Source organism: Oncorhynchus gorbuscha, linkage group LG23 (assembly GCF_021184085.1).
Source record: "Oncorhynchus gorbuscha isolate QuinsamMale2020 ecotype Even-year linkage group LG23, OgorEven_v1.0, whole genome shotgun sequence".
Lineage (NCBI taxonomy): Eukaryota > Metazoa > Chordata > Actinopteri > Salmoniformes > Salmonidae > Oncorhynchus > Oncorhynchus gorbuscha.
The window spans coordinates 29,598,641-29,670,729 of record NC_060195.1 but is presented as its reverse complement, the minus strand read 5'-3'; the positions used below and the strand labels follow the sequence as shown (position 1 = coordinate 29,670,729).

Here is a 72,089-nt window from a genome sequence, read left to right as displayed (position 1 = left end):
TCATCACTGTCAGTATCATTATGATTTAAAAACATCATCACTGTCAGTATCATTATGATTTAAAAACATCATCACTGTCAGTATCATTATGATTTAAAAACATCATCACTGTCAGTATCATTATGATTTAAAAACATCATCACTGTCAGTATCATTATGATTTAAAAACATCATCACTGTCAGTATCATTACAATTTGCATGCGTGTCTGGAGAATAGTCTTATTGCTTTCTCTCCACCTTTTGGTTCAATCTGAGTATGAAACTCCAGTGGTTCCTGGTCCTCCTCCAGACACAGACAGGGGTCCAGGGACACCATCAGGACCAGGGGAGGGAGGGGAGGCAGGGGCTGGGTGGCAGGACTGTGGGATTCCCCTATTTTTTTATTTAACCTTTATTTTACTAGGCAAGTCAGTTAAGAACAAATTCTTATTTTCAATGACGGCCTAGGAACAGTGGGTTAACTGCCTGTTCAGGGGCAGAACGACAGATTTGTACCTTGTCAGCTCGGGGATTCGAACTTGCAACCTTTCGGTTACTAGTCTATAGAAAGTGTTTGACTCTGATGTGTGCCACATAAAGTATTTGACTCTAGTCACAAAATTAAGGAAAGGAAGAGGGGGGTGCGAATTCTGTCAGGGAGGATATTTTCGGCACAACACCTGTATCGCTCCAGAGCTAGGTGCAATGTCGCAGCTTCCCGGTTCACCCCCCGCCCCCAAGCTGGGCACCCGGACGAGAGCGAACCCGTGGAGGGAGATAGGAGATACCTCTGCGACTGTCGCCGGGTTTAGCGGCAGCTCAAGGTTTATTGCGGGATATTAGAAATGCACTTAGACTGTAGTATCTGGGATCTACAACTGTTTATATTAGTTACTGTGCTGTTACTAAGCAGTAATGCATTACGGCAGTGTTACGTTACTACACCTAATAGGAAATGCACATGCGCACTGGGGTGCCGGGAACTGTAGAGCACGAGGGGTTTTGACTAAACGAAAACTAACTGTACTCCGGTCTCCTGCCTGGTCATTTCTCCACAACACAAATATTACAGTGGCAATGAGGTGATTAAACTACATAAACGGACATTGCTTGAAGGGAAGAATGTTGCGTGAGTAATGAAACTCAAAATAATTATGTAATTCATCAGTTATTTTTTATTTTCTTTCGCCAGTATAGAAGGCTAACCACTGCTAGCACTGCTAGTACAGTATTCAGGAGCTGCCAAGTAGCAAGACTATTGGAGTCCAGAATAGCGACACTGCCCTCTGGTGGTTAAATTTGAAAAAAACTGTCTCATTGAACCCATTGAAATTAGGCGATCTCAGTGGAGAAATATTGGCAAGAAGAAAAAAAAAGAAGGAACGTAACACGGTGTGTACATTAAAATGAGTGCAGTGAATGAAGTAATTGCAGAAACTTCTGAAGTGAAGAAGTAGATGAATATTCAGAAAATTAAGGAATATAAGGAAACTGAACAATTAACTGTGAAAATGGCAACCATCGGTCGAGTACCAGAGTTTGGGGCTACAAAAGAGGATTTTGATTCCTATTTGGAGCATTTTTAGCATTGGCTGGCTGCAAATGAAATCAAAGATGGAAAGACAGCAGACGTATTTCTCAGTGTTTTGGGTCCAACTGAGTATGGATTGCTGAAAGGTCTCATTGAACCAATGAAAGCAGTGGAGTTGAACTATGCAGAACTGACTGAAACTCTTTCAAGGTATTTCATGCCTAAGCCAATTCTCATTGCAGAACGTTTCAGATTTTACCAACGTCACCAGAGTCAAGGGGAAACCGTGGCTGACTACATCCTTGCTTTGAAAAGGCTGGCAAGTACATGTGAGTTTGCACAATTTCTTGATGATGCTCTCCGAGACAAGTTTGTATGTGGTCTCACAGGTGAAGCATATCACAGAAGGCTCCTGTCAGAGAAGGACCTGACCTTTAAGAAAGCCTGTGATATAGCAGAACGTCAGAAAGGTGTTCACAAGGTCAGTGATGCACGTGGTGAAAAAAGCTCACAAAAGTCACACTTTTTTCAGTCCCGTCATCAAGGTTACACAAGAACAAAGCAGCCCACATCTAAGCCAAGTTGCTACAGATGTGGGGGAGATAATCATCAGCACAGTGAATGTCGATTCCAAAAGGAAAAGTGCCACAATTGTGGAAAGGTTGGACATTTACAGAGAGTGTGTAAAGCCTCGAAATGCACAGCAAGAGCGCACAAAGTGTCAGATGCAGCACAAGAAGAGGAAGGTACAACTGAAACAGTAGTGGAACTGTTCACAGTGTACACAGCTCAACAACTAAAAGATGGAATCTATCTCAACACGGAGTTAGCGGGAAAACCAGTAAAAATGCAGCTGGACACCGGAGCGTCTGTATCTCTGGTTCCAGAGAGACTCTACAAAGAAAAACTGAAAGAGTGCCCTCTTCAGCCCGCGTCCATCTGCCTTTCTTCATACACTGGTGACACTATTCCTGTGTTAGGGCAGATCCAGGTACCAGTCCGGTATGAGGGGAAGGAGTGGACGCTACCGCTTGTCATTGTTAAAGGAGAAAAATCAGCCTTGCTAGGCAGAAACTGGCTACAAAAGATCAAGTTGAACTGGGGAGAAATCTTCAGTCTGAGAAATGACAAACCAGTGAGTCAGGCTACACTCACTAACATGCTGGAGAAGCACAAAGAACTTTTCAAAGATGGCTAAGGTGAAATACAAGACTTCACAGCAAAAGTCAGAATGCAAGAAGGAACCAAGCCTATCTTTCACAAACCACGTCCAGAAGAATAACATAATCATGAAAGTAGCGAGGAGTGACTGGGCCGCTCCGATTGTTGTAGTCCCAAAGAAAGACAAAACCATCAGAATGTGCGGTGACTACAAGGTCACAGTAAATCGCTGCATACTACCAGAGGAATATCCACTACCAAACGCTGAAGATCTGTTTGCCACTCTAGCTGGTGGGAAGGTTTTCAGTAAGCTGGACCTGGCATTCGCTTATCAACAACTGAAGCTGGATCCGGAGTCAGAACAGTATCTGACCATCAATAAGGGGCTATTCAGATTCAATCGCTTGGCCTATGGAATCTCGACAGCTCCAGCGATATTCCAACAAACAATGGATCAGATCTTGGACGGTATAGACCATGTTGTGTGCTTCATGGACAACATCCTAGTGTCAGCACCAACCGTTGGAGACAACCTTGTAGTGCTGGACAAAGTGATGTCAAGATTGGAGAAATACGGAGTGAGAATAAAACATAGCAAGTGTGAGTTCCTCCAGGACTCAGTGGAGTATCTCGGATACAAGATTGATGCACAAGGCCTGCACCCAACCAACAGCAAGGTGGGAGCAATCGTAAACGCACCAGGACCCACAAATATCTCAGAGCTGAGGTCATTTTTGGGGCTCCTGAACTATTACGGAAAGTTTGTGGCAAACTTGTCCACATTGTTGCATCCGCTTCACCAACTGCTGCAGGCCAATACAAAGTGGAATTGGTCCCCACAATGCGAATAAGCATTCAAGACATGCAAACGGTGTCTGCTAAAGAGCAAGTGGCTTGCCCACTACACCACAGAGATGAAGCTGTGACTCGCGTGTGATGCATCCCCATACGGAGTAGAAGCCATCATCTCACATGTTCTACCGTCAGCTGAAGAACACCCTATTGCATTTGCATCACGGACTCTGTCACCAAGTGAGAAGAATTATGCTCAAATTGAGAAGGAAGCCCTGAGCATAATATTCGGAGTGAAGAAGTTTCACAAATACCCCTAATTGCTAACAGATCACAAGCCTCTGGTGGCCATCCTTGGCCCAAAATCAGCTATACCAACCCTTGCGGCACCTCGAATGCAACGTTGGGCTCTGATATTGTTAGCCTACGACTACAAGATTGAGTACAGACGATCCAGTGATCACGCAAATGCCGATGCACTATCAACTGGCCCTCCAAATACACCTCCGCTGTCTTCAACCAGGATCTCAGCGACCACTGCCTCATTGCCTGTATCCGCTATGGTGCCGCAGTCAAACGACCACCCCTCATCACTGTCAAACGCTCCCTAAAACACTTCTGTGAGCAGGCCTTTCTAATCGACCTGGCCCGGGTATCCTGGAAGGACATTGACCTCATCCCGTCAGTTGAGGATGCCTGGTCATTCTTTAAGAGTAACTTCCTCACCATTTTAGATAAGCATGCTCCGTTCAGAAAATGCAGAACTAAGAACAGATACAGCCCTTGGTTCACTCCAGACCTGACTGCCCTCGGCCGGCACAAAAACATCCTGTGGCGGACTGCAATAGCATCGAACAGTCCCCGCGATATGCAACTGTTCAGGGAAGTCAGGAACCAATACACGCAGTCAGTCAGGAAAGCTAAGGCCAGCTTCTTCAGGCAGAAGTTTGCATCCTGTAGCTCCAACTCTAAAAAGTTCTGGGACACTGTGAAGTCCATGGAGAACAAGAGCACCTCCTCCCAGCTGCCCACTGCACTGAGGCTAGGGAACACGGTCACCACCGACAAATCCATGATTATCGAAAACTTCAACAAGCATTTCTCAACGGCTGGCCATGCCTTCCGCCTGGCTACTCCTACCTCGGCCAACAGCCCCGGCCCCCCCGCAGCTCCTCGCCCATGCCTCTCCGGGTTCTCCTTTGCCCAAATCCAGATAATAGATGTTCTGAAAGAGCTGCAAAACCTGGACCCGTATAAATCAGCTGGGCTTGACAATCTGGACCCTCTATTTCTGAAACTATCCACCGCCATTATCGCAACCCCTATTACCAGCCTGTTCAACCTCTCTTTCATATCGTCTGAGATCCCCAAGGACTGGAAAGCTGCCGCAGTCATCCCCCTCTTCAAAGGGGGTGACACCCTGGACCCAAACTGTTACAGACCTATATCCATCCTGCCCTGCCTATCTAAGGTCTTCGAAAGCCAAGTCAACAAACAGGTGACTGACCATCTTGAATCCCACCGTACCTTCTCCGCTATGCAATCCGGTTTCCGAGCCGGTCACGGGTGCACCTCAGCCACACTCAAGGTACTAAACGACATCATAACCGCCATCGATAAAAGACAGTACTGTGCAGCCGTCTTCATCGACCTTGCCAAGGCTTTCGACTCTGTCAATCACCATATTCTTATCGGCAGACTCAGTAGCCTCGGTTTTTCGGATGACTGCCTTGCCTGGTTCACCAATTACTTTGCAGACAGAGTTCAGTGTGTCAAATCGGAGGGCATGTTGTCCGGTCCTCTGGCAGTCTCTATGGGGGTGCCACAGGGTTCAATTCTCGGGCCGACTCTTTTCTCTGTATATATCAATGATGTTGCTCTTGCTGCGGGCGATTCCCTGATCCACCTCTACACAGACGACACCATTGTATACACTTTCGGCCCGTCATTGGACACTGTGCTATCTAACCTCCAATCGAGCTTCAATGCCATACAACACTCCTTCCGTGGCCTCCAACTGCTCTTAAACGCTAGTAAAACCAAATGCATGCTTTTCAACCGATCGCTGCCTGCACCCGCATGCCCGACTAGCATCACCACACTGGATGGCTCCGACCTTGAATATGTGGACACCTATAAGTACCTAGGTGTCTGGCTAGACTGCAAACTCTCCTTCCAGACCCATATCAAACATCTCCAATCGAAAATCAAATCAAGAATCGGCTTTCTATTCCACAACAAAGCCTCCTTCACTCACGCTGCCAAGCTTACCCTAGTAAAACTGACTATCCTACCGATTCTTGACTTCGGCGACGTCATCTACAAAATTGCTTCCAACACTCTACTCAGCAAACTGGATGCAGTTTATCACAGTGCCATCCGTTTTGTCACTAAAGCACCTTATACTACCCAACACTGCGACTTGTATGCTCTAGTCGGCAGGCCCTCGCTACATATTCGTCGCCAGACCCACTGGCTTCAGGTCATCTACAAGGCCATGCTAGGCAAAGCTCCGCCTTATCTCAGCTCACTGATCACTTTGGCAACACCCATCCGTAGCACGCGCTCCAGCAGGTGTATCTCATTGATCATCCCTAAAGCCAACACCTCATTCGGCCGCATTTCGTTCCAGTACTCTGCTGCCTGTGAAATCGCTGAAGTTGGAGACTTTTATCTCCCTCACCAACTTCAAACATCAGCTAGCTGAGCAGCTAACCGATCGCTGCAGCTGTACATAATCTATTGGTAAATAGCACACCCATTTTCACCTACCTCATCCCCACAGTTTTTATTTATTTACTTTTCTGCTCTTTTGCACACCAATATCTCTACCTGTACATGATCATTTATCACTCCAGTGTTAATCTGCAATATTGTAATTATTCGCCTACCTCCTCATGCCTTTTGCACACATTGTATATAGACTCCCCTTTTTTCTCTGTGTTATTGACTTGTTAATTGTTTACTCCATGTGTAACTCTGTGTTGTCTGTTCACACTGCTATGCTTTATCTTGGCCAGGTCGCAGTTGCAAATGAGAACCTGTTCTCAACTAGCCTACCTGGTTAAATAAAGGTGAAATAAAAATAAAATAAATAAATAAAAAGACTACCGTGCAATAGTGACTACGACAGTGAAGATGATAGAGCAGTCTTCCAGATCTCACTCATTGACGAACTGTCCATATCTGCTTCAGACATAGCAGAGGAAACAAGGAAAGACCCAGTGCTTTCCAAAGTCTTGGACTTAACATTAGGCGGTTGGCCAGCCTTCGTAAATGACGATAACCTTCGTCCATTCATCGACAAGAAAGACCAGTTGTCCACTGATCAAGGGTGTGTTCTGTGGGGATCAAGGGTGGTGGTACCTCACAAATTCCAGAGGAGACTGCTATCTGACCTGCATGAGGGACATCCAGGGATCACTCGAATGAAAGCACTCGCTCGCAGTTATCTGTGGTGGCCTGGACTGGATCAGGACATTCAACAGCATGTAGGCCACTGCTCATCTTGTGAAGCTGTTCGCAACAAGCCTGCTGCTGCGCCTCTTCATCCATGGTCCTGGGCTGCTCACCTTGTGAAGCTGTTCGCAACAAGCCTGCTGCTGCACCTCTTCATCCATGGTCCTGGGCTGCTCACCTTGTGAAGCTGTTCGCAACAAGCCTGCTGCTGCACCTCTTCATCCATGGTCCTGGGCTGCTACACCTCTTCATCCATGGTCCTGGGCTGCTACACCTCTTCATCCATGGTCCTGGGCTGCTACACCTCTTCATCCATGGTCCTGGGCTGCTGCACCTCTTCATCCATGGTCCTGGGCTGCTGCACCTCTTCATCCATGGTCCTGGGCTGCTGCACCTCTTCATCCATGGTCCTGTGCTGCTACACCTCTTCATCCATGGTCCTGGGCTGCTGCACCTCTTCATCCATGGTCCTGGGCTGCTACACCTCTTCATTCATGGTCCTGGGCTGCTACACCTCTTCATTCATGGTCCTGGGCTGCTACACCTCTTCATTCATGGTCCTGGGCTGCTACACCTCTTCATTCATGGTCCTGGGCTGCTACACCTCTTCATTCATGGTCCTGGGCTGCTACACCTCTTCATCCATGGTCCTGGGCTGCTACACCTCTTCATCCATGGTCCTGGGCTGCTACACCTCTTCATCCATGGTCCTGGGCTGCTACACCTCTTCATTCATGGTCCTGGGCTGCTGCACCTCTTCATTCATGGTCCTGGGCTGCTACACCTTGGGAACGCATCCATGTGGATTACGCCGAAATTGACAAGCAACATTTCCTTGTTGTCGTCGATGTCCATTCCAAGTGGATGGAAGTGTTCCCTACTCAACTGACCACAGCTGCGAAGACCATCAATCTTCTCAGACACCTGTTTGCATCATTTGGACTAGTCAAGGCACTCGTATCGGACAATGGCCCTCCGTTCACGTCAAACGATTTTGAAATGTTTCTCAAGAACAACGGAGTAAGGCACATCCTGTCACCACCTTACCATCCGGCATCAAACGGAGCAGCGGAGAGAGCCGTGCAAACCTTGAAGAAGGCCTGGACTAGACTCGAGGTTCAGTCTGTGCCCACCCACCAAAGGCTTCCGCGGTTCCTGTTTACTTACCGTAACACACCACACACAGTAACGGAATGTACACCAGCTGAACTGTTTCTGAAACGCCAACCACGTACCCACCTGACATTGTTGAAACCAGACTTGTCAAGCACTGTGGCAAAGCACCAGCTACAGCAGAAGAAAGCTCATGACAGACACTCTAAGACTGTCAGAGAATTCAAAGAGGAAGAGAGGGTGATGGTACGTGATTTCAGACACCCTAAGCGCCTGTGGAACTCAGGTGTGATCTTGCAACACAGAGGACCTTTAGAGCGTTGGACTAGTAACCGGAAGGTTGCGAGTTCAAACCCCCGAGCTGACAAGGTACAAATCTGTCGTTCTGCCCCTGAACAGGCAGTTAACCCACTGTTCCCAGGCCGTCATTGAAAATAAGAATGTGTTCTTAACTGACTTGCCTGGTTAAATAAATGTAAAATAAAATAAATAAATAAACCTTTGACTTACCAAGTCCAAATTGGTCATCGCCAGGTTCATGTGGATCATCTGCTACGGTCCAACGCCCCAGCAGAGACATGCCGAGAGAACAAGAACAATAACGACCCCCAGGACTATTCTCCTGACTGTGGACGTATGGGAGAGACAGAGCCTGACCTTCCACCCGAACCTGGCCCACCACAGGAAGCCCAGGAGGAGCGGAGATATCCTATTCGACAGCGAAGGGCACCTCAAAAGCTTGACCTGTGAGTTGAGCTGGTTAAGGAGGTAACGGACAGTAAAACAAACACTTTAATATGTCCTAGATAAAAGGAAAGAAAAAGGACATTACCTGGGTTAGTTATTCGGACACAAACTCCATCTTCGGGGCAGAATAATCCCCTGGATTTGTGCTGGGCTCTGAAAAGTCTGCTTCAACCCAGTAGTTGAAAAATGTTTAAGAATGCATTGTTCAGATATTGCATTAGTAGTTACCTAACATATTTACCTTGTTCTCTGGGAGTTAAACACTATGGGGGAGGAGTGTAGTATCTGGGATCTACAACTGTTTATATTAGTTACTGTGCTGTTACTAAGCAGTAATGCATTACGGCAGTGTTACGTTACTACACCTAATAGGAAATGCACATGCGCACTGGGGTGCCGGGAACTGTAGAGCACGATGGGTTTTGACTAAACGAAAACTAACTGTACTCCCGTCTCCTGCCTGGTAATTTCTCCACAACACAAATATTACATAGACCTGCGACCAAGGAGACAGCCACAACAAATTATGTAACCAGGAAGAGCAATTTTGAGTGGAACGTTTACATGAAAAGAGTGAGACTCTGGACATTCATTTACAATGTAAATTCTTATGACATGGTGTGACTGAATCATTCCCAATTTTAAGCGTAACAGAACGTATGAGGTTTGGTGCTTATCGATGCATGTAGGCTATGGCATATCAAACCACGAAAATATGTACAAATGTCATCAGCCAATTACTGTATTCTCTGAACCACAGGCATTTCGATTATCTACTGATGATGGCTGAAAGAGAAAGCTCGGGAAATGGTTTCACTTCTTGTATCTGTTAGCCAATGAAATTAAGAGACACCGAATGAGTCAATGACAACGTCCAATCATAGGTGGAGCAGAAAGTGGGCGTTTATTATGTCTGTAGAGCTGAAGGAGTTCCCCCTCATCCATATAAGTAGTTTGATCACAGATGCGCTTGTGGAGTGAGATGACGAGGCCCTGAACAACTTAAACTGGACATTTCTAACAGAGTCTTATCAACTAGACGAAACACCGATTGAGTCTCTGACTGCAAAGGTGAGAGAATAACGCTGACATTTTTGTTTTGGACATGCTGTACTCAGTGGTGTAAATAAAACATGTAAGTACTACTTAATTCGTTTCTGGGGGTATCTGTACTTTACATTAATATTACAATGTTTGAAAATATTTACGTTTACTCCCCCTACATTCCTAAATAAAATAATGTAATTTTTTACATAAATTTTCCCTGACACCCAAATGTACTCGTTACATTTGGAATGCTTAGCAGTACAGGAAAATCGTCCAATTCACTCACTTATCAAGAGAACATCCCTGGTCATCTACTGCCTCTGATCTGACTGACTCACTAACACAAATGCTTTGTTTGTAAATCTAGTCCGAGTGTTGGTATGCCACTGGCTATCTGTGGAATGTGAAATAATTTATACTTTTACTTTTGACACTTAAGTATATTTAAAACCAAATACTTTTAGACTTTTACTTAAGTGACTTTCACTTTTACTTGAGTCATTTTCTATTAAGGTATTTTTTATTTTACTCATTGGGTTATTTTTCCACCACTGGTTGTACCATAGTCAGAACTGCCAGCTCGTGGTCATATTTATGGTTCCTTTGTCGTTGACAGAAGAATAGATTTTAAAACGAGTGTCTGCATAAGGCGCTATAGATATACACATTTGTATAATATATTATTGTGTTTTCCACTAGATTTTAAACTGGTCACCAACTTTGAATAATGCATTCTAAGACATTGCTTCACCTGTGTCATTTGCTTATTAGCTATGTTATTGAATGACTTTCCGACTGGTGGACTCATTGGCTTGGGGGAGATCCCCAGCACTGCAGCAAAGCACGTCATGGTCACTCAAGCTCTTGCATGCCAACCAGCTTGTCACCTCCTGTTATTGTGCTAGCATCTTCATGCTGTCTGAAGTAGGAATGGTGTTTAGGCAATTTATTGGTTAGAGTTTGGCTGGGATAGCTGAACTTGGACCATATGGCAATTTGCGGGACAAGTAAGGCAGTGAAACTGACACAGAGCTATGTTTTGGGGTTGAGAGACATATCTTAGCACTCTGCCCTGAAGGGAAGCTATGGGCTCCCTTAGACAGTGAGCAGAAGAGCGGAGTGTGTCATGCAGCTGTTGTATCACTGCACCAGGTGTCCACCTCACATTGACAATGAGGCCACTCTCTCTCTCTCCTCCCCTGGCCGCTCTGCTGCAGCTGTGTCAACAGACCCGCACTTCCAGATGGCACGCCCCTCGTGCATCGTTGTCCCTTCCTTGATTGATTACTGACAAGATTTTTGAATGATTCTGAAAAGCTCCATCTATAAAAGCTAAACGTTATTTACACCAGGCCGAGTTTAAACTATTTTATATCCTCTTCTGTCTTACAGACATGGAACCATCACCCCCCAGCACCCCAACCACCCTGAAACCTGGCCCCACCTCCCCTCCCCCAGCTACCCCTAAATCTACCCAAGGCACTAGACCCACCTTGACCCTGCCTATATCCACCTCATCCGCCCCGACCTCTCCGGTCTCATCTTCCTCCTCTTCTCATCCTGGTCCCCCTCTCTCTCCTTCCTCGCCCTCCCTCTCCACCCCTCCTGCCTCCCCCCTGCGGCAGCCCATCAGGCCTGTCTCCCAGGCAGGACGATCCCAGCTCAATGCTGCCAGCCGGTCAGCTGAGGAGAGGAGGGGGGCTGGTGCTGCTGGAGATACCCCGGTCAGCCCCCCTACTACCCCTCTACGACAGGCTTCAGTAGCTCAGCCAGGTGAGTACAGCCAAAGAGACACACACACACAACACAACACAACACAACTTATTACAACACATTACAACACGACACATTACAACACAACACAACACATTACAACACGTTACAACACAACTTATTACAACACATTACAACAACTTATTACAACACATTACAACACAACTTATTACAACACAAATTACAACACAACACATTACAACACAACACAACACATTTCAACACAACGTATTACAACACATTACAACACAACTTATTACAACACATTACAACACAACACATTACAACACAACACATTACAACACAACTTATTACAACACATTACAACACAACTTATTACAATACATTACAACACAACTTATTACAACACATTACAACACAACACATTACAACACAACACAACACATTTCAACACAACACATTACAACACAACTTATTACAACACATTACAACACAACTTATTACAACACAACACAACACATTACAACACAACACAACACATTACAACACAACTTATTACAACACATTACAACACAACTTATTACAACACAAATTACAACACAACACATTACAACACAACACAACACATTACAACACAACACATTACAACACAAAATAAAAAATTACAACACAACTTATTACAACACATTACAACACAACTTATTACAACACAACAAATTACAACACAAATTACAACACAACACAACACATTACACTGCAACTGTAAGGACCGGGCAAAACAACGACATTCGACAATCAATGCAGCAGTAGGGAACAGAGATGGGGAACTGACAAGTATAGGGGAGGTAATAAACAGGTGATTGAGTCCAGGTGAGTTCAATAATACGCTGCTGTGTATGACGGGAAAAGGCAGGTGTGCGTAATGATGGTGGCAGGAGTGCGTAATGCAGGGGAGGCTGGTGCCCTCGAGTGCCAGGCGGGAAGAGCTGGAGCAGGTGTGACAACAGCACAACACATCACTTTACAACACATTACAACACAACACATTACAACACAATACATTACAACACAGTACATTATAACACAATGCATTACAACACAAGACATTACAACACAACACAACACAACGCATTACAACACAACACAAATTACAAAACAACACATTACAACACAAATTACAACACAACACAAATTACAACACAACACATTACAACACAGCACATTACAACAAACCAAAGCTCAGACAACAATAATAACCATACCACGTATATCTGATAAACGTGTTGGTGTTGTGTCAGTGCCAGGGGGTGAGGAGTAGCTGTTATTATTAAACTGTTATTTTAGGGTTGAGGCGTAGGGCTGGGCTAGGTCCACAATGCTGCCAGGAATCGATGGCATGGAAGGGAAGGATGGATGTAGAAGCACATCACATGCGGACGGTTCCCTCTGCTCCTTAGTGACACAACACAGATTTACCACCTCTAGAAGCTTTATACAGTACAGCAAGACCTCACTTAGCCTACATAGTATAACAAGGGCTCTAAAACACATTTGACCAACCTTTGCCTACTCATAGTTCTTTAAAATCACGATCATGCACATCAGATGATATCATCAGTGATTACAGATGATGTCATCTGAAACATTTATCTTCTGCTGTCTCTTTGAGTCCAAAACAGATGATGATGTTGCTGGAGATGATGAATTTGATGTTGAAAAGGATGGATGTTTCCTTCACAAATACACAAACGGTATTGGAGATCGGAAGAAGGACAGGTGTCAGTAACGGTTAGAGAGACTGTCTGTTGGGGGGGCTGGGGGGGGCGCTACTCAAGTGGGCTCTGTTCAGTGACAGTTGTTGTGAGCAGTTAGCATCTGTCTATGAAGAATGAATAACACTACTGCTCAAGACTGCTACTGTTCGTGTAAGTCATACTGTATGCATCTGTTGGTTCCTAAAATGCTATGCAACATCTGTTACTGTATGTATCAATGCTGCCGGTCACCATGAGCCAATAACCATCATGATGACTAGATGGGTGTTGTGTCTCTGTGTAGAGGAGCCAGAGGAGGAGCTGAGTGTGGAGGAGCTGGAGGAGAGGGCCAAGTCTGGAGATGCCAAAGCCCAGAGTAGGGTGAGTATTACCCATAGCCCACCTCAGAGAGACCACCAGAGAAAACATGAATAGTCCTAACATATGAACTACAACGGGTCTTCATAAGGACCCATTGTCATTGTGGGCAGAACTGCAGATTCATTTAGTGTGATTAGAATTGTTTGCATCATCCCACATCTGACAAGTTTAACTGAATGTGCACATATTGTAGGTGATATATATTGTGTCTGTGTGTAGATGGGCCGGTACTACTTGGCCCTAGCTGAGGAGAGAGATGAGGAGGTGAACAACTGTACAGCAGTGAGCTGGCTGGTGCAGGCCACCAAACAGGGCCGCAAGGACGCAGTCAAGATGCTACAGCGCTGCCTAGCAACCAGGAAAGGTGAGGGGGCGCGGGCTAAACCACTAACAGGAAGCATGGTTAGGTGTAGGGTGTAGTTACCCCTAGACTCTGATCTTAGACCAGTTCAGCATTTCCCCCTACTAATGGTTAAGGTTACAATTTGGGGGAGGGGAAGCTGATCCTAGATCTGTACCTAGGGGAAACTTCACCCTGGAACAGTATGGCGAACTAGAGCAATTCAAGATAATATTTTTGAATTGCATCTGAAAAATTACAGTGTGCAATTAAATGGAGTATGCACTTAAACGATAAGAACCTATCAAGAGTCAACTGTCATTGGGAATGTTGAACTGATTGTTTCAGTGCATAGCGTTTATTTTGAGGCATTAAGGTTGAGTTTGTGGTTACCATTAGGCATCACGTCAGAGAACTTTGAGGAGGTGAAGAAGCTGTGTACGGAGACCAGATTTGAGAGAGGAGTGAGGAAGGCTGCTCTGGTCATGTACTGGAAGCTCAACCCAGAGAAGAAGAGAAGGGTGGCAGTGTCTGAGATGCTCGAGAACGTGGAACATGTCAACACTGAGCCAGGTACTGTACTGAGCACTGACATGACATAAAGTACCAGTAAAAAGTTTGGACACACCCACTCATTCAAAGGTTTTTCTTTATTTTTACTATTTAGATAAATAGTGAAGACATCAAGACTATGAAATAATCCACATGGAATCATGTAACCAAAAAACTGTTTTATGTTTTAGATTCTTCAAAGTAGCCACTCTTTGCCTTGATGACAGCTTTGCACAATCTTGGCATTTTCTCAACCAGCTTCACCTGGAATGCTTTTCCAACAATCTTCAAGGAGTTTACACATATGCTGAGTACTTGTTGGCTGCTTTTCCTTCACTCTGCGGTCCAACTCATCCCAAACCATCTTAATTGGGTTGAGGTTGGGTGATTGTGGAGGCCAGGTCATCTGATGCAGCACCATCACTCTCCTTCTTGGTCAAATAGCCCTTACACAGCCTGGAGGTGTGTTTTGGGTCATTGTCCTGTTGAAAAACAAATGATAGTCCCACTAAGCCCAAACCAGATGGGATGGTGTATCGCTGGAGAATTCTGTGATAGCTATGCTGGTTAAGTGTGCCTTGAATTCTAAATAAATCACAGACAGTGTCACCAGCAAAGCACCCCCCCACCTCCTCCTCCATGCTTCACGGTAGGAACCACACATGCGGAGATCATCCGTTCTCACAAAGACACGGCGGGTTGGAACAAAAAATCTCAAATTTGGATTAACCAGACCAAAGGACAGATTTACACCATTGCTCGTTTCTTGGCCCAAGCAATTCTCTTCTTCTCATTGGTGTCCTTTAGTAGTGGTTTCTTTACAGTAATTCGACCTTGAAGGCCTGATTCACACAGTCTCCTCTGAACAGTTGATGTTGAGATGTCTGTTACTTGAACTCTGTGAAGCATTTATTTGGGCTGCAATTTCTGAGGCTGGTAACTCTAATGAACTTATCCTCTGCAGCAGAGGTAACTCTGGAGCTGTGTTTGAAAACTCATACTAACAGCACTAACTGTAGTATTTGTGATGTGAATTAGGAATATAGTATAGGAATATAGTATGCTTATTGGTCATAGTATGCATATAGTTAGTATGCGAAAAGCATCTGGATGTCGTACTAAACTCACTAAAATATGAAGTATACAGAGAATTTTTCAGGAAAAGGGCATGGCTTCACATCATTTTCAGATTTGAAGAAAATGGCGGAAAATATGCAGCCAAAGTACGAGGGAGCAAACTAATTAATTGCTTTAACTAATTATGACAAATGTTAAGAAAATGTTGAGGAATGAAATAAACGAAAGTGTAAGTTACCTTACACATTATGTTGGCTGACAATTTGAAAGCTACACTGTCCTTATGAACCACATAGCATATCATTACAGCAGTATGTACCGGTATTGTTATGCAGGTGAATGAGGACCCAAAAGCGACTTGGCGAAAACAGAGTATTTAATCCAGTAAAGTTACTTTACAAACAAAAGGCATAATACTACTCGTAATGACGAGAACAGACTGGAGACATGATCAAGAACTGCAGGTTGCCTCGGGAAGGCACTTGAACGTAGCAGACTCAGACACCTGCTCACCACGCAGCATCTGAGGGAAACACGACACGACAGGGCAATACATAGACACAGCACGGTGAACAATAGACAAGGATCCGACAGGACAGGAACGGAAAACAAGGGAAGAAATAGGGACTCTAATCAGGGGAAAAGATAAGGAACAGGTGTGGGAAGACTAAATGATGATTAGGGGAATAGGAACAGCTGGGAGCAGGAACGGAACGATAGAGAGAGGAGAGAGAGGGAGGGGAGAGAGAGGGATAGAAAAAGGGAACGAACCTAATAAGACCAGCAGGGGGAAACGAACAGAAGGGAAAGCATAATGACAAGACAATCTAAGACAAAACATGACAGTACCCCCCACTCACCGAGCGCCTCCTGGCGCACTCGAGGAGGAATCCTGGCGGCAACGGAGGAAATCATCAATAAGTGAACGGTCCAGCACGTCCCGAGACGGAACCCAACTCCTCTCCTCAGGACCGTAACCCTCCCAATCCACTAAGTATTGGTGACCCCGTCCCCGAGAATGCATGTCCATGATCTTACGTACCTTGTAAATAGGTGCGCTCTCGACAAGGACGGGAGGGGGGGAGGGAAGACGAACGGGGGTGCGAAGAAAGGGCTTGACACAGGAGACATGGAAGACAGGATGGACGCGACGAAGATGTCGCGGAAGAAGCAGTCGCACAGCGACAGGATTGACGACCTGGGAGACACGGAACGGACCAATGAACCGCGGAGTCAACTTACGAGAAGCTGTCGTAAGAGGAAGGTTGCGAGTGGAAAGCCACATTCTCTGGCCGCAACAATACCTTGGACTCTTAATCCTGCGTTTATTGGCGGCTCTCACAGTCTGTGCCCTGTAACGGCAAAGTGCAGACCTCACCCTCCTCCAGGTGCACTCACAACGTTGGACAAACGCTTGAGCGGAGGGAACGCTGGACTCGGCAAGCTGGGATGAGAACAGAGGAGGCTGGTAACCCAGACTACTCTGAAACGGAGATAACCCGGTAGCAGACGAAGGAAGCGAGTTGTGAGCGTATTCTGCCCAGGGGAGCTGTTCTGCCCAAGACGCAGGGTTTCTGAAAGAAAGGCTGCGTAGTATGCGACCAATCGTCTGATTGGCCCTCTCTGCTTGACCGTTAGACTGGGGATGAAACCCGGAAGAGAGACTGACGGACGCACCAATCAAACGACAGAACTCCCTCCAAAACTGTGACGTGAATTGCGGGCCTCTGTCTGAAACGGCGTCTAACGGGAGGCCATGAATTCTGAACACATTCTCGATAATGATTTGTGCCGTCTCCTTAGCGGAAGGAAGTTTAGCGAGGGGAATGAAATGTGCCGCCTTAGAGAACCTATCGACAACCGTAAGAATCACAGTCTTCCCCGCAGACAAAGGCAGACCGGTAATGAAGTCTAGGGCGATGTGAGACCATGGTCGAGAAGGAATGGGGAGCGGTCTGAGACGACCGGCAGGAGGAGAGTTACCCGACTTAGTCTGCGCGCAGTCCGAACAAGCAGCCACGAAACGGCGCGTGTCACGCTCCTGAGTCGGCCACCAAAAGCGCTGGCGAATAGACGCAAGAGTGCCTCGAACACCGGGATGACCAGCTAACTTGGCAGAGTGAGCCCACTGAAGAACAGCCAGACGAGTGGAAACAGGAACGAAAAGGAGGTTACTAGGACAAGCGCGCGGCGACGCAGTGTGCGTGAGTGCTTGCTTAACCTGTCTTTCAATTCCCCAGACTGTCAACCCGACAACACGCCCATAAGGAAGAATCCCCTCGGGATCAGTAGAAGCCACAGAAGAACTAAACAGACGGGATAAGGCATCAGGCTTGGTGTTTTTGCTACCCGGACGGTAAGAAATCACAAACTCGAAACGAGCGAAAAACAACGCCCAACGAGCTTGACGGGCATTAAGTCGTTTGGCAGAACGGATGTACTCAAGGTTCTTATGGTCTGTCCAAACGACAAAAGGAACGGTCGCCCCCTCCAACCACTGTCGCCATTCGCCTAGGGCTAAGCGGATGGCGAGCAGTTCACGGTTACCCACATCACAGTTGCGCTCAGATGACGCCAGGCGATGAGAAAAATAAGCGCAAGGATGAACCTTATCGTCAGACTGGAAGCGCTGGGATAGAATGGCTCCCACGCCTACCTCTGAAGCGTCAACCTCGACAATGAATTGTCTAGTGACGTCAGGAGTAACGAGGATAGGAGCGGATGTAAAACGTTCTTTTAGAAGATCAAAAGCTCCCTGGGCGGAACCGGACCACTTAAAACACGTCTTGACAGAAGTAAGAGCTGTGAGAGGGGCAGCAACTTGACCGAAATTACGAATGAAACGCCGATAGAAATTAGCGAAACCTAAAAAGCGCTGCAACTCGACACGTGACCTTGGAACGGGCCAATCACTGACAGCTTGGACCTTAGCGGAATCCATCTGAATGCCTTCAGCGGAAATAACGGAACCGAGAAAAGTAACGGAGGAGACATGAAAAGAGCACTTCTCAGCCTTTACGTAGAGACAATTCTCTAAAAGGCGCTGTAGAACACGTCGAACGTGCTGAACATGAATCTCGAGTGACGGTGAAAAAATCAGGATATCGTCAAGATAGACAAAAACAAAGATGTTCAGCATGTCTCTCAGAACATCATTAACTAATGCCTGAAAAACAGCTGGCGCATTGGCGAGACCAAACGGCAGAACCCGGTACTCAAAATGCCCTAACGGAGTGTTAAACGCCGTTTTCCACTCGTCCCCCTCTCTGATGCGCACGAGATGGTAAGCGTTACGAAGGTCCAACTTAGTAAAGCACCTGGCTCCCTGCAGAATCTCGAAGGCTGATGACATAAGGGGAAGCGGATAACGATTCTTAACCGTTATGTCATTCAGCCCTCGATAATCCACGCAGGGGCGCAGAGTACCGTCCTTCTTCTTAACAAAAAGAACCCCGCCCCGGCCGGAGAGGAAGAAGGCACTATGGTACCGGCGTCAAGAGACACAGATAAATAATCCTCGAGAGCCTTACGTTCGGGAGCCGACAGAGAGTATAGTCTACCCCGAGGAGGAGTGGTCCCCGGAAGGAGATCAATACTACAATCATACGACCGGTGAGGAGGAAGGGAGTTGGCTCGGGACCGACTGAAGACCGTGCGCAGATCATGATATTCCTCCGGCACTCCTGTCAAATCGCCAGGTTCCTCCTGAGAAGTGGGGACAGAAGAAATGGGAGGGATGGCAGACATTAAACACTTCACATGACAAGAAACGTTCCAGGATAGGATAGAATTACTAGACCAATTAATAGAAGGATTATGACATACTAGCCAGGGATGACCCAAAACAACAGGTGTAAAAGGTGAACGAAAAATCAAAAAAGAAATAGTCTCACTGTGGTTACCAGATACTGTGAGAGTTAAAGGTAGTGTCTCAAATCTGATACTGGGAAGATGACTACCATCTAAGGCAAACATGGGCGTAGGCTTGTCTAACTGTCTGAAAGGAATGTCATGTTTCCGAGCCCATGCTTCGTCCATGAAACAACCCTCAGCCCCAGAGTCAATCAAGGCACTGCATGTAGCACCCGAACCGGTCCAGCGTAGATGGACCGACATAGTAGTACAGGATCTAGATGAAGAGACCTGAGTAGTAGCGCTCACCAGTAGCCCTCCGCTTACTGATGAGCTCTGGCCTTTTACTGGACATGAATTGACAAAATGTCCATCAAATCCGCAAAGAGGCACAGGCGGTTGGTGATCCTCCGTTCCCTCTCCTTGGTCGAGATGCGAATACCTCCCAGCTGCATGGGCTCAGTCTCTGAGCCAGAGGAGGGAGATGGTTGCGATGCGGAGCAGGGAAACACCGTTGACGCGAGCTCTCTTCCACGAGCTTGGTGACGAAGATCTACCCGTCGTTCTATGCGGATGGCGAGAGCAATCAAAGAGTCCACACTGGAAGGAACCTCCCGAGAGAGAATCTCATCTTTGACCACTGCGTGGAGTCCCTCCAGAAAACGAGCGAGCAGCGCCGGCTCGTTCCAGTCACTAGAGGCAGCAAGAGTGCGAAACTCTATAGAGTAATCCGTTATGGATCGATCACCTTGGCATAGGGAAGCCAGGGCCCTAGAAGCCTCCCTACCAAAAACTGAACGGTCAAAAACCCGAATCATCTCCTCTTTAAAGTTCTGGTAATTGTTAGAACAATCAGCCCTTGCCTCCCAGATAGCTGTGCCCCACTCTCGAGCCCGGCCAGTAAGGAGTGAAATGACGTAAGCAACCCGAGCTCTCTCGCTAGAGTATGTGTTGGGTTGGAGAGAGAACACAATATCACACTGGGTGAGAAAGGAGCGGCACTCCGTGGGCTGCCCGGAGTAGCAAGGTGGGTTATTAACCCTAGGTTCCGGAGGCTCGGCAGGCCAGGAAGTAACAGGTGGCACGAGACGAAGACTCTGGAACTGTCCAGAGAGGTCGGAAACCTGAGCGGCCAGGTTCTCCACGGCATGGCGAGCAGCAGACAATTCCTGCTCGTGTCTGCCGAGCATGGCTCCTTGGATCTCGACGGCAGTGTTACGAGCATCTGTAGTCGCTGGGTCCATTCCTTGGTCGGATCCTTCTGTTATGCAGGTGAATGAGGACCCAAAAGCGACTTGGCGAAAACAGAGTATTTAATCCAGTAAAGTTACTTTACAAACAAAAGGCATAATACTACTCGTAATGACGAGAACAGACTGGAGACATGATCAAGAACTGCAGGTTGCCTCGGGAAGGCACTTGAACGTAGCAGACTCAGACACCTGCTCACCACGCAGCATCTGAGGGAAACACGACACGACAGGGCAATACATAGACACAGCACGGTGAACAATAGACAAGGATCCGACAGGACAGGAACGGAAAACAAGGGAAGAAATAGGGACTCTAATCAGGGGAAAAGATAAGGAACAGGTGTGGGAAGACTAAATGATGATTAGGGGAATAGGAACAGCTGGGAGCAGGAACGGAACGATAGAGAGAGGAGAGAGAGGGAGGGGGAGAGAGAGGGATAGAAAAAGGGAACGAACCTAATAAGACCAGCAGGGGGAAACGAACAGAAGGGAAAGCATAATGACAAGACAATCTAAGACAAAACATGACAGGTATGTTAGCTAGCTACCTAACGTTAGTTGACTACTTATACATCAAACTTGCCAGTATATTAACTATAGGCTAACTAACTACCCAACGTTTGTTGACTTGATTATTCAAGTCATTCTTAGCTTAGCTGAATGGAAAAGTCATTGTGCGTTCTCAATGGACATTCGGGTGTTTCCGTAAATTCGCTCCGGCAATCTACTCAGATTTCCGAGCACTCGTCTGAGTGTACCAGAGCTCAGAAAAGTGCATTTACAAGCGTTCAACACCCATTGAATGTGGCCGATGTCAGTAAACGTCTGGGAAAAAAGTGTAATTCAATTGTTGCCAGCAGCACAGTTAGTCACCAACACTCTAGATAACATGACAACTGCCTAACCATCTCTGCTAGGGCGAGTAAAATGGTCAGAGTGGTCTCATTTATGTCTGTAAGTAGCTAGCAAGCTAGCCAACGTTAGCTTGGGTGCTTGACTGCCGTTGTTAGGTCAGAATGCTCAAATCATCCCAACTCCTCGGCCCAAGCGCCCAGTGTGTGCTCTGAATTTACAAACGGACAATCTGACAGCGCTCTGAATTTATGAGCGCACTCTGGCACTCCAAATTGAATTTAAGAACACATCCGAAGTTGTAAAATGTAATTTGTTATGCAAACTAGCTAGCAAGAGGTTGCATAGCAACAGCATCAACTTCCAGTAGACAGGTGACGAGCTAGTACGCTCAACTGAAAGGATACCGTTCGTTTACAGTATACTAAAATGAACTAATAGTATGTAGTATATACTCATTAAGTATGTAGTATACAATATGTTAGTATCGGTATTCCAAACACAGCTTTGGTCCTCCTTTCCCGTGGCAGTCCTCATAAGAGCCAGTTTCATCATAGGGCTTGATGGTTTTTGCGACTGCACTTGAAGAAACTTTCAAAGTTCTTGAAATTTTCCAGTTTGACTGACCTTCATGTAATGATGGACTGTTTCTCTTTGCTTATTGGAGCTGTTATTACCATAATATGGACTTGGTCTTTTACCAAATACGGCTATCTTCTGTATACCACCCCTACCTCGTCACAACACAACTGATTGGCTCAAATGCATTAAGAAGGAAAGACATTCCACAAATGAACTTTTAACAAGACACACCTGTTAATTGAAATGCATTCCAGGTGACTACTAACGAAAAACCCTGGAATGAGTAGGTGTGTCCAGACTTTTGACCGGTACTGTATATGGACACAAATATACACTCAATCACTTCAACTTCATAATTGTTCTGTTTTGATTGAGCGTGGCATTAGACTGCTGCATCTAATAAGAACTATATTTCGCTTTGATAACCAACTATAATCTCAGCATCGGTTCAAACAATAAACCAAACAACATTGTATCGTTATTAGAATCCCCCCTCCCCCAAAAAAGTACTTTGTTTGGAAGTAACAAGTACGTGATTCTAGGCAATTTTTGTTACTGTAAAACAGCTGTAGCCATGTGCTTTTTGTTTACATTCTATTTTTAGCTGATATGACAGCGAATACATTCAAGCAGCATATCAAACTGGGATAATGTTGTAGGTTACACTGGCAAGTACAATAATATTATATTTACCAGAGCATATTATTTCATTATAAATCAGATTATTTCACATGGAGATGTGGGAATCTAAAAGGCTAGCTAGCTTATTGGCTATGTTAGCCAGCTAACTAGCAAGGGGAGACAACCAAAACGGGATTTTTCTTTACTTTCAACTCAAATGAGAAGACAACAAGAGAATCTCTGCTATTGCCCCTTTGTGGATGTTGCTATTTGGGAGTCTAAGACGGCGAGGCATCATGTTACCAAACGGTGCACAACTTTGTGTTTCTCTGTAATTCCTCCATCCCAAGATGACGCTGCCACCCAGGGCCCCATATCCAGCTCCATGCAGAAACAGAGGAGAGTTCTGGAGAGCCTCGTCACCAGCAAAGGTTGGTGTGTGTTTATGTGTTATAGAATCAAATGGAAAGGTAATGTAATAGTGAGTAAGGACTACCTCTCTCTTTGTGTGTCTCTGCAGCCAGTTGCTATGACGTGGGTCTGGATGACTTTGTAGAGACCACTAAGAAGTATGCTCAGGGCATCCCCCCCTCTCCCACTATGGCTGGGGACGGCGGTGACGATGACGATGATGAAGCTGTGAAGAACCCAGACGACTTGCCCCTTCACAAGAAGGTCTGAACCTTTTTATCTCTCTGGGAATGCATGTGTTCATAACATCTTCACACACAGATATAATTATCTTGCTCATCTATTTACCCTCTCTCTCTGTCTCTCTGTCTCGCTCTCTGTCACTCCCTCTCCATTTCCCTTTCTCTCCCCACTGCCTCTCCCCTAGGTGTTGAAGTTCCCCCTACACGCCCTGTTGGAGATCAAGGAGCACCTGATTAACTGGGCGTCCCGGGCGGGCATGCAGTGGCTCAGTGCCCTCATCCCCACGCACCACATCAATGCTCTCATCTTCTTCTTCATCATCAGCAACCTCACCATCGACTTCTTCATCTTTCTCATCCCCCTGCTCATATTCTACCTGTCCTTGTTCTCCATGGTCATCTGTACACTGCGCGTCTTCCAGGTGGGATACCCTTCACACGGCTCTGGCCATAGAGCAGAGGAACTGAAAGAGGATAACCTGTAACAAACTAGCAAGTACTCTCATTTAGGGAGCACTTGACCTTTGGTGTTTTCTTGGAAAACAGAATGAAAATGGTTATAGTATGTAACTGTTATCCCATGACAGTATGTAAAAAGTTATCCCATGACAGCTATGTGTGTTCAGTGTGTAAAGAGCTATTGGTGTTGTTCTTGTTCTTGTTCTGTAAAGAGCTGTCTGTGTTGTTCTTGTTCTGTAAAGAGCTGTCTGTGTTGTTCTTGTTCTGTAAAGATCTGTCTGTGTTGTTCTTGTTCTGTAAAGTGCTGTTGGTGTTGTTCTTGTTCTGTAAAGAGCTGTTGGTGTTGTTCTTGTTCTGTAAAGAGCTGTCTGTGTTGTTCTTGTTCTGTAAAGATCTGTCTGTGTTGTTCTTGATCTGTAAAGAGCTGTCGGTGTTGTTCTTGTTCTGTAAAGAGTTGTTGGTGTTGTTCTTGTTCTGTAAAGAGCTGTTGGTGTTGTTCTTGTTCTGTAAAGAGCTGTTGGTGTTGTTCTTGTTCTGTAAAGAGCTGTTGGTGTTGTTCTTGATCTGTAAAGAGCTGTTGGTGTTGTTCTTGATCTGTAAAGAGCTGTCTGTGTTATTCTTGTTCTGTAAAGAGCTGTTGGTGTTGTTCTTGTTCTGTAAAGAGCTGTCGGTGTTGTTCTTGTTCTGTAAAGAGCTGTAGGTGTTGTTCTTGTTCTGTAAAGAGCTGTCGGTGTTGTTCTTGTTCTGTAAAGAGCTGCCGGTGTTGTTCTTGTTCTGTAAAGATCTGTCTGTGTTGTTCTTGATCTGTAAAGAGCTGTCGGTGTTGTTCTTGTTCTGTAAAGAGCTGTCGGTGTTGTTCTTGTTCTGTAAAGAGCTGTCGGTGTTGTTCTTGTTCTGTAAAGAGCTGTTGGTGTTGTTCTTGTTCTGTAAAGAGCTCTCGGTGTTGTTCTTGATCTGTAAAGAGCTGTCGGTGTTGTTCTTGTTCTGTAAAGAGCTGTCTGTGTTGTTCTTGTTCTGTAAAGATCTGTCTGTGTTGTTCTTGATCTGTAAAGAGCTGTCGGTGTTGTTCTTGTTCTGTAAAGAGTTGTTGGTGTTGTTCTTGTTCTGTAAAGAGCTATTGGTGTTGTTCTTGTTCTGTAAAGAGCTCTCGGTGTTGTTCTTGATCTGTAAAGAGCTGTCGGTGTTGTTCTTGATCTGTAAAGAGCTGTCGGTGTTGTTCTTGTTCTGTAAAGAGCTGTTGGTGTTGTTCTTGTTCTGTAAAGAGCTGTCGGTGTTGTTATTGTTCTGTAAAGAGCTATTGGTGTTGTTCTTGTTCTGTAGAGAGCTGTTGGTGTTATTCTTGTTCTGTAAAGAGCTGTTGGTGTTGTGCTTGATCTGTAAAGAGCCGTTGGTGTTGTTCTTCCAGAACTCAATGATGACTTACAGGTAGTTTTAGAAGTAGTAGTGGTAGTGGGTTGCTAGGTAACGATGTAAACGATGCCACTTTATATGAACGTGGCCATGTGTATGTTGTCTCATATATCATGGGCAGGAGAGGCTCTAACAATGGGAATTCCAAACCACCCATTGTATAATGAGTGTTCAGTGTGTAAAGAGCTGTTGGTGTTGTTCTTCCAGAACTCCAAGGCGTGGGAGAACTTCCGGGCCCTTACAGAACTGCTGTTACGTTTTGAGCCCGGCCTGGACCTAGAGCAAGCTGAGACTAACTTCGGCTGGACCCACCTGGAGCCCTACCTCTACTTCCTGCTGTCAGTGGTCTTCGTGGTCTTCTCCTTCCCCGTGGCTGACAAGACCTGGATCCCCTGCTCCGAGCTGGCCACCGTGGCCCTGTTCTTCACCGTCACCTCCTTCCTCAGCCTCCAAGCCTCCGCTGAGCTCTTCGCCCGCCGCGCCCTGCTCACAGAGGTCTTATCGGGGGTCTGTGCCCTTACACAACTATTACCTGATAGTGTCTGGTTCCTGCGGGTGTTAGGCACAACGTTTTTGACGGTGCCGCTAGGGGAGATGGTGGCGCTGAACGTGGGCGTGCCGTGTCTTCTCTACGGGCACCTGATCTACCTGCTGTTCCGCATGGCCCAGCGGAGGGGCTTCAGGGGCACCTATCTTTGCCTCGTACCCTACATGGTCTGCTTCGTCTGGTGTGAGCTCTGCCTGGCCCTGCTCCACTCCTCCTCCACCATCGGCCTGATTCGGACCTGTGCAGGCTACCTCCTCTTCCTGTTCGCACTGCCTGTCCTCACCTTGGGCTTGGCGGCCCTGTTGCTCTTCAAGGTCCTCCAGTGGTTCATGGCTCTGGAGATCACCAAGATGCTGGTGACTCTGACTGTTTGCGCAGTCCCGTTTGTGTTGCGGATGTGGATGCGGTTCAGCCTGAACCCGCTGGTGGTGGTGCGGTTCCTGTCACGGAGCAGCGTGGTGAAGCTCATCCTGGTGTGGATAAGTGCTTTGATGATGTTCTGCTGGATGTATGTCTACCGCTCAGAAGGCATGAAGGTAATCACAAGAAGTAGTTTACTACATTATGCTACATTATGCCCAAAGCGCTAATTAAAACAAAATACAGGTTCTAGCATATTTACATAGTAAAGAACAACAGAATGACAGTGGCAGATCTAATTGCTGGCAGCAGAGTATTATTTACAGCAGAGTATTATTTACAGCAGAGTGCTATTTACAGCAGAGTGCTATTTACAGCAGAGTGCTATTTACAGCAGAGTATTATTTACAGCAGAGTGATAGTATTATTTACAGCAGAGTGCTATTTACAGCAGAGTATTATTTACAGCAGAGTGATAGTATTATTTACAGCAGAGTGCTATTTACAGCAGAGTGATAGTATTATTTACAGCAGAGTGCTATTTACAGCAGAGTATTATTTACAGCAGAGTGATAGTATTATTTACAGCAGAGTATTATTTACAGCAGAGTGCTATTTACAGAAGAGTATTATTTACAGCAGAGTGCTATTTACAGCAGAGTATTATTTAAAGCAGAGTTCTATTTACAGCAGAGTATTATTTACAACAGAGTATTATTTACAGCAGAGTGATAGTATTATTTACAGCAGAGTATTATTTACAACAGAGTGCTATTTACATCAGAGTGCTATTTACATCAGAGTGCTATTTACATCAGAGTGCTATTTACAACAGAGTATTATTTACAACAGAGTAATATTTACAACAGGGTGCTATTTACAACAGAGTATTATTTACAACAGAGTAATATTTACAACAGAGTGCTATTTACAACAGAGTACTATCTACAACAGAGTACTATCTACAGCAGAGTGCTATTTACATCAGAGTGCTATTTACATCAGAGTATTATTTACATCAGAGTGCTATTTACATCAGAGTGCTATTCACAACAGAGTGCTATTTACATCAGAGTGCTATTTACATCAGAGTACTATTTACATCAGAGTGCTATTTACATCAGAGTGCTATTTACATCAGAGTACTATTTACATCAGAGTGCTATTTACAGTGCTCAAATGTAACAACATAAAGAATACAGTAAGTGTATTAAAAGTATTAAATGGAATACATTAACAATCTCAAAATAAAGTTGAACCATGAATGTGTGTTGAACAGGTGTATAACTCCACCCTGACGTGGCCGGAGTACAGTAATCTGTGTGGGCCCAAGGCCTGGAAGGAATACAACATGGCCCAAACCCAGATCCTGTGTTCTCACCTGGAGGGCCACCGGGTCACCTGGACAGGACGCTTCAAATACGCCCGCATTACCGACATCGAGAACGGAGCCCAGTCCATCATCGGCCTACTTCCTGTGTCCGTAGGGAATTGGATGAGATGTCTCTATGGTGAGGCCTATCCCCTCTGTGAAAACACCACCGACCCCACTGCCCCTCACCAGGCCCTTCCCGTACCTCTTCCAGAAGACCCCTTATGCAAACTGAAAAAGCTGGCCAAGCACGAGTGCCACGTGAAGCACTTCGACCGCCACAAGTTCGAGGTGACCTTGGGCATGCCCCTGGAGAGGAAGAGTAAGAACGGGACCATCATAGAGGACGAAGACGCCACCAAGGACATCGTCCTGAAGGCCAGTAGTGAGTTTGGCCCAGTGCTGCTGCACCTGAGCGCTGGCAGCTTGGTAGAGTTCAGTACGGTTCTAGAAGGACGCTTGGGCTCCAAGTGGCCTGTGTTTGAGCTGAAGGCCATCCACTGTCTGATGTGTGCGGACGCCCGAGTGCCCAGCGGCAGGCAGTATAAGATAGAACACGACTGGAGGCACACGGCCCAGGAGGCACTGCAGTTTGCCTTTGACTTCTTCTTCAACCCCTTCCTCACCGCACGGCTGAAGCAGGACCCTGAGACACAGACCACACAGGGCAGAGGAGGAATAGACCAAGGCTAGTGGTGGATAAATGCAGAGGACTGTACACTATGTGGAGTGTATAAGTGTACACTATGTGCAGTGTGTAAGTGTACACTATGTGCAGTGTGTAAGTGTACACTGAGAGAACTCATTTCAGTTTGGATTGTTAGTAATGCATCATGTCGACCACTATCAGGAGTGTCTGAGTGTACACTATGTGGAGTGTACATACACTGGGAATATACACACAATCACATAAAGGTTTGTCAGTAAGACTATGCTGGAGTTCCATTACCACGGTTCAACTGCTTCTAGTGGTGTGTGTGTGTGTGTGTGTGTGTGTGTGTGTGTGTGTGTGTGTGTGTGTGTGTGTGTGTGTGTGTGTGTGTGTGCGTGCGTGCGTGCGTGCGTGCGTGCGTGCGTGCGTGCGTGCGTGCGTGCGTGCGTGCGTGCGTGCGTGCGTGCGTGCGTGCGTGCACGGTTCAACTGCTTCTAGTGGTGTGTGTGTGTGTGTGTGTGTGTGTGTGTGTGTGTGTGTGTGTGTGTGTGTGTGTGTGTGTGTGTGTGTGTGTGTGTGTGTGTGTGTGTGTGTGTGTGTGTGCGTGCGTGCGTGCGTGCGTGCGTGCGTGCGTGCGTGTGCTTCTGCTCTATGAGCCCCTACTGTAGACTAGTAAAACCAGCTTAGAATCATAGTTGAATTGTGCATATGGCTAAACTATGGGTGTGTGTTTGTAGTGTGTGAGTGTTTTCATAGCTGCTGAGTCATAGTGGGATAGGATAATATCACATAACATAACGAAACCACTGGATTACAAAGGAGGGAGACAATTTACACTAACTTTACACTTTCATACTCCTCAAACACAATCACTTCCACACAAATACACACACCACCTCATTCATAGCCAGTGTTTTCAGTCTGTCAATGTTTGAGAAAGTGTGTGGGACAATGCCGATCAACATTGTGGCCAATAAGCTTATTGACTTGCTCTTGACATGCAGTCCAAATGTCTAATTCTGCATGCCATTCATCCACATAGGCCTGCTGTTTGTATCCATGACACTAAGGGCTAAATTCTATCATATTCGCACTAGCCGACACCCGCATAACTGTGTTAGAGCTGTCAAATCCACAAGCGGCTCCTGGTATTATACCTAGCAGACATTGCCATTGGCTGTATGGAGTCGCATTAAGAGAAATCCCATGCAGCTTTGTTTTACAAGTTGGAACACTGGAATATGAGATGTAATCCACACCTCAATTAGGCTGATAGAAATCCTCATTATTTAGTTGTTTGATTATTCAATTTGAGCGTAATTATTTCTATATGGCCTTCACGTTCTCATTCTGAACTTCTAACGTGAGTGGGACGGATGGGATGGGTGTGATGGATGGGACGGGTGTGGCAGGTGGGAAGGGTGTGGAGGGTGGGAAGGGTGTGACTGGTGGGACGGGTGTGGCGGATGGGACGGGTGTGACGGGTGGGAAGGGTGGGAAGGGTGTGGCGGGTGGGAAGGGTGTGACGGGTGGGAAGGGTGGAACGTGTGGGACGGGTGTGGCAGGTGGGAAGGGTGTGCCGGGTGGGAAGGGTGTGGCAGGTGGGAAGGGTGGAACGGGTGGGACGGGTGGGAAGGGTGTGACGGGTGGGAAGGGTGTGGCGGGTGGGAAGGGTGTGACGGGTGGGACGGGTGTGGCAGGTGGGAAGGGTGTGACGGGTGGGAAGGGTGTGGCAGGTGGGAAGGGTGGAACGGGTGGGACGGGTGTGGCAGGTGGGAAGGGTGTGACGGGTGGGAAGGGTGGGAAGGGTGTGGCGGGTGGGAAGGGTGTGACGGGTGGGAAGGGTGGAACGGGTGTGGCAGGTGGGAAGGGTGTGGCAGGTGGGAAGGGTGGAACGGGTGGGAAGGGTGTGACGGGTGGGAAGGGTGGAACGGGTGGGTTAACGATCTGATTGAATCTAGGCCTTACTGTACATTTTTTTGTCAGTTGTTTGACTTAGTCTACATATGAAGTAAAAGTAGGACTTTTTAACTACATTTAAAATACTCAGTAGTGTTTGTGTTTTACGTATGAATTGTGTTTTCAAAATGAACTGCCTTTTTTAACAGTTTGAGGCCTTAATTCAGTTTCATTTTAGGTACTTGTAACATATTGTACAGTTCTTGAATAGTTTTTCATTATAAGATCATGATGGAGAAACAAATGGACTTAAACTGTTCCAGTTGTCTCCTTAAATATTGAGCTTTAATGATTGTCATGTTGATACCCTTCTTGTTGTGAATATTAAGTGCCCTGTCTATTCAAATCACATTGGTAAATAGTTCTGATGCCACATTAACCTAGCAGCGTATAGGCTACTGAAATTCTGTCAGCGTTTCTCTTTACAGAGAATGACATATTCAACCTCCGATAGTTGACCTGTATCAAAGTGCACTTGTGTCCAAATAGATTTTTGCCCTGTTCTGTTCTGATCCCACAGTTCCAGTCTGCAGAGCAGGCCTCTAATTATGAGGTCACTGTCACAGGATGTGATGTCACTATTGTAACCCTCTACACTACGGTGACCAATAAACCAATCATGGAAATGTAAACCTCTCCTTCCTGAAGGGTTATTGCAATCACACATACAAAGTTCGGATTTGGCTTCATTGTTGTAATGACAGTGTATTACCACTAGGTAGTGGTCAAGACTACAACACAGAGACTCATACACCTCGGGACTGTTTCAGTGATCGAGTTCAAATACACTGCTCAAATAAAGCGAACACTAAAATAACACATCCTAGATCTGAATGAATGAAATATTCTTATTAAATACTTTTTTCTTTACATAGTTGAATGTGCTGACAACAAAATCATACAAAAAGTATCAATGGAAATCAAATGTATCAACCCATGGAGGTCTGGATTTGGAGTCACACTCAAAATTAAAGTGGAAAACCACACAACAGGCTGATACAACTTTGATGTAATGTCCTTAAAACAAGTCAAAATGAGGCTCAGTAGTGTGTGTGGCCTCCACGTGCCTGTATGACCTCCCTACAACGCCCTGGCATGTTCCTGATGAGGTGGTGCAACATGGCATTGGTGGATGGAGCGAGACATGATGTCCTAGATGTGCTCAATTGGATTCAGGTCTGGGGAACGGGCGGGCCAGTCCATAGCATCAATGCCTTCCTCTAGCAGGAACTGCTGACACACTCCAGCCACATGAGGTCTAGCATTGTCTTGCATTAGGAGGAACCCAGGTCCAACCACACCAGCATATTTTCTCACAAGGGGTCTGAGGATCTCATCTCGGTACCTAATGGCAGTCAGGCTACCTCTGGCGAGCACATGGAGGGCTGTGCGGCCCCCCAAAGAAATGCCACCCCACACCATGACTGACCCACCGCCAAACCCGGTCATGCTGGAGGATGTTGCAGGCAGCAGAACGTTCTCCACGGCGTCTCCAGACTGTCACGTCTGTCACGTGCTCAGTGTGAACCTGCTTTCATGTGTGAAGAGCACAGGGCGCCAGTGGCAAATTTGCCAATCTTGGTGTTCTCTGGCAAATGCCAAACGTCCTGCACGGTGTTGGGCTGTAAGCACAACCCCCACCTGTGGACGTCGGGCCCTCATACCACCCTCATGGAGTCTGTTTCTGACCGTTTGAGCAGACACATGCACATTTGTGGCCTGCTGGAGGTCATTTTGCAGGGCTCTGGCAGTGCTCCTCCTGCTCCTCCTTGCACAAATGCGGAGGTAGTGGTCCTGCTGCTGGGTTGTTTCCCTCCTACGGCCTCCTCCACGTCTCCTGATGTACTGGCCTGTCTCCTGGTAGCGCCTCCATGCTCTGGACACTACGCTGACAGACACAGCAAACCTTCTTGCCACAGCTCGCATTGATGTGCCATCCTGGATGAGCTGCACTACCTGAGCCACTTGTGTGGGTTGTAGACTCCGTCTCATGCCACCACTGGAGTGAAAGCACCGCCAGCATTCGAAAAGTGACCAGAACATCAGCCAGGAAGCATAGGAACTGAGAAGTGGTCTGTGGTCGCCACCTGCAGAACCACTCCTTTATTGGGGGTGTCTTGCTAATTGCCTATAATTTCCACCTGTTGTCTATTCCATTTGCACAACAGCATGTGAAATTTATTGTCAATCACTGTTGCTTCCTAAGTGGACAGTTTGATTTCACAGAAGTGTGATTGACTTGGAGTTACATTGTGTTGTTTAAGTGTTCCCTTTATGTTTTTGAGCAGTGTATATTGATCCATATGAAGACTAATGTTGCAGCTACACCTATAAAGTACACAAACAGCAATGAATAAATGAATAGCACTCACTATACATCAATGTTAACTGATTGAATAGTGATCATATTGGAATTGATTATTTAACAGCTACAGAAGTTTAATTTTTATTTATCTGTTGTTTTACCAGGTAAATTGACTGGGAACACGTTCTCATTTGCAGCAACAACCTGGGGAATAGTTACAGGGGAGAGGAGGGGGATGAATGAGCCAATTGTAAACTGGGGATTATTAGGCGACCGTAATGGTTTGAGGGCCTGATAGAGGAATTTTTAATTCCCTTATGTTTTATTGCCAAAACCAATTAAATTCGCACTCATTTCTAATTCATGATAAGTTGTAAGTTTATCATTTGCATGAATTAGCAAGAGACCAGTCTTAAAAAACAAGTTCAGCATTTATTCTCGATGAGTACTGAATGCTCACACACATTACCACAGGTTATAAACTGAAAATGACGTCAGCGTTTTCCAAACGTTCTGTTTCACAAAGAGGGCCCCTCTAATTCTCAAGCCTCCGCGTTATCAGCACGAAGTCAACATTCCCGACCATTTTGGAGATGGCCCGTTCCCACCACCTGGAGATTTGTACAACTGAATGAACTTAAAGAACAGACCTTCATTGTTACTTAACTTCCTGACTACATTATATACAATTGTGAAAGGGAGCAAGAGGGACAGTACATTATAGCATTTGGACTAGTCAGTTTCTGATTGGAATGTATACATAATTAGTCATTTCAAACATATTTTCCTCTATCAGGGCCAGATTGGGAATTTAGCCAGGACACCAGGGTTAACACCCCTACAATAAGTGCCATGCGATCTTTAATGACCTCAGAGAGTCAGGACACCCGTTTAACGTCCCATCCGAAAGTCGGCACCCTACACAGGGTAGTGTCCCCAATCACTGCCCTGGGGAATTGGGATATTTTTTTAGACCAGAGGAAAGAGTGCCTCCTACTGGCCCTCCAACACCACTTCCAGCAGCATCTGGTCTCCCATCCAGGAACTGACCAGGACCAACCCTGCTTAGCTTCAAAAGAAAGCCAGCAGTGGTATGCAGGGTGGTATGCTGCAGGAAGTGGTGCTGCTGCAGAAAGTCACCACAGCCTAACCCTAACTCATAGGATGCAATATTGTTGAAATCTTTATTCAGAAAAAAAATAACATCAACTTATTCATAATTGTTCATGAGATTTTTTTTCCCGTTGAAAATACATGAACACAAAATATGTGAATCAATGCCAGTGCAGCAGGACATGAAATCAAACACAAGTGACAGATGGTAAAAAAATACATAAATTAACAAGAACTTCTCCAAAACATTCTGAATTTGTTGAAAGGCCAGAGGGAAGAGTTTAATAATCTCTCTCTTGTTGCCATGAGCACCATCGTCAGAGATGGTCGGCTCTGCACACTTGGTTCTTGATCCGAAACAACAAACCTAGAAATGTCAAAAAGAGTTGAATATACAGCAGATACCATTCAGGCCCTTTAAAGGTTTAGATTACAACCCTGATAAAACGTTCCTTTAAAGGTTTAGATTACAACGTTGATTAAACATTCTTTTAAAGATTTAGATTACAACCCTGATAAAACATTCCTTTAAAGTTTCAGATTACAACGTTGATAAAACATTCCTTTAAAGGTTTAGATTACAATGTTGATAAAACATTCCTTTAAAGTTTCAGATTTCAACGTTGATAAAACATTCCTTTAAAGGTTTAGATTACAATGTTGATAAAACATTCCTTTAAAGATTTAGATTACAACGTTGATAAAACATTCCTTTAAAGGTTTAGATTACAACGTTGATAAAACATTCCTTTAAAGGTTTAGATTACAACGTTGATAAAACATTCCTTTAAAGGTTTAGATTACAATGTTGATAAAACATTCCTTTAACAGTTTAGTTTACATCGTTGATAAAACATTCCCCATACCTCTGGTTCAGTATCTTCATGTAAAACTATGTATTATTTGGGCTTCATTTCAAATGTACACTGTAAAACTGAACACTGGTAAACATGCTTTTTGTGTCCGGTAAACACAAACAAAAGGAGAGCTCTTTGTTGTTGTCTATGGTAACTAGTGCTGTGTAGAGGCAGAGCTCCAGAAGCCTTTTTACAGCCTGTTTATGGTTAGAAAGGCAGCCAGTAAATTTATATAAACAAAAAAAAAATCCATCATGCAGCATATTTTTTTGCTTGATTGTTGGACTTGATTTTTGCTTCATTCCTTGTGTTTCATTGCAAAGTAGCACGACACAGCCAAGTTCCCCAGCAGTCTTCACAATCAACTGAAACACCAGGATTAACAGCCTTGTGGAACCCAACGTCCTACTGACTAATGTCTCATGTACCATTAACTGTCATTGTCATCACTTTTACCACCATCATCATCATTAATGATAATTCATGATTTAACAAAAAAACTATAATTAGACTTCAAACATTCCGCAAACATTTCCACTAGTTTACCACCAGGAACCACAAAGGTTTTTTTACACCAACGTCAAGAATCAGTCCAGACTGTAGGAGATGACTGAGCACAGACATGTACAGAAACAGAGTGAGGAGGAAGGGGAAGAAGAGGAAGAGGCAGATGATCAGAAAAAGGCAGACACATGTGAAAGCTCCTCCTGTCAAGAGGTCAAACCCCTCAGAATGCAAAAATGACCAATAGCAAAACAAACACCATCAGATCAGCCACAATCCAGAGGTCAACAGTCAACACATCCATGATTTAGAATTCCATAAACCATAATCCAGCATCATTCTTATTGGGTTATCCAGCTCCCCCTGTCTGGTCCTAGGGTGGACCGGTCCATCCATTGAGAACTGCGGAGTGTGTGTCTTTACAGCACCTCCCTGTCATCTAGAGAGAGAGCGAGAGTGTGTGTCTTTACAGCACCTCCCTGTCATCTAGAGAGAGAGCGAGAGTGTGTGTCTTTACAGCATCTCCCTGTCATCTAGAGAGAGAGTGTGTGTGTGTGTGTGTGTGTGTGTGCATATGTTACATGTTCTTGCTTGCCTTACTATCTGAATGAATGTTTGCATCAGTGTGTGTGTGTGTGTGTGTGTGTGTGTGTGTGTGTGTGTGTGTGTGTGTGTGTGTGTGTGTGTGTGTGTGTGTGTGTGTGTGTGTGTGTGTGTGTGTGTGTGTGTGTGTGTGTGTGTGTGTGTGTGTGTGTGTGTGTCTCCAGCCTCCCGCTCTCTCTCTCTCTCAGCCATGCATCTCCTGGTTGAGTTTGTCCTGGAAGATGTACAGGTTGTTGGTGGCAGCGATGGCGATGATGTTCTCCGTGGGGTGCCAGGCCGTGTGCAGGATCTTCTTGGTGAAGTCCAGGCTGTCCACGCTGATGTCATCCTTGCGTCGTTTCCCGCCCTGGCAGACGCGCCGAGGCTTGAGCACGGCCCGGGGCTTACTGCTCTCCCTGGACGCCTCCAGGGTCACATCACGGTTGGTGTTCCGGTCAAACATCCGGAAGAAATTGTTGTAGGCCCCAGTCATGATCACACTGGGAGTTGGGGATGGAGGGAGAGAGAGAGAAGAGTTCATTCCCAGAGCAACAAATAACGGATTAGAAGAGCCACTCACAAACTCTCTCTCTCTCTCTCTCTCTCTCTCTCTCTCTCTCTCTCTCTCTCTCTCTCTCTCTCTCTCTCTCTCTCTCTCTCTCTCTCTCTCTCTCTCTCTCTCTCACTCACTCACACTCACTCACTCACTCACTCACACACACACTTCATCTACCTGTCTGAGCCGTTCCAGACACACTCAAACTTGTCGAAGATGCAGTCGTTCTCGTACAGGGAGCAAAGCTTGCTGCGGAGGTATTCATGCACCTGCAGGATCACACACAGAGATTTAATCAACACACTGTTCACAGCCAACACACACACACACAGAGTCAGGACACAGTGTGCAACACTGACAGGGACAGCTCTAAACAGAATCCACAGCACAGTACTCACGTAGACAGCTGTGACACTTATTACAGTATATTCATTCTGAGAGAGGAGAGGATAAACCTAATATATTTTAGGAGAACTACAGAACCACATTCTAATCTAATCCATTTAGGACAGAGCCAGGCAGGCGCACACACAGGCGCGCGCACACACACACTTCCCTATTGATTTGTTGGACCTGCTTGTATCAGCATTTTGTCTGGGTGGTGATGTCTGCGTCCAGCGGTCCATCTACGGTCAAACTGAGTTGATGGTTCGGTTGTAAATCAAAACGTATTGGTATGTTTGCTTCCATACCGTTCTCGCTGACCAATGAAAATGTGTTGTGTTGAAGAAAACATTAGCTGTTCTCTCCCCTCACAACCCACCCCACCCTTCTTAACACTTGCACCTTCACATCTTTCCTTTTTTACTTCAGTGTTAACCTTTTCTCCCCCTCCCCCTCCCCCTCTCCTGTCCTCTCCTCAATGAAGGAAAGACTTCAGTTAATACGGACCAATCAGAAGAGTTTTACAGTTCCCTCTCCCACCTCCCTCTCAGTCTCCTTGCTGCATTGCAGATGTAGATAGGCCTCAGTAAGGTATCCCCTCCCACTCTCCCAGTGTAGTGGCTCAGTAAGGTAACCCCCCCTCCTTTCCCAGTGTAGTGGCTCAGTAAGGTATCCCCCTCCTCTCCCAGTGTAGTGGCTCAGTAAGGTATCCCCCTACTCTCCCAGTGTAGTGGCTCAGTAAGGTATCCCCCTACTCTCCCAGTGTAGTGGCTCAGTAAGGTATCCCCCCTCCTCTCCCAGTGTAGTGGCTCAGTAAGGTATCCCCCTCCTCTCCCAGTGTAGTGGCTCAGTAAGGTATCCCCCTCCTCTCCCAGTGTAGTGGCTCAGTAAGGTGTCCACCCCCTCCTCTCCCAGTGTAGTGGCTCAGTAAGGTATCCCCCTCCTCTCCCAGTGTAGTGGCTCAGTAAGGTATCCCCCTCCTCTCCCAGTGTAGTGGCTCAGTAAGGTATCCCCCTACTCTCCCAGTGTAGTGGCTCAGTAAGGTATCCCCCTCCTCTCCCAGTGTAGTGGCTCAGTAAGGTATCCCCCTCCTCTCCCAGTGTAGTGGCTCAGTAAGGTATCCCCCCTCCTCTCCCAGTGTAGTGGCTCAGTAAGGTATCCCCCTCCTCTCCCAGTGTAGTGGCTCAGTAAGGTATCCCCCCTCCTCTCCCAGTGTAGTGGCTCAGTAAGGTATCCCCCTCCTCTCCCAGTGTAGTGGCTCAGTAAGGTATCCCCCTCCTCTCCCAGTGTAGTGGCTCAGTAAGGTATCCCCCCCTACTCTCCCTGTGTAGTGGCTCAGTAAGGTATCCCCCCCTACTCTCCCAGTGTAGTGGCTCAGTAAGGTATCCCCTCATTACATACTGTCTGTATCTCTGTGTTAATAGTGATATTACACACTGTCTTTGTCTCTGTGTTAATAGTGATATTACATACTGTCTGTGTCTCTGTGTTAATAGTGATATTACATACTGTCTGTGTCTCTGTGTTAATAGTGATATTATATACTGTCTGTGTCTCTGTGTTAATAGTGATATTACATACTGTCTGAGTAAATAGTGATATTATATACTGTCTGTGTCTCTGTGTTAATAGTGATATTACATACTGTCTGAGTAAATAGTGATATTACATACTGTCTGTGTCTCTGTGTTAATAGTGATATTACATACTGTCTGAGTAAATAGTGATATTATATACTGTCTGTGTCTCTGTGTTAATAGTGATATTACATACTGTCTGTGTCTCTGTGTTAATAGTGATATTACATATTGTCTGAGTCTCTGTGTTAATAGTGATATTATATACTGTCTGTGTCTCTGTGTTAATAGTGATATTACACACTGTCTTTGTCTCTGTGTTAATAGTGATATTACATACTGTCTGTGTCTCTGTGTTAATAGTGATATTACATACTGTCTGTGTCTCTGTGTTAATAGTGATATTATATACTGTCTGTGTCTCTGTGTTAATAGTGATATTACATACTGTCTGAGTAAATAGTGATATTATATACTGTCTGTGTCTCTGTGTTAATAGTGATATTACATACTGTCTGAGTAAATAGTGATATTACATACTGTCTGTGTTAATAGTGATATTACATACTGTCTGAGTTAATAGTGATATTACATACTGTCTGTGTTAATAGTGATATTACATACTGTCTGTGTTAATAGTGATATTACATACTGTCTGAGTTAATAGTGATATTACATACTGTCTGTGTTAATAGTGATATTACATACTGTCTGTGTCTCTGTGTTAATAGTGATATTACATACTGTCTGAGTTAATTGTGATATTACATACTGTCTGTGTCTCTGTGTTAATAGTGATATTACATACTGTCTGTGTCTGTGTTAATAGTGATATTACATACTGTCTGAGTAAATAGTGATATTACATACTGTCTGTGTCTCTGTGTTAATAGTGATATTACATACTGTCTGTGTCTCTGTGTTAATAGTGATATTACATACTGTCTGAGTTAATTGTGATATTACATACTGTCTGTGTCTCTGTGTTAATAGTGATATTACATACTGTCTGTGTCTGTGTTAATAGTGATATTACATACTGTCTGAGTAAATAGTGATATTACATACTGTCTGTGTCTCTGTGTTAATAGTGATATTACATACTGTCTGTGTCTGTGTTAATAGTGATATTACATACTGTCTGAGTAAATAGTGATATTACATACTGTCTGTGTCTCTGTGTTAATAGTGATATTACATACTGTCTGTGTCTCTGTGTTAATAGTGATATTACATACTGTCTGTATCTCTGTGTTAATAGTGATATTACATACTGTCAGTGTCTCTGTGTTAATAGTGATATTACATACTGTCTGTGACTCTGTGTTAATAGTGATATTACATACTGTCTGTGTCTCTGTGTTAATAGTGATATTACATACTGTCTGAGTTAATTGTGATATTACATACTGTCAGTGTCTCTTTGTTAATAGTGATATTACATACTGTCTGTGTCTCTGTGTTAATAGTGATATTACATACTGTCTGTGTCTCTGTGTTAATAGTGATATTGGACTCCTCACCTGGTATATCTCCAGGGGCTTGTTCTCCATGTTGAGGTCCCACACCTTGGCAGTGAGGTAGTCTCTGGTCAGCAGGTAGCGCCCGCTGTGGCTGAACTTCACGTCCGACACAGACGAGATGATCTCAGAGAAGAAGGAGCGGTTACTGGGGTCTTCCGGCTCCTCAAACACTGGGGGAGGAGACGGGGTGAGAATGTGTGTGTGTGTTAGTGTGTGTGTGTGAGTGCGGGTGTGTGCGTGTGTGTGCGTGTGTGTGCGTGTGTGCTTGCGTGTGCGCGTGTGCGTGTGCGTGTGTGTGTGTGTGTGTGTGTGTGTGTGTGTGTGTGTGTGTGTGTGTGTGTGTGTGTGTGTGTGTGTGTGTGTGTGTGTGTGTGTGTGTGTGTGAGTACTCACGTTTGGAGTGTTTGTCACACAGTGCGGCCTCTCTCATGTCACAGAGCCGTAGAGTTCCCTTACTGCTGCTATAGACCAACAGGTTACAGTGGTGAGGATGGAACTCTGCTGCTGTTATCACCTCTGTCAGATCCTCCATGTTCACTGGCTTGATATCCACGATGTCTGGGGCACGGGTTCAGGACTACAACATACTGTCTATATAACAGCATACACACATTTGATTGTGTACGAGGGTGATTACAAACATAGCATATTCAGAATGATACACCAAAACACACTGACATTATTACATATAGTATTACACACATACCTTTAAGGGGTACTAGGGATAGTGGGAGGATAATCTGAATTTCAGATTAATTGTAACACGCAAATCCTGTCTGGGGTGAGGAGGGTGTGTGTTCTATTCAGCTGTGTTACATGCCACAAAAGGAGAGAAAAATGTATAGATGTAATTATTAATTGACCTGCATTTTCACTCCTCAGGAATGATTCCCCTCACCCACATCACTGTGTGTGTGTGTGTGTGCGTGCGTGCGTGCGTGTGTGTGAATGAACAGTGTCTTATAGAAGAGTGTGTGTATTGACCCATTGTCTGATCTAAAGGATACTGAAGCTGCGGTTGCTGATGCCCAGGTGCCAGAGGTTGATCCTCAGGTCGTCAGCTGACATGTAGGTCTCATGGTCAGAGTTGACAGAGATGGAGTTGACATGGTAGGTGTGGGCGTTGGCAAAGACACGCCGAGGACTCACCTCCACCATCAGATCCATGGGCTTCAACACCGGCACCTAGACAGAGTACAGACAGTCAGAACACACAACACACCAGGATTCCCCAACTGCCGCATGCCGTATTTGGCTCGCAGATGGTTTCATTTCGTCCCCTAAATTATCAAAGGATTAAACAAACTTTTTATTTTCCATTCTTGGACATAAAATACTATAAAAACACCAGCATGACAGCTCCAAGTGATTTTAATTTTGGAAATATTTTCCCAAGTATTTTTACGCATGTTTTAGTCAAATATTATATCTGTTTGGGCATCTTGCAGTCTACAAATATTTGTAATTACAGTATGTTTCGCCTCAAGAAAAAATCCTCCCGTGGCTAAATCGAATTGATGATCCCTATCAGAGGATACAGCCTGAAACACAGATGTGTCATGTGGTGAGTAGACCCAAAATGATGAGATCAAATGATAGAGTCCACATTCACAGAATTAGTCAAAAATAAATTGGTTTATTTCATTTTGTCCAAAATGGGAGATTCAAATTGATTGTATCTTTACAGAGAGCACAGAGAAATCACTGAGATATAGCCATTAGGAGTGCCTGCAATACTGGGATATTATCGCTTGTGGAAATTAAGGCAGAGAAAAGCAAGGTTTCTCACTAATAGATTTTTTCTATATCTATTGGTCATGTGACCTTGTTCAAAATCTTCTTCCGTCAGTTCTTTAGGCCACAGGGATGATGACATGAGAAGAATGCAACAAATCATGTCAACCAGTACAGAGGAGTATGGCTGTGTTTTCACCAACACAGAGACAACAGTCCCACCCAAACAACAGAACAGCTGGCAGTATGTTGTCGCCAAGCGCACACACACACACGCACACGCACACGTAGCGTTTCAATCGGTGACGTCCCTCGCTCTGAGATCTTGAAGTAGTCGTTTATTTTGTGGAGCAATAGGTGGTGTGCTGGGAGGCAGTTGTTGATGTGTTCAGAGGTTCCCTGGTTCAAGCGCAGGTTGGGACAAAGAGAGGGACAGAAGCAATACTGCTACACACACCTTGTGCCAATGACCCACTTTAATAAATGCAAAAATATCTGCACCACTGACCTACTTATGCTGTCTGATCTGGAACACGTGCATGTGTGTGAAGTGTGTGTGCACAGAACACACACAGGACATAGATACAGAGGGAAGAGAAAGAAAGAAAAACAGAGACACACAGAAAGAAAAACAGACAGACAGACAGACAGACAGACAGACAGACAGACAGACAGACAGACAGACAGACAGACAGACAGACAGACAGACAGACAGACAGACAGACAGACAGACAGACAGACAGACAGACAGACAGACAGACAGACAGACAGACAGACAGACAGACAGACAGACAGACAGACAGACAGACAGACAGACAGACAGACAGACAGACAGACAGACAGACAGACAGACAGACAGACAGACAGACAGACAGACAGACAGACAGACAGACAGACAGACAGACAGACAGACAGACAGACAGACAGACAGACAGACAGACAGACAGACAGACAGACAGACAGACAGACAGACAGACAGACAGACAGACAGACAGACAGACAATAGTCCAGAGTGACATGATGCATTTAATGAGAGATGGATAGATACGATAGATAGACAGATGGCGACAGAAGGAGAGGAGGAGAAAGAAGGCTGAGGAAGAGGTGGTGTGTACCTGTAGTGAGGTGACAGTGGAGAGGTTCTTCATCCTGCCCTCCTCATCCTTCAGGTTGTAGCCTTCAGGCCTCTTGTCCCGCTCACTCACCTTCCACAGCTTAACGGTCTTATCTGATGGACAGACGACACAATTCTCCAATCCTCCACCTCAAACAGTCTTATTACACAGACAGGATCATTCCCAAATCAAATGGCTCAAACAGTCTTATTACACAGACAGGATCATTCCCAAATCAAATGGCTCAAACTGTCTTATTACACAGACAGGATCATTCCCAAATCAAATGGCTCAAACTGTCTTATTACACAGACAGGATCATTCCCAAATCAAATGGCTCAAACTGTCTTATTACACAGACAGGATCATTCCCAAATCAAATGGCTCAAACTGTCTTATTACACAGACAGGATCATTCCCAAATCAAATGGCTCAAACTGTCTTATTACACAGACAGGATCATTCCCAAATCAAATGGCTCAAACTGTCTTATTACACAGACAGGATCATTCCCAAATCAAATGGCTCAAACTGTCTTATTACACAGACAGGATCATTCCCAAATCAAATGGCTCAAACTGTCTTATTACACAGACAGGATCATTCCCAAATCAAATGGCTCAAACTGTCTTATTACACAGACAGGATCATTCCCAAATCAAATGGCTCAAACTGTCTTATTACACAGACAGGATCATTCCCAAATCAAATGGCTCAAACTGTCTTATTACACAGACAGGATCATTCCCAAATCAAATGGCTCAAACTGTCTTATTACACAGACAGGATCATTCCCAAATCAAATGGCTCAAACTGTCTTATTACACAGACAGGATCATTCCCAAATCAAATGGCTCAAACAGTCTTATTACACAGACAGGATCATTCCCAAATCAAATGGCTCAAACTGTCTTATTACACAGACAGGATCATTCCCAAATCAAATGGCTCAAACTGTCTTATTACACAGACAGGATCATTCCCAAATCAAATGGCTCAAACTGTCTTATTACACAGACAGGATCATTCCCAAATCAAATGGCTCAAACTGTCTTAACTGGCAGACAGGCAGGACAAGTGTTGATGAATGGGTAACAATAACATGGTAATATCATGTAAAAACATTTTAATAACTCCCTGGTGCAAAGGCAGTAATCCCTCACCATTGGTGGAGAGGAGGAAGTGGGCAGCGTTCTGCTGTGGCAGCCATCGTATCTTGTTGATCTTCTCCTCTATCTCCAGACTCTTCAGGTAGTCAAACTCCGGCTCATGACTCTGGAAGGTGTTGTAGACATTATACTCCCCCTGGGAGAATGGCTCTGTCTTACCCTGTTTGTGTGTATGTATATGTATATATATGCACACATATGAATGAAAGAGCCAGAGAAGACAGGTTTGTAAGTAATCATGTGAAATTGACCCTAAACGTGAGCAAACACAGTGCCAGGTCTGTGGTTGGTGTGTGTCCATGTACCTCAGGTTCCCTCTGGAAGATGACCACACGTCCCCCCTTGTCCCCTGTGGCCAGGAGCTCTCCAGTGTGGTTGAACTCAACAGTGGAGATGATATCAGCTGGGGGAGATGGGGGGGGGGGGGGGGATGGGGTGAAATGGGAGGGAGGTGGGGTGAAATGGGGGAGAGAGAGAGAGATGGGGTGAGATGGGACAGAGAGAGAGGTGGGGTGAGATGAGAGAGAAAGAGAGAGAGAGAGAGAGAGAGTGAGAGGGAAATGGGGTGAGAGAGAGAGATGGGGTTAGATGGGAGAGAGATAGAGGTGGGGTGAGATGGGAGGGAGAGAGAGATGTGATGAGATGGGAGAGAGAGAGAGAGGTGGGGTGAGATGGGAGAGAGATGGGGTGAGATGGGAAAGAGACAGAGATGGGGTGAGATGGGAGAGAGAGAGATGGGTTAGATGGGAGAGAGATGGGTTAGAGAGAGAGAGATGGGGTGAGATGGGAGAGAGAGAGATGGGGTGAGATTGAGATGGGAGGGAGAGAGAGAGAGAGATGGGATGAGATGGGAGAGAAAGAGAGGTGGGGTGAAATGGGAGAGAGAGAGAGATGGGGTGAGATGGGAAAGAGATAGAGGTGAGGTGAGATGGGAGAGAGAGAGGTGGGGTGAGATGAGATAGAGCAAGAGAGAGAGAGAGAGAGATGGGAGAGAGAGAGAGAGATGGGGTGAGATGGGAGCGAGAGGGATGGGGTGAGATAGGAGAGAGAGAGAGAGAGAGAGAGAGAGAGAGAGAGAGATGGGGTAAGATTGGAGGGAGAGAGAGATGGGGTAAGATTGGAGGGAGAGAGAGATGGGGTGAGATGGGGGAGAGAGAGAGAGGGAGAGAGAGAATAGCTATTAGCAAACAGAACACAGATCAACATGCACCATCATTAACTATTCATTATCATCTGGTACTGTAAGCAGCATCACCCAACAATACAGTAAGTAAGCAAATGAATAAAAATGAACACATAACCCCCGCCCCCTCAAACCAGACATGTATCTAAAACACACCACAGCTACAGACTGAGTAGTGAAACGTGGTGACTGAATGGTAAATATTGCTCTTTGATCTCTCCTAACCCTCCAATTATCTCCCCACATGTCTGAGACACTACAGGCCAGTCTAAGGAGGAGGCCTGTTTTAGCAGCCAGGAACCATCCTGTCAGATAGCATCTCCTACTTACAGCTGACTGATTAAATATTACATTACATTAAAGTGGTAATGATAGTCAATGGATTGCCTCCATGATTCAATATGTTAGAATGGATGCTGTCTCACATAACCAATGGTTCTATTGATAATAGATAACATTTCTATTTGATTAGATGTTTTTATTTCACATTTATTTAACCCGGTAGGCTAGTTGAGAACAAATTCTCATTTGCAACTGCTACCTGGCCAAGATAAAGCAAAGCAGTTTGACACACTCAACAACACAGAGTTACACATGGAGTAAACAAACATACAATCAATAATACAGTAGAAATGTTTATATACAGCATGTGCAAATGAGGTAAGGCAATAAATAGGCCATGGTGGCCAAGTAATTACAATATAGCAATTAAACACTGGAATGGTAGAATGTGCAGAAAATGACTGTGCAAGTAGAGATACTGGGGTACAAAGGAGAAAAATAAATAAATAAATACAGTATGGGGATGAGGTAGATTGGATGGGCTATTTACAGATGGGCTATGTACGGGTGCAGTGATCTGTGAAATTCTCAATTATAGTGTATTTATCGCTGGTGACAGTGTTTCCTAGCCTCAGTGCAGTGGGTAGCTGGGAGGAGGTGCGATTATTCTCCATGGACTTTACAATGTCCCAGAACTTTTTTGAGTTTGTGCTACAGGATGCAAATTTCTAGTCTCAGCTTTCCTAACTGCCTGTGTATATTTGTTCCTAACTTCCCTGATAAGTAGCATATCACGGGGGCTGTTCGATGTTATTAGGTCTGCTTATAAACTGTGATTAAACCATTACCAAATAGGTTAGTAACCATTACTAAAGTGTGAATAAACCATGGTATTGATAATGATAACAGGAAGAAGTGGAGATGTCGAGTGGCAGGTTAGATCCAGCCTTTGAACCCTGCTGTGATCTGGCCTTAAGTAGTGAATGATGGGATGAGGGAGACAATGAGTTGTGCTGATATCTCTAAGAGGGGACTGGGCAGGGTATTCCCGTGCAGGGGTTGCCATGGCAACAGGTTGAAGTGGTCTGTCCCTATCAGTAGCAGTCTGGTTCGTTAGGCAGGCAGTAGCAGTCTGATTGGTGAGGCAGGCAGTAGCAGTCTGATTGGTGAGGCAGGCAGCAGCAGTCTGATTGGTGAGGCAGGCAGCAGCAGTCTGGTTGGTGAGGCAGGTAGTAGCAGTCTAGTTGGTGAGGCAGGCAGTAGTAGTCTTGTTGGTGAGGCAGGCAGTAGCAGTCTGGTTGGTGAGGCAGGCAGTAGCAGTCTGATTGGTGAGGCAGGCAGAGCAGTCTGGTTGGTGAGGCAGGCATTAGCAGTCTGGTTGGTGAGGCAGGCAGAAGCAGTCTGGTTGGTGAGGCAGGCAGAAGCAGTCTGGTTGGTGAGGCAGGCAGAGCAGTCTGGTTGGTGAGGCAGGCATTAGCAGTCTGGTTGGTGAGGCAGGCAGTAGCAGTCTTGTTGGTGAGGCAGGCAGTAGCAGTCTGGTTGGTGAGGCAGGCAGCAGCAGTCTGATTGGTGAGGCAGGCATTAGCAGTCTGGTTGGTGAGGCAGGCAGTAGCAGCAGAAGAAGAAATCATCAATCTGGGGTAAATAATGGGCCTGCCTTGCCTCGCCCACAAACATCCCAAATTAAACCTGAGGTGTGTTCAGTTCGTTTGAACGTTTTCTACTTTACAGAACAAGTTTGTCCTGAAACGTTCCCCAAAACGTTATTGTACGTTCTTGAACAGTACAGTGGCTTGCGAAAGTATTCACCCCCTTGGCATTTTTCCTATTTTATTGCCTTAAAAACTGGAATTAAAATAGATTTTGGGGGGGTTTGTATCATTTGATTTACACAACATGTCTACTACTTTGAAGATGCAAAATATTTTTTATTGCGAAACAAACAAGAAATAAGATAAAAAAACAGAAAACTTGAGTGTGCATAACTACTTTTGCAAGGCACTGTATGTTTCCTCCCATTTGGTGGGTGTGGCGAGGTGTGGCTTGAAGCAATGAGTGGCGTATTTAAAAGTCCTCTGTCTTACAACACTGACAATAGAGATAGTCCTCTGTCTTACAGCACTGACACTCGAGATAGTCCTCTGTCTTACAGCACTGACACTAGAGATAGTCCTCTGTCTTACAGCACTGACACTAGAGATAGTCCTCTGTCCCACAACACTGATACTAGAGATAGTCCTCTGTCCTACAGCACTGACACTAGAGATAGTCCTCTGTCCCACAACACTGATACTAGAGATAGTCCTCTGTCTTACAGCACTGACACTAGAGATAGTCCTCTGTCTTACAGCACTGACACTAGAGATAGTCCTCTGTCCCACAGCACTGACACTAAAGATAGTCCTCTGTCTTACAGCACTGACACTAGAGATATTCCTCTGTCTTACAGCACTGATACTAGAGATAGTCCTCTGTCCCACAGCACTGACACTATAGATATTCATCTGTCTTACAGCACTGACACTAGAGAGAGTCCTCTGTCTTACAGCACTGATACTAGAGATAGTCCTCTGTCCTACAACACTGATACTAGAGATAGTCCTCTGTCCTACAGCACTGATACTAGAGATAGTCTTATATCCTACAGCACTGACACTAGAGATAGTCCTCTGTCCCACAACACTGATATTAAAGAGAGTCATCTGTCTTACAGCACTGACACTCGAGATAGTCCTCTGTCTTACAGCACTGACACTCGAGATAGTCCTCTGTCTTACAGCACTGACACTAGAGATAGTCCTCTGTCTTACAGCACTGACACTAGAGATAGTCCTCTGTCTTACAGCACTGACACTAGAGATAGTCCTCTGTCCCACAACACTGATACTAAAGAGAGTCATCTGTCTTACAGCACTGACACTCGAGATAGTCCTCTGTCTTACAGCACTGACACTCGAGATAGTCCTCTGTCCCGCAACACTGACACTATAGATAGTCCTCTGTCTTACAGCACTGACACTAGAGATAGTCCTCTGTCTTACAGCACTGACACTAGAGATAGTCCTCTGTCTTACAGCACTGACACTAGAGATAGTCCTCTGTCCCACAGCACTGACACTAAAGATATTGCTCTGTCTTACAGCACTGACGCTAGAGATATTCCTCTGTCTTACAGCACTGACACTAGAGATAGTCCTCTGTCTTACAGCACTGACACTAGAGATAGTCCTCTGTCTTACAGCACTGACAATAGAGATAGTCCTCTGTCCCACAACACTGACACTAGAGATAGTCCTCTGTCTTACAGCACTGACACTAGAGATAGTCCTCTGTCCTACAGCACTGACACTAGAGATAGTCCTCTGTCTTACAGCACTGACACTAGAGATAGTCCTCTGTCTTACAGCACTGACACTTGAGATAGTCCTCTGTCCCGCAACACTGATACTGGAGATAGTCCTCTGTCTTACAGCACTGACACTAGAGATAGTCCTCTGTCTTACAGCACTTACACTATAGATAGTCCTCTGTCCCACAGCACTGACACTAAAGATAGTCCTCTGTCTTACAGCACTGACACTAGAGATAGTCCTCTGTCCCACAGCACTGACACTATAGATATTCATCTGTCTTACAGCACTGACACTAGAGAGAGTCCTCTGTCTTACAGCACTGATACTAGAGATAGTCCTCTGTCCTACAACACTGATACTAGAGATAGTCCTCTGTCCTACAGCACTGATACTAGAGATAGTCTTATATCCTACAGCACTGACACTAGAGATAGTCCTCTGTCCCACAACACTGATACTAGAGAGAGTCATCTGTCTTACAGCACTGACACTCGAGATAGTCCTCTGTCTTACAGCACTGACACTCGAGATAGTCCTCTGTCTTACAGCACTGACACTAGAGATAGTCCTCCGTCTTACAGCACTGACACTAGAGATAGTCCTCTGTCTTACAACACTGACATTCGAGATAATCCTCTGTCTTACTGCACTGACACTAGAGATAGTCCTCTGTCTTACAGCACTGACACTAGAGATAGTCCTCTGTCTTACAGCACTGACACTAGAGATAGTCCTCTGTCTTACAGCACTGACACTAGAGATAGTCCTCTGTCTTACAACACTGACACTCGAGATAATCCTCTGTCTTACAACACTGACACTCGAGATAATCCTCTGTCCTACAGCACTGACACTAGGGATAGTCCTCTGTCTTACAGCACTGACACTAGAGATAGTCGTCTGTCTTACAGCACTGACACTCGAGATAGTCCTCTGTCTTACAGCACTGACACTAGAGATAGTCCTCTGTCTTACAGCACTGACACTAGAGATAGTCCTCTGTCCCACAGCACTGACACTAAAGATATTGCTCTGTCTTACAGCACTGACACTAGAGATATTCCTCTGTCTTACAGCACTGACACTAGAGATAGTCCTCTGTCTTACAGCACTGACACTAGAGATAGTCCTCTGTCTTACAGCACTGACAATAGAGATAGTCCTCTGTCCCACAACACTGACACTAGAGATAGTCCTCTGTCTTACAGCACTGATACTAGAGATAGTCCTCTGTCCCACAGCACTGACACTATAGATATTCATCTGTCTTACAGCACTGACACTAGAGAGAGTCCTCTGTCTTACAGCACTGATACTAGAGATAGTCCTCTGTCCTACAACACTGATACTAGAGATAGTCTTATATCCTACAGCACTGACACTAGAGATAGTCCTCTGTCCCACAACACTGATACTAAAGAGAGTCATCTGTCTTACAGCACTGACACTCGAGATAGTCCTCTGTCTTACAGCACTGACACTCGAGATAGTCCTCTGTCCCGCAACACTGACACTATAGATAGTCCTCTGTCTTACAGCACTGACACTAGAGATATTCCTCTGTCTTACAGCACTGACACTAGAGATAGTCCTCTGTCTTACAGCACTGACACTAGAGATAGTCCTCTGTCTTACAGCACTGACACTAGAGATAGTCCTCTGTCCCACAGCACTGACACTAGAGATAGTCCTCTGTCTTACAGCACTGACACTAGAGATAGTCCTCTGTCTTACAGCACTGACAATAGAGATAGTCCTCTGTCCCACAACACTGACACTAGAGATAGTCCTCTGTCTTACAGCACTGACACTAGAGATAGTCCTCTGTCTTACAGCACTGACACTTGAGATAGTCCTCTGTCCCGCAACACTGATACTGGAGATAGTCCTCTGTCTTACAGCACTGACACTAGAGATAGTCCTCTGTCTTACAGCACTTACACTATAGATAGTCCTCTGTCCCACAGCACTGACACTAAAGATAGTCCTCTGTCTTACAGCACTGACACTAGAGATAGTCCTCTGTCTTACAGCACTGACAATAGAGATAGTCCTCTGTCCCACAACACTGACACTAGAGATAGTCCTCTGTCTTACAGCACTGACACTAGAGATAGTCCTCTGTCTTACAGCACTGACACTTGAGATAGTCCTCTGTCCCGCAACACTGATACTGGAGATAGTCCTCTGTCTTACAGCACTGACACTAGAGATAGTCCTCTGTCTTACAGCACTTACACTATAGATAGTCCTCTGTCCCACAGCACTGACACTAAAGATAGTCCTCTGTCTTACAGCACTGACACTAGAGATATTCCTCTGTCTTACAGCACTGACACTAGAGATAGTCCTCTGTCTTACAGCACTGACACTAGAAATAGTCCTCTGTCTTACAGCACTGACACTAGAGATAGTCCTCTGTCTTACAGCACTGACACTAGAGATAGTCCTCTGTCTTACAGCACTGACACTAGAGATAGTCCTCTGTCTTACAGCACTGACACTAGAGATAGTCCTCTGTCCCACAGCACTGACACTAAAGATAGTCCTCTGTCTTACATCACTGACACTAGAGATATTCCTCTGTCTTACAGCACTGACACTAGAGATAGTCCTCTGTCTTACAGCACTGACACTAGAGATAGTCCTCTGTCCCACAGCACTGACACTATAGATATTCATCTGTCTTACAGCACTGACACTAGAGAGAGTCCTCTGTCTTACAGCACTGATACTAGAGATAGTCCTCTGTCCTACAACACTGATACTAGAGATAGTCCTCTGTCCTACAGCACTGATACTAGAGATAGTCTTATATCCTACAGCACTGACACTAGAGATAGTCCTCTGTCCCACAACACTGATACTAGAGAGAGTCATCTGTTTTACAGCACTGACACTCGAGATAGTCCTCTGTCTTACAGCACTGACACTCGAGATAGTCCTCCGTCTTATAGCACTGACACTAGAGATAGTCCTCCGTCTTACAGCACTGACACTAGAGATAGTCCTCTGTCTTACAACACTGACATTCGAGATAATCCTCTGTCTTACTGCACTGACACTAGAGATAGTCCTCTGTCTTACAGCACTGACACTAGAGATAGTCCTCTGTCTTACAGCACTGACACTAGAGATAGTCCTCTGTCTTACAGCACTGACACTAGAGATAGTCCTCTGTCTTACAACACTGACACTCGAGATAATCCTCTGTTTTACAACACTGACACTCGAGATAATCCTCTGTCCTACAGCACTGACACTAGGGATAGTCCTCTGTCTTACAGCACTGACACTAGAGATAGTCGTCTGTCTTACAGCACTGACACTCGAGATAGTCCTCTGTCTTACAGCACTGACACTAGAGATAGTCCTCTGTCTTACAGCACTGACACTAGAGATAGTCCTCTGTCCCACAGCACTGACACTAAAGATATTGCTCTGTCTTACACACTGACACTGACACTAGACTAGAGATATTCCTCTGTCTTACAGCACTGACACTAGAGATAGTCCTCTGTCTTACAGCACTGACACTAGAGATAGTCCTCTGTCTTACAGCACTGACACTAGAGATAGTCCTCTGTCTGTCTAGAGATACAGCACTGACACTAGAGATAGTCCTCTGTCTTACAGCACTGACACTAGAGATAGTCCTCTGTCCTACAGCACTGACACTAGAGATAGTCCTCTGTCTTACAGCACTGACACTAGAGATAGTCCTCTGTCTTACAGCACTGACACTTGAGATAGTCCTCTGTCCCGCAACACTGATACTGGAGATAGTCCTCTGTCTTACAGCACTGACACTAGAGATAGTCCTCTGTCTTACAGCACTTACACTAGAGATAGTCCTCTGTCCCACAGCACTGACACTAAAGATAGTCCTCTGTCTTACAGCACTGACACTAGAGATATTCCTCTGTCTTACAGCACTGACACTAGAGATAGTCGTCTGTCTTACAGCACTGACACTCGAGATAGTCCTCTGTCTTACAGCACTGACACTAGAGATAGTCCTCTGTCTTACAGCACTGACACTAGAGATAGTCCTCTGTCCCACAGCACTGACACTAAAGATATTGCTCTGTCTTACAGCACTGACACTAGAGATATTCCTCTGTCTTACAGCACTGACACTAGAGATAGTCCTCTGTCTTACAGCACTGACACTAGAGATAGTCCTCTGTCTTACAGCACTGACACTAGAGATAGTCCTCTGTCCCACAGCACTGACACTAAAGATAGTCCTCTGTCTTACATCACTGACACTAGAGATATTCCTCTGTCTTACAGCACTGACACTAGAGATAGTCCTCTGTCTTACAGCACTGACACTAGAGATAGTCCTCTGTCTTACAGCACTGATACTAGAGATAGTCCTCTGTCCTACAACACTGATACTAGAGATAGTCCTCTGTCCTACAGCACTGATACTAGAGATAGTCTTATATCCTACAGCACTGACACTAGAGATAGTCCTCTGTCCCACAACACTGATACTAGAGAGAGTCATCTGTCTTACAGCACTGACACTCGAGATAGTCCTCTGTCTTACAGTACTGACACTCGAGATAGTCCTCTGTCTTACAGCACTGACACTAGAGATAGTCCTCTGTCTTACAGCACTGACACTAGAGATAGTCCTCTGTCTTACAACACTGACATTCGAGATAATCCTCTGTCTTACAGCACTGACACTAGAGATAGTCCTCTGTCTTACAGCACTGACACTAGAGATAGTCCTCTGTCTTACAGCACTGACACTAGAGATAGTCCTCTGTCTTACAGCACTGATACTAGAGATAGTCTTATATCCTACAGCACTGACACTAGAGATAGTCCTCTGTCCCACAACACTGATACTAGAGAGAGTCATCTGTCTTACAGCACTGACACTCAAGATAGTCCTCTGTCTTACAGCACTGACACTCGAGATAGTCCTCTGTCTTACAGCACTGACACTAGAGATAGTCCTCTGTCTTACAGCACTGACACTAGAGATAGTCCTCTGTCTTACAACACTGACATTCGAGATAATCCTCTGTCTTACAGCACTGACACTAGAGATAGTCCTCTGTCTTACAGCACTGACACTAGAGATAGTCCTCTGTCTTACAGCACTGACACTAGAGATAGTCCTCTGTCTTACAGCACTGACACTAGAGATAGTCCTCTGTCTTACAACACTGACACTCGAGATAATCCTCTGTCTTACAACACTGACACTCGAGATAATCCTCTGTCCTACAGCACTGACACTAGGGATAGTCCTCTGTCTTACAGCACTGACACTAGAGATAGTCGTCTGTCTTACAGCACTGACACTCGAGATAGTCCTCTGTCTTACAGCACTGACACTAGAGATAGTCCTCTGTCCTACAGCACTGACACTAGAGATAGTCCTCTGTCTTACAGCACTGACACTAGAGATAGTCCTCTGTCTTACAGCACTGACACTTGAGATAGTCCTCTGTCCCGCAACACTGATACTGGAGATAGTCCTCTGTCTTACAGCACTGACACTAGAGATAGTCCTCTGTCTTACAGCACTTACACTAGAGATAGTCCTCTGTCCCACAGCACTGACACTAAAGATAGTCCTCTGTCTTACAGCACTGACACTAGAGATATTCCTCTGTCTTACAGCACTGACACTAGAGATAGTCCTCTGTCTTACAGCACTGACACTAGAAATAGTCCTCTGTCTTACAGCACTGACACTAGAGATAGTCCTCTGTCTTACAGCACTGACACTAGAGATAGTCCTCTGTCTTACAGCACTGACACTAGAGATAGTCCTCTGTCTTACAGCACTGACACTAGAGATAGTCCTCTGTCCCACCGCACTGACACTAAAGATAGTCCTCTGTCTTACAGCACTGACACTAGAGATAGTCCTCTGTCTTACAGCACTGATACTAGAGATAGTCCTATGTCCCACAGCTTTGACACTATAGATATTCATCTGTCTTACAGCACTGACACTAGAGATAGTCCTCTGTCTTACAGCACTGATACTAGAGATAGTCCTCTGTCCTACAACACTGATACTAGAGATAGTCCTCTGTCCTACAGCACTGATACTAGAGATAGTCTTATATCCTACAGCACTGACACTAGAGATAGTCCTCTGTCCTACAACACTGATACTAGAGATAGTCCTCTGTCTTACAGCACTGACACGAGAGATAGTCCTCTGTCTTACAGCACTGATACTAGAGATAGTCCTCTGTCCAAGCCAGATGCACACAGAGACAGACACAGTCGCACATACACACAAACACAGAGAGAGAAAGAGATACTCACAGAGCCAGATGCACACAGAGACAGACACAGTCGCACACACAAACACAGAGAGAGAAAGAGACACTCACAGAGCCAGATGTACACAGAGCCAGACACAGTCGCACACACACACACACACACACACACACACACAGAGAGAAAGAGACACTCACAGAGCCAGATGCACACAGAGACAGACACAGTCGCACACACACACACAAACAATCTATTCACACAGACAGACAGATAGACAGTCGCTCACACACACACAGAGAAAGAGACACTCACAGAGCCAGATGCACACAGAGACAGACACAGTCGCTCACACACACACAGTGCTCTGGGTCTTGATAGATCTGAATAGGTGATAAAGTGAAAAGTACTTGGTACTGTATCGTGTAAACACACCTTCAGTGTAAGAGGCAAACGGCTCGGGCTCCAGAGAGAGGGAAGTGATGTCGGAGCACAGGACCTGGATAGGGTTCAACATCCTGGGGGAGGAGTCCGGGAGAGGGGAGGAGGCGGGGCGGGCTCTTCAGGCTAAAGCCACGAGCAGCCCTGCAAGAGGGGGGCAGCAGGGTCTCAGTTACACTGCATCACAGAGGGATGCCACAGGGAGGGAGGGGAGGAGAGAGGAGGAGGTGGGGGGGGCTCTAAAGTGTCTCCTTTCCTTCTTCTGTACTATAATGAAATTAATGGTGGCATTGTTAATACTGTAGTGACTGATACAAACAAATCATGCATGTTGTCATGGTTTTATTATTATCGTTAACATGTCCATTTCACCATCCTTCCATCTCTGTCCAGGAACTCCTAGCCATAAGACAGAAGGGTTTTACAGGGAGGGGAGACTATAGGGCAGGGGGGGAGAGAGGGGGAGGGGACAGAAGGGTTGTACAGGGAGGGGGAGACTATAGGGCAGGAGGGGGAGAGAGAGGGGGAGGGGGACAAAGGGTTGTACAGGGAGGGGAGACTATAGGGCAGGAGGGGAAGGGAGAGGGGGAGGGGGACAGGAGGGTTGTACAGGGAGGGGAGACTATAGGGCAGGAGGGGAAGGGAGAGGGGGAGGGGGACAGGAGGGTTGTACAGGGAGGGGGAGACTATAGGGCAGGAGGGGAAGGGAGAGGGGAGGGGGACAGGAGGGTTGTACAGGGAGGGGAGACTATAGGGCAGGAGGGGAAGGGAGAGGGGAGGGGGACAGGAGGGTTGTACAGGGAGGGGGAGACTATAGGGCAGGAGGGGAAGGGAGAGGGGGAGGGGGACAGGAGGGTTGTACAGGGAGGGGAGACTATAGGGCAGGAGGGGAAGGAGAGAGGGGAGGGGGACAGGAGGGTTGTACAGGGAGGGGTAGTCTATAGGGCAGGAGGGGAGAGAGAGGGGGAGGGGGACAAAAGGGTTGTACAGGGAGGGGGAGACTATAGGGCAGGAGGGGAAGGGAGAGGGGGAGGGGGACAGGAGGGTTGTACAGGGAGGGGTAGTCTATAGGGCAGGAGGGGGAGAGAAAGGGGAAGGGGAACAGGAGGATTGTACAGGGAGGGGAGACTATAGGGCAGGAGGGGGAGAGAGAGGGGAGGGGGACAGGAGGGTTGTACAGGGAGTGGGAGACTATAGGGCAGGAGGGGGAGAGAGGGGGAGGGGGACAGGAGGGTTGTACAGAGAGGGGGAGTCTACAGGGCAGGAGGGGGAGAGAGAGGGGGAGGGGGACAGGAGGAAATGGGCTAAATATCCTCCCCTCTTCGAGCCTAGGGCAGGAAACGCTGGAGACTGAAGAGAGGCCTCGGTCTTGACATAGCTACAGATACACTGCTGTATGCACACACACACTTCATCAATCGTCAATGTAATGAGTAATATCAGGAGGGGAAGGAGGAATAGAGCAGAGGTGGATGGATGGATATGTAGATAGATGGAGGTGTGGAGAGAGGGGTTGAGGTGGTGGGGATGGATGAAGAGGAGGAGGGGGGGGGTTGAATACCGATATCGACAACATCCTAATCCTTGTGGAACTATGGGATTTGTTTATTCCTGTGTTTCTACAATCATTTCTATAACGCCATAGTATATTATAACAAGACACTGCACTCTCCTATCTTCAGCAAAGGTTTTCAGAAACAAATAAGCACCACAACACCGGTCTAGGCAATATGTTTTGGGACTAGGTGAATGGCCCTGCTAATACATCACACCTCTCTGCCAGGACAGGAGTCGCATGGTGTTGGCTGTATGTACTCCTCCCTGTGTTTCTGAATCGTCAGGGACTCTAGCTGTGGTCTGATGGCATAATTTAATATGGCTATTGTTAGAGGGCGGGGCTAGCCTGTCAATCACCCAAGGCCACTCCCAACACGCCAAATGTATCTTCCTGTTCTGTTTCCATGGTGATGGACAGATGGTGATGTATGATGTATGGGAGACAGTGTGCATGCAATGGAACACGCCTTCCACCCACACACACCCTCGTGAAAGACAATGTACGGTATTCAGTATCCATTGACACACATAGAAAGTATCTCAGAGAGAGACACACGCACGCACACGCGCACACACACACGCGCACACACACACACACACACGCGCACACACACACACACACACACACACACACACACACACACACACACACACACACACACACACACACACACACACACACACACACACACACACACACACACACACACACACACACACACACACACACACACACACACACACACACACACACACACTACTGTTTGAGACATTGTTAATTCATACATACCAACAAATGATATAAACAACTGAAAATAGCACAGTGTGTAATGGATTATCTAGACAGGGTAATTCCAGGTACACAACCCCTTAACGTTCTGGAATTGTAATCCTACCTCTGAGACCAGCTGCTGAACAATGTTGCTGTGTGAAAGTGGCCCAGTGTTCCAGCCAAATGAACAGTGTTGAGTTCAGATTAACAGGAATACAGAGGGAAATAGATTGGGATATTAATCCTGAATTCTGATACAGGGATGAAACTCAGACAACTACCTCCTCTGTTCTGACGCACGTCACTCGACAGTCAGCCGCCCACACACACTCAACAATCACCAGAGAAAGAGAGAGAGAGAGATTTCTGTTTTCATTTATTTCTGGTGTGTTTTAATTTCATGAAAACTCAAGAAAATTCATGAGTCACTTGTATATATGCATGTATGGTATGTACAGTACCCAGAGACAGTCACACACAACCACCTGCACACACACACACACACACACACACACACACACACACACACACACACACACACACACACACACACACACACACACACACACACACACACACACACACACACACACACACACACACACACACACACACACACACACACAGAGAGAGAGAGAGAGAGAGAGAGAGAGGAGAAAAAAGAGAACAAGAAATAAAGGAGAGATCAGAGCTAAAGGATAGAGGGATGACATGAGAGAGAGATAACAGGTGAGAGATGACAGGAGAGAGAGAGGAGAGATCAGAGCTAAAGGATAGAGGGATGACATGAGAGAGAGATAACAGGTGAGAGATGACAGGAGAGAGAGAGGAGAGATCAGAGCTAAAGGATAGAGGGATGACATGAGAGAGAGATAACAGGTGAGAGATGACAGGAGAGAGAGAGGAGAGATCAGAGCTAAAGGATAGAGGGATGACATGAGAGAGAGATAACAGGTGAGAGATGACAGGAGAGAGAGAGGAGAGATCAGAGCTAAAGGATAGAGGGATGACAGGAGAGAGAGATAACAGGTGAGAGATGACAGGAGAGAGAGGAGAGATCAGAGCTAAAGGATAGAGGGATGACAGGAGAGAGAGAGAGATGACAGGAGAGAGAGAGACTGACTGTACTGACTGTAACTGACTGACTGTACTGACTGTACTGACTGTAATTGACTGACTGCACTGACTGTACTGACTAACTGACTGTACAGACTAACTGACTGTACAGACTAACTGACTGCACTGACTGCATTGACTGTACTGACTGCACTGACTGCATTGACTGTACTGACTGCACTGACTAATTGACTGTACTGACTAACTGACTGCACTGACTAACTGACTGTACTGACTAACTGAATGTAACTGACTACTGACTAACTGACTGTACTGACTGTACTGACTAATTGACTGTACTGACTAACTGACTGTACTGATGGTACTGACTAACAGACTGTACTGACTAACTGACTGCATTGACTAACTGAATGTACTGACTGTACTGACTGTCCCGACTAACTGACTGTCTCTGACTGCACTGACTAACTGACTGTACTGACTAATTGACTGTACTGACTGCACTGACTAACTGACTGTACTGACTAACTTACTGTACCTGACTGTACTGACTAACTGACTGTACTGAGTAATTGACTGCACTGACTAACTGACTGTACCTGACTGTACTGATTAACTGACTGCACTGACTAACTGACTGTACTGACAAACTGACTGTACTGACTAAATGACTGTAACCTGACTGTACTGATTAACTGTCTGCACTGACTAACTGACTGTACTGACTAACTGACTGTACTGACTAATTGACTGTACTTACTGTACTGACTAACTGACTGTACTTACTGTACTGACTGCACTGACTAGCTGACTGCACTGACTAACTGACTGTACCTGACTGCACTGACTAACTGACTGTACTGACTAACTGACTGTACTGACTAACTGACTGTACCTGACTGTACTGACTAACTGACTGTACTGACTGTACTGACTAACTGACTGTACTGACTAACTGACTGTACCTGACTGTACTGACTAACTGACTGTACCTGACTGTACTGACTACATTTACATTACATTTAAGTCATTTAGCAGACGCTCTTATCCAGAGCGACTTACAAATTGACTAACTGACTGTACTGACTAACACACACACACACACACACACACACACACACACACACACACACACACACACACACACACACACACACACACACACACACACACACACACACACACACACACACACACACACACACACACACACACACACAGAGAGAGAGAGAGAGAGAGAGGAGAAAAAAGAGAACAAGAAATAAAGGAGAGATCAGAGCTAAAGGATAGAGGGATGACATGAGAGAGAGATAACAGGTGAGAGATGACAGGAGAGAGAGAGGAGAGATCAGAGCTAAAGGATAGAGGGATGACAGGAGAGAGAGATAACAGGTGAGAGATGACAGGAGAGAGAGAGGAGAGATCAGAGCTAAAGGATAGAGGGATGACATGAGAGAGAGATAACAGGTGAGAGATGACAGGAGAGAGAGAGGAGAGATCAGAGCTAAAGGATAGAGGGATGACAGGAGAGAGAGATAACAGGTGAGAGATGACAGGAGAGAGAGAGGAGAGATCAGAGCTAAAGGATAGAGGGATGACAGGAGAGAGAGAGAGATGACAGGAGAGAGAGAGACTGACTGTACTGACTGTAACTGACTGACTGTACTGACTGTACTGACTGTAACTGACCGACTGCACTGACTGTAACTGACTGCACTGACTGTAATTGACTGACTGCACTGACTGTACTGACTAACTGACTGTACAGACTAACTGACTGTACAGACTAACTGACTGCACTGACTGCATTGACTGTACTGACTGCACTGACTAATTGACTGTACTGACTAACTGACTGCACTGACTAACTGACTGTACTGACTAACTGACTGTACTGACTAATTAACTGTACTTACTGTACTGAATAACTGACTGTACTTACTGTACTGACTAACTGACTGCACTGACTAGCTGACTGCACTGACTGTACTGACTAACTGACTGTACCTGACTGCACTGACTAACTGACTGTACTGACTAACTGACTGTACCTGACTGTACTGACTAACTGACTGTACTGACTAACTGACTGTACTGACTGTACTGACTAAACTGACTGTACTGATTGTACTGACTGCATTGACTGACTATACTGACTGCACTGACTAACTGACTGTACCTGACTTTATTGATTAATTGACTGTACTGACTGCACTGACTAACTGACTGTACTGACGAACTGACTGTACCTGACTCCTTTGAAAGATTCTGGATCCTCTCATGAGAGATTATAGATCTACCCTATGAGCAAAGAGATTGTGAGAGAGAAAACACACACACTTACATAAACAGTCGTAGAGCACACACATACTTTAAGTAATTTCGAAGACGCTCTTATCCAGAGCAATTAAGGTTAAGTACCTTGCTCAAGGGAACAGACAGATTTTTGTTCACCTTGTCAGCTTGGGATTTGAACCAGCAACCTTTCAGTTACTGGCCCAACACTCTTAACCGCTATGTTACCTGCAGCCCCACACCCCACGCCCCTGTCATCTCTTACCTTCAGTCACATAGTTGTGGTCTCGGAGGAAGCTGTGGTTCAGTGTTCGGGTGGTGTCAGTGTCCTCGCCCATCAGCAGAGGTGCGGTGTGTGCCCGTCCTGGGGGGGCAGCCTAGATCCGTGGGGGGGGGTCCCGGCCAGCGCACAGTCCATACTGCCCAACGCCTCCTCAGCACAGGGGCGCAGGGAGAGGGCCGATGACACAGATACGCAAGGATACGCAGGCAGAGCAGTGAATGACACACCAGCTCTTACACAAACATACACGTTCACTGACACACACACACACACACAGAGGTTGAGAGCAATGGATCTTCGTTTCTCGGTCGATGCTCCAAGCTGAGCCCCGGACTCAGTCAGTATCTGCAGTGCTGCTTCTCTTGCTGGTGTGCTCTCTCTCACACACACACACACACACACACACACACACACACACACACACACACACACACACACACACACACACACACACACACACACACACACACACACACACACACACACACACACACACACACACACACACACACACACACACACACACACACACACACACACACACACACACACACACAGACCTAACACATTAACACACACACCCACAGCCCATTGCCTCTGGTCAGGTACTCCTCGATAGAGCCTCCATGAAGACAGTCCTCTCTCACAGTCAATGGAGTCCCTCTCTTTCGCTACCAGGCTGTTTTTCTGCTGCAGTGTCAGCTCTGGCGTATGAATGTGTGTGAAAGCGCACGCGTGTGTGTGTGAGGGAGAGAGAGTGGTAGCGAGAGAGGGGAATGATGGGAGAGAGGGAAAGAGGGAGGTTCTATACTGCTGATGTGGTATGGGTGTGACACATCAGAATAGACTCCTCCCAGCTCAGCCAATCAGAGACCAACTGCAATCTGCACGACCACTGACTGCAAATGATTAGAGACGAGAGAGAGAGAGAGAGAGAGAGAAAGAGAGAGAGAGAGAAAGAGAGAGAGAGAGGAGAGAGAGAAAGAGAGGGAGAGAGAGAGAGGAGAGAGAGAGAGAGAGAGAGAGAGAGAGAGAGAGAGAGAGAGAGAGAGAGAGAGAGAGAGAGAGAGAGAGAGAGAGAGAGAGAGAGAGAGAGAGAGAGAGAGAGAGAGAGAGAGAGAGAGAGAGAGAGAGAGAGAGAGAGAGAGAGAGAGAGAGAGAGAGAGAGAGAGAGAGAGAGAGAGAGAGAGAGAGAGAGAGAGAGAGAGAGAGAGAGAGAGAGAGAGAGAGAGAGAGAGAGAGAGAGAGAGAGAGAGAGAGAGAGAGAGAGAGAGAGAGAGAGAGAGAGAGAGAGAGAGAGGAGAGAGAGAGAGAGAGAGAGAGAGAGAGAGAGAGTGTAACTGACAGTTAGACTTACAGGATATCTCGTTGTCTTTTGTTTGAATTGTTTATGTGTCCGCTGTGCGGGGGAAATGATAATACAAGCGGAACTACGTAGCTAATACTGTTGTAACGGGGATCGTTATTGTAGCAACACACCTTTGGAGGGAAGGCAATCCTGCGCTGCGTTAGCTAAGTTTTCATGTCATCGGGAGTAGTTCATAAACGTTGAAGAGTATGTTAGGATGAAGTGTGAATTCATGCCAGGAATAATAAGTGTGAAGTTTGATTTCCTCCCTTCTGTAATAAGCAGCCAATGAGGTATTTGTTCCTTTATTCATGTGTTAATCTGAACCTGTTATAACGCCGGTTAAACTGTTATGTATGTAAGCACTTCAGAGTTATACCAAGCTAATAAGTCACTCGTAAGATAAGGTTGTAAGAGTGTGCTTAACTGTATTTTTCATTTACTTTATAGTTCTCACGGAAGGTGATAATTCTGACTAAAACTACAGAATAAAGCCGCCAGTTAAAATCAAGGAACGGTTGAGCTCGTGGTTACTGAAGGGAGCTACAGTGAGAACTCAATGCTCTTCACGAGCAAGAGAGAAAGAAGAATCACATCCAGCTGTAAAACGTCTACAAGATTCCCAAATCCTGGTAGACCCTGTCATCTGCCAGATAAGAGTTTTGCACCTACCTGCAAACTAAGAAGAAAATCTCCACATAAGGAAGCATCGTGAGGCAACATAAGGTCAAGACTAACAGGAAAGTCAGACACGCAAGTACAAGTCAAGGTGTTTGAAGGTGGTCCTAGCCTTGTGAACAGCTAATAAGAGACTTTAAGATTACAATTCGTAAGGACTGGAGATAGTTGTCTATTTCATAAATACTCTGGTATTATGCATTTGCTCTTTCTATCTTAATGTATCACTGGTATGTGTATTACTGAAAAATATTATTTGATACTTACTAAAAATATATATATAGTCACAAACATTAAGGGTCAGCGTACACCTATTAATTATATATTCACATGTAAGTTAATAGTGTAATTGTTTGGTAAGGTGTTTGTTCAAGCCTTTGTTACAAGCATTATACATGTTTATACCACGTACTGAGTTTTAAATTACAGTGAATTAGAGTATAAATTACCTACTCACTTATCCAAACCTTAGCTAGAATTGATTTGACTTGATTTAGAATGTCAGAAAGAGGTAGTTTCACTAAAGGTGATAGAGATGGGGTGGGTCAAGTTGAGCAGCTGCAGCAACACCTCGCAAACTTTGAGCCTTCATCAGAACAAACAGAACAGCAGGAAGAGGCCCAGACTGGTGTGGAGTCACTTCGGCCAGTGAATGATGATACAGAGGCTGCTAATGAGATAGCACAACAAGAGCCACGAAAAGGTGAGAGGGTCCGCAGGTTAACTGAAAAGGGCAGAGAACTGCGCGACGAAAGGTGGAGACAGCTCGAACATCGTTTCAGGGTCAGCTATGAGAAGTGGAAGGCTCTGGTAAAGGAAGCAAAACTGTCACTGACAGGCTGTTGCTCTGAAGACCTACTAGAAGACCTCTTAAACAAGATTAGCCATACCTCTACAGAGCTAAACCTTGTCTACGTAAATTTGCGTCAAATCGACATTCCCGACAACGATATACGACGCAGAGTTGATACTTGTGAAGCAGTTACAATGTCTATTATCAAGACTGTAAGGTGTCATTTAAAAGGCAGGGAAGAAGGTCAAAGTAACCAGATAGAGTTGCACTGGAAGGACAGCAATTCCTTGTGCATGTCTGAACTCTCACATAAGTCAAGTCTCAACTATCAGCCCTCAAGTGCTTCCTCCCAGTCTCAAAGCAACTCAAAGGTCAACTCCAGACGCTCAAGCGTGTCATCTGTCAAGAGACAAGAGGCTGCGGCGGAAGTTGCTGCTAATCAAGCAGCTTTAGAAGTAATGGTTAAGCAAGAACGCCAACTAGAAGAGCTTCAGCGACTCGAAGATGAAGATAAGAAGAGGACAGCGGAGCAAGAAGCTGAGGCTGTGAAACGCAGCTTAGAAGAAGCTAGGCTGCGAGTCAAGTTAGAGGTAGAAAATGCTGCCAGACGAAGGACACTAGAAGACAAGCGTAGAGAGTTAGAGCGCCTAGAAGTGCTCAAGAAACTAAATGCTGCCAAGGCGCGAATGCAAGTGTATGAGCAAGATGAAAACTCAGAGGACGAAAAGAGAGAACTACTCTCTAACTGCAAATCTGTGAAAGAAGTCACGCACAGAAGTGGCTCATTTCACAGTCTCTCACCACAACATGTTGTGACAAGCACACAGCAAGAAGATGGCACCAAGACCATGTTCAGGTTACTAGCGGAATCAATCAGTGAAAGCCGCCTCCCCATACCAGAACCAGTAACATTCAATGGAGAGCCTCTCTCGTACACTGACTGGAAGGTCTCTTTTCAGACTCTGATAGACAGGAAGAACATACCAACAACTGAGAAGATATATTACTTAAGAAAATATGTCGGTGGGCCTGCCAAGAAAGCCATCGAAAGTTACTTTATGTTAGGAACAGAATCAGCCTACCATGCTGCTTGGACCATTCTTGAAGAAAGGTACGGAAACAAATTCTTCATCGCCAAGTCTTTCAGAGATAAGCTCAATGCATGGCCTACGATAGGATCCAAGGACAGTCTTGAACTTAGAGACCTTGTAGACTTTCTTCGCAGCTGTGAAGCTGCTATGTCTCAGAATAAGGGCCTGGAGGTGCTTAATGACTGTAATGAAAACCAAAAGATCCTCGCTAAACTTCCAGATTGGCTAACTTCAAGATGGAATAGAAAGGTCACAGCCATCTTAGAAGAAACGGAGATCTTTCCTAGCTTCAGTCAGTTTGTGAAGTTTCTCACGAGAGAAGCCAAGATTGCTTGCAATCCTGTAACATCCCTTCATGCTTTGAAACCAAGTGAAGATGGGAAACTTAAGACGCCAAGGATTCAAAACCCCGGAGCAAGGGTATTAGCAACTAACTCTGATGAGAAAGATACTGTTACTAGTTGTGTCTTCTGTGAGAAGTCAGGTCACAGTCTCCACAAATGCTGGAAGTTCATGGATAAGCCCGCCGCAGAGCGACAGAAGTTTGTTCAAGAGAATAAATTGTGCTTTGGCTGTTTAAGGCCTGGGCATCGATCGAAAGATTGTGATAACAGGAACACCTGCGACACGTGTCAGAGGAGGCATCCATCCTGCCTGCACGAAGATCGTAGTAAAGAAAGGTTAAGGGATAGGAAGACAGAGCCCCCACGAGATAAGGGGACAAGAGCGTCAAGTGAGGCCATATCTAACAGAGTCGTAAGGGACATTAACACTCACACCTCCACAATCATTCCAGTATGGGTGTCAACCACAAGTGAGCCAGATCGTGAAGTTCTTGTGTATGCACTTCTTGACACCCAGAGTGACACCACTTTTATCCTTGAAGAGACAACAAAGGCTCTCAATACAAGGAAGGAGCCAGTCCAACTGAAACTCTCTACAATGGCTTCAAGAAATACCACTGTGCCCTGCCAGAAGCTGTCTGGTTTGCAGGTTAGAGGGTTTTACTTGGAGAAGAAAATCCCTCTGCCAACGACCTACTCGAGAGAGTTTATTCCTGCAAACAGAGATCATATTCCTACTCCAGAGACTGCAAGAGCATGGTCTCATCTTGAACACATTGCAGAGGAGATTGCTCCTCAACAGAGCTGTGATGTCGGTCTCTTAATTGGCTACAACTGCTCCCAGGCTCTCCTTCCAAGAGAAATTGTGTCTGGTAAGGGAAATCAGCCTTTTGCTCAGAGAACAGATCTTGGCTGGAGCATAGTCGGCTATGGAAATCCATGTATCGACTATGGCGACCCTATTGGAGTGAGTCATCGGGTTATCGTTAGACAGGTGATGCCAAGCCTTCAATCTTCTTCCAACCTCACAAATCAAGTACACCATGTTTGTAGAACACATGTAAGAGATGTAATCACAACACTGGACATTATCAAGACGCTTGAATCTGACTTCAACGAGAGAGCTGCAGAAGAGGACCTCATATCTCAAGAGGATATCCGGTTCCTGAAGAAAATGAAAGAGGGCATCAGACGCAAGGACAATGGACATTATGAGATGCCGCTGCCGTTTAAGGAAGAAAGACCCAATCTGCCGAACAATAAAACATGTGCAGTTCACCGACTCAAGTGCCTGGAAAGGAGGCTAAGGAGAGACAAGCAGTACTACAAGGACTACACAGCATTCATGGAAGAGACTATAGCTTGTGGAGATGCTGAGAAGGTCTCTAAAGAGGAAATTAACAAGCATCCAGCATGGTACATCCCGCACCATGGAGTTTATCACCCACAAAAGCCTGGGAAGATACGAGTCGTCTTTGACTGCTCAGCTAAGTTTCGAGAGTCGTCCTTGAATGATCATCTTACCGGTTCAGAGGTGACAAACACATTGCTGGGCGTCCTTTGTCGTTTTCGTAAGGGTCCAGTTGCAATCATGTGTGACGTAGAGTGCATGTTCCACCAGTTTCATGTGAAAGCAGAAGACCAAGATTATCTACGGTTCCTTTGGTGGGAGAACGGAGATCTAGAGTCTCAACCCTCAGCGTATCGTATGATGGTCCACTTGTTCGGCGCAGCTTCATCTCCTGGTTGCGCCAACTATGGTCTCAAACATCTTGCTGCCGAAGGACAAGGAAGCTTCAGCGAGAAGTCTATCCAGTTCATAGAAAGGAACTTTTATGTTGATGATGGGTTGACGAGCGTATCGTCTGAAGCTGAAGCGGCCCAGCTGGGGAAAGAAGCAAGAGAGCTTTGCAGCATCGGCAAACTTCGGTTGCACAAGTTTATCTCTAACAGCAAGGAAGTTATAGCCACAATTCCCAAGGAAGAACGTGCCAAGGGTGCCAAAGACCTGGATATGGCTCTGGGTGAACCACACATGGAGAGAGCGCTTGGTGTACTGTGGTGTGTCGCATGAGACGAGTTCCAGTTTAGAGTAGTTGTCAAGGAACGCCCACTCACAAGAAGAGGAGTGTTGTCTACAGTAGCCTCTGTATATGATCTGCTTGGGTTTGTGGCACCCTTTGTCCTGGTGGGGAAGCAGATCTTGCAGCGGATGTGTCGTGACAAAATCGACTGGGATGACCCCTTCCAGATGACCTAAGTTCCCAGTGGGAATTCTGGCTCCAAGGTCTACAAAACTTGTCTGAAGTAAGGATCCAACGAAGCTACTTGCCATCAAGTTTCAAGGAGGTGCAGAGTTATGAGCTCCATCACTTCTCCGACGCTAGTACCTCAGGTTATGGAGAGTGCTCATACCTCAGAACAATTAAACCTCCAACACAGACGGAAATGGAGTCAGACAGGACAGAAGAAACACAAGGATTAATGACATTGTCATTTTGCAAGATGATACTGCACCACGCAACCAGTGGAAATTGGCAAAGGTTACAGAAGTGTACCCGGGACAGGATGGCCGGGTGAGAAGATTCAAGTTACTGATCAGCGACTCAACCCTAGATGAGGGAGGTAAATGCATCACCAAACCCACCTATCTGGAGAGGCCCATCCATAAGACAGTCACCCTCCTGGAAGCCGATCAAGAAACCTGCAGACCTCTTTCACAGAAATCACCGGTGATTGGTGGGAGTGTAACTGACAGTTAGACTTACAGGATATCTCGTTGTCTTTTGTTTGAATTGTTTATGTGTCCGCTGTGCGGGGAAATGATAATACAAGCGGAACTACGTAGCTAATACTGTTGTAACGGGGATCGTTATTGTAGCAACACACCTTTGGAGGGAAGGCAATCCTGCGCTGCGTTAGCTAAGTTTTCATGTCATCGGGAGTAGTTCATAAACGTTGAAGAGTATGTTAGGATGAAGTGTGAATTCATGCCAGGAATAATAAGTGTGAAGTTTGATTTCCTCCCTTCTGTAATAAGCAGCCAATGAGGTATTTGTTCCTTTATTCATGTGTTAATCTGAACCTGTTATAACGCCGGTTAAACTGTTATGTATGTAAGCACTTCAGAGTTATACCAAGCTAATAAGTCACTCGTAAGATAAGGTTGTAAGAGTGTGCTTAACTGTATTTTTCATTTACTTTATAGTTCTCACGGAAGGTGATAATTCTGACTAAAACTACAGAATAAAGCCGCCAGTTAAAATCAAGGAACGGTTGAGCTCGTGGTTACTGAAGGGAGCTACAGAGAGAGAGAGAGAGAGAGAGAGAGAGAGAGAGAGAGAGAGAATTATGAATAGGGCCTGGGAATGGATGGATGGGAGAAAAAGAGAAGTGGGGAGAAAATGGAGAGCAGAGTGCAATGGAAGTGACAGTGACATTTGGTTTCATATCTGCTTCTGGCCATCTCCTTTTAACCCCAAACAGGGACTATAAGGCCTATTTATCAGCTCTAACCTTCAATCATCAGCTTTCACCACCATCTCAACCCCCTAAACATAGCTACAACCTACTCAACTAATGAAGCCCCCCACACATCATGAAACTAATAAAACCCCCCGAATAAGATAACCCACCATCTCACTGGAATAAAGACCTCCTCCATTCCTGTCATTATTGAAAGAGATTGTGATATCTCACATCTCAAAATAGAGCTACTTAATGTTAGATCCCTTACTTCTAAGGCAGTTATAGTCAATGAACTAATCACTGATCATAATCTTGATGTGATTGGCCTGACTGAAACATGGCTTAAGCCTGATGAATTTGCTGTGTTGAATGAGGCCTCACCTCCTGGTTACACTAGTGACCATATCCCCCGCGCTTCCCGCAAAGGCGGAGGTGTTGCTAACATTTCTGATAGCAAATTTAAATGTACAAAAAAAGGCCTCCTGGGCCATATATAGCGTTCCTCAGTGAGTTCCCCGAATTCCTTTCGGGCATGGTAGTCATAGCAGATAATATTCGCATTTTTGGTGACTTTAATATTCACATGGAAAAGTCCACAGACCCATTCCAAAAGGCTTTCAGAGCCCATGTTGGGTTTTGTCCAACATGTCTCTGGACCTACTCACTGCCACAGTCATACTCTGGACCCAGTTTTGTCCAGTGGAATAAATGTTATGGGATCTTAATGTTTTCCTCATAATCCTGGACTATCGAACCACCATTTTATTACATTTGCAATCACAACAAATAATCTGCTCAGACCCCAACCAAGGATCATAAAAAGCTGTGCTATAAATTCTCAGACAACCCAAAGATTCCTAGATGCCCATCCAGACTCCCTCCATCTACCCAAGGACATCAGAGTACAAAAATCAGTTAACCACCTAACTGAGGAACTCAATTTAACATTGCATAATACCCTAGATGCAGTCGCACCCATAAAAACAAAAAACATTTGTCATAAGAAACTAGCTCCCTGGTATACAGAAAATACCCGAGCCCTGAAGCAAGCTTCCAGAAAATTGGAACGGAAATGGCGCTACACAAAACTGGAAGTCTTCCGACTAGCTTGGAAAGACAGTACCGTGCAGTATCGAAGAGCCCTTACTGTTGCTACACCAAACTGGAAGTCTTCCGACTAGCTTGGAAAGACAGTACCGTGCAGTATCGAAGAGCCCTGACTGTTGCTACACCAAACTGGAAGTCTTCCGACTAGCTTGGAAAGACAGTACCGTGCAGTATCGAAGAGCCCTTACTGCTGCTACACCAAACTGGAAGTCTTCCGACTAGCTTGGAAAGACAGTACCGTGCAGTATCGAAGAGCCCTTACTGCTGCTACACCAAACTGGAAGTCTTCCGACTAGCTTGGAAAGACAGTACCGTGCAGCATCGAAGAGCCCTTACTGTTGCTGCACCAAACTGGAAGTCTTCCGACTAGCTTGGAAAGACAGTACCGTGCAGCATCGAAGAGCCCTTACTGTTGCTCGATCATCCTATTTTTTTATTTGAGGAAAATAAGAACAATCCAAAATGCTCCAGTTTCAACTGTTCTGCCTGCGGCTATGGAACCCTGACCTGTTCACTGGACGTGCTACCTGTCCCAAACCTGCTGTTTTCAACGCTCTAGAGACTGCAGGAGCAGTAGAGATGCTCTGAATGATCGGCTATGAAAAGCCAACTGACATTACTCCTGAGGTGCTGACCTGTTGCACCCTCTACAACCACCCTAATTATTATTATTTGACCCTGCTGGTCATCTATGAACATTTGAACATCTTGGCCATGTTCTGTTATAATCCCCATCCGGCACAGCCAGAAGAGGACTGGCCACCCCTCATAGCCTGGTTCCTCTCTAGGTTTCTTCCTAGGTTCTGGCCTTTCAAGGGAGATTTTCCTAGCCGCCGTGCTTCTACACCTGCATTGCTTGCTGTTTGGGGTTTTAGGCTGGGTTTCTGTTCAGCACATTGTGACATCAACTGATGTAAGAATGTCTTTATAAATACATTTGAGTCTTGCCATCCCACTTAAACATCTTAATATCCCTGAGCAATATCGATCATCTCAAACACGCACTTTTTAAAATATCCTTTTATATCCAGTTCGATCTTCATCCACCCCATGTCCTTCAAGGGCTGCCATCCCTGACCCTGACCGTAGACGAGAGGGTTAGACCTCGGGCTTGCCCACAGACTGTGCCTGTTGCCTTGGCGATGCTGGAAGGCAGCCACTAGGTTGGACCCAAGGCACAGAGCACATATCAATAGTCTGATGTGGTTTCTCCTCCCCTTCATCTGCACTGATCTGTAAAGGCAGAGGAGGTGACAACAACATGGTGGGACTACGTTTGCCGGGCATTCACTTCCATCACTCCAGTTGGTTCACGTCAGTACAGATTAAGGAAACAAGACAAGGAGAGGAAGACATTTTAGACTATTGAGATGCAGCCATGGTGTCCCAAACTACAGGGAACATCCTCCCTCAGGGATAGACTGGTAAGGGGGGGCGGACGGATCCGAGGAAGAGCCAGTGAACAGACTGATGTTGTTGGAACCAGTCCAGACAGCACTGCCAAAGTTCAACCCTCAACTGAGACATAAACCTCAAAATGAATCCCCGGTTTTAATAAACAAATAAAAGATATGGGATGATTTGATGATAAACTGTGTTTGTATGATTCACTGAGGATTCATTAGAATCTCAGATCACAAAAAGCATTATTCATAGACAGTCTACAGGTTGAATGTCCCTCGACAAATTAACTTCCTCACACAAAGCATACGCCATGATAATGGTTCAGCATTTGGTTTCCCAAATTATTTAAATAATCAACGCTTGATGAGTTTGGGAAACCAAGTGCTAGACTGTTATCATGGCGTGGCTGCAGTGGAGCAGGATGAGAGCTTCAAGTTCCTTGGAGTCCAAGCACACCAAGACAGTCGTGAAGAGGATATGACAAAACCTATTCCCCCTCAGGAGACTGAAAATATTTGGCATAGGTCCTCAGATCCTCAAAAGGTTCTACAGCTGCACCATTGAGAGCATCCTGACTGGTTGCATCACAGCCTGGTATGGCAACTGCTCGGCCTCCGACCGCAAGGCACTACAGAGAGTAGTGCAAATGGCCCAGTACATCACTGGGGCCAAGCTTCCTGCCATCCAGAACCT

General features: G+C 45.6%; 3 protein-coding genes and 1 pseudogene across 6 annotated transcripts; 3 read left to right on the top strand and 1 right to left on the bottom strand.

Annotated features, from left to right (window-relative positions):
* Positions 1-2,701: 2,701 nt before the first annotated feature.
* LOC124010655 lies at positions 2,702-8,786 on the top strand (annotated as a pseudogene).
* LOC124010375 (wolframin-like) lies at positions 8,619-28,659 on the top strand. 2 transcript variants are annotated; one of them, XM_046322760.1, is made up of 10 exons: positions 8,619-9,854; positions 11,223-11,603; positions 13,623-13,699; positions 13,919-14,063; positions 14,439-14,612; positions 23,179-23,259; positions 23,349-23,503; positions 23,667-23,903; positions 25,558-26,433; positions 27,537-28,659. In XM_046322760.1, exons 2-10 carry the CDS (start codon positions 11,225-11,227, stop codon positions 28,320-28,322), a joined length of 2,910 nt encoding a protein of 969 aa, XP_046178716.1. In that variant the 5' UTR covers positions 8,619-9,854; positions 11,223-11,224; the 3' UTR covers positions 28,323-28,659. The 2 variants fall into 2 exon arrangements, with proteins under 2 accessions (XP_046178716.1, XP_046178717.1); XM_046322761.1 differs by having other exon boundaries at positions 8,619-9,918.
* A 5,046-nt stretch (positions 28,660-33,705) lies between these two features.
* LOC124011681 (serine/threonine-protein phosphatase 2A 55 kDa regulatory subunit B gamma isoform-like) lies at positions 33,706-61,520 on the bottom strand. Of its 3 annotated transcripts, XR_006834610.1 has the most exons (11): positions 61,146-61,520; positions 55,174-55,323; positions 43,965-44,062; positions 43,654-43,819; positions 42,491-42,603; positions 40,649-40,826; positions 40,035-40,199; positions 39,642-39,811; positions 36,335-36,426; positions 35,495-36,101; positions 33,706-35,447 (listed from the first exon to the last, which is right to left on the bottom strand). XR_006834610.1 is itself a non-coding variant. In XM_046325163.1 (10 exons), exons 2-10 carry the CDS (start codon positions 55,253-55,255, stop codon positions 35,807-35,809), a joined length of 1,359 nt encoding a protein of 452 aa, XP_046181119.1. In that variant the 5' UTR covers positions 55,256-55,323; positions 61,146-61,520; the 3' UTR covers positions 33,706-35,806. The 3 variants fall into 3 exon arrangements, 2 of the variants coding, with proteins under 2 accessions (XP_046181119.1, XP_046181120.1); XM_046325163.1 differs by having other exon boundaries at positions 33,706-36,101; XM_046325164.1 differs by lacking the exon at positions 55,174-55,323 and having other exon boundaries at positions 33,706-36,101.
* Positions 61,521-62,769: 1,249 nt separating this feature from the next.
* Positions 62,770-67,491, top strand: LOC124010653. Its single transcript, XM_046323322.1, has 3 exons — positions 62,770-62,804; positions 62,962-65,415; positions 66,514-67,491. Exons 2-3 carry the CDS (start codon positions 63,688-63,690, stop codon positions 67,489-67,491), a joined length of 2,706 nt encoding a protein of 901 aa, XP_046179278.1. The 5' UTR covers positions 62,770-62,804; positions 62,962-63,687.
* The last annotated feature ends 4,598 nt before the right edge of the window (positions 67,492-72,089 follow it).

Coding starts and splice junctions, on each gene's coding strand:
- LOC124011681 (XM_046325163.1), bottom strand. CDS start 55,255: ATGTTGAACCCTATCCAGGTCCTGTGCTCCGACATCACTTCCCTCTCT. Junction 40,200..40,648: donor CATCAGCAACCGCAGCTTCA/GTATCCTTTAGA, acceptor CCCGTGCCCCAG/ACATCGTGGATATCAAGCCA. Junction 36,427..39,641: donor AGCCCCTGGAGATATACCAG/GTGAGGAGTCCA, acceptor GTGATCCTGCAG/GTGCATGAATACCTCCGCAG.
- LOC124010375 (XM_046322760.1), top strand. CDS start 11,225: ATGGAACCATCACCCCCCAGCACCCCAACCACCCTGAAACCTGGCCCC. Junction 14,613..23,178: donor ACATGTCAACACTGAGCCAG/GTACTGTACTGA, acceptor CTCCATCCCAAG/ATGACGCTGCCACCCAGGGC. Junction 23,260..23,348: donor GAGCCTCGTCACCAGCAAAG/GTTGGTGTGTGT, acceptor GTGTCTCTGCAG/CCAGTTGCTATGACGTGGGT.
- LOC124010653 (XM_046323322.1), top strand. CDS start 63,688: ATGTCAGAAAGAGGTAGTTTCACTAAAGGTGATAGAGATGGGGTGGGT. Junction 65,416..66,513: donor CCAAGATTGCTTGCAATCCT/GTAACATCCCTT, acceptor GACATTATCAAG/ACGCTTGAATCTGACTTCAA.